General features: G+C 34.6%; 1 protein-coding gene across 2 annotated transcripts; it reads left to right on the top strand.

The window, feature by feature from the left end:
* Window positions 1-28,503: 28,503 nt before the first annotated feature.
* Window positions 28,504-62,249, top strand: LOC136042663 (E3 ubiquitin-protein ligase RNF4-like). 2 transcript variants are annotated; one of them, XM_065727627.1, is made up of 3 exons: window positions 28,504-28,622; window positions 49,714-50,098; window positions 59,052-62,249. In XM_065727627.1, the coding sequence occupies exons 2-3, from the start codon at window positions 49,749-49,751 to the stop codon at window positions 59,623-59,625; spliced, it is 924 nt and encodes a 307-aa protein (XP_065583699.1). In that variant the 5' UTR covers window positions 28,504-28,622; window positions 49,714-49,748; the 3' UTR covers window positions 59,626-62,249. The 2 variants fall into 2 exon arrangements, with proteins under 2 accessions (XP_065583699.1, XP_065583698.1); XM_065727626.1 differs by having other exon boundaries at window positions 28,529-28,622; window positions 49,732-50,098.
* The last annotated feature ends 4,970 nt before the right edge of the window (window positions 62,250-67,219 follow it).

The raw sequence follows: 67,219 nt of genomic DNA, 5'->3' as shown, positions 1-67,219 counted from the left end.
GGGTTTGTCCCCTCCTCATCGCCCCGCTTTTCACGCTAAAGTTTGACTCTTTCTCCCAACTCTACTTTCTAAAACAGTAAAAAACTTTAGCGTAAAGAGCGAGGTGTTGAAGAAGGGTCAACCTCTTTCATATACGGAATAAGTTCTGTTCGTTTTAAGTTTTAATGTCGCTCCTTACCTGCAGTTAAAAAAAACTTATTTTTTTAATTTAATTTCTGAACGTTTTTCAATTAATGTCAAATATGTTTTGATTTTGGCTCACTGCACATGAATACTTAAAACGAAATTTGCATATTATTTTTTTTTTTTTTTGCTAAATGGCTTTCTCATAATTTTGATCGGACAATTTTGAAAAAAAATGGTGGGGAAGGAGGCCTAGCTGCCCTCCAAGTTTGGGTTACTTAAAAATACAACTAGAACTTTTTATTTTTTTAAGATCGTTTTTATTAGTAATAAATATACGTAACTTGCAAATTAACTAACGTAACGAACTTCAATATTTTTATATTTTCATTATGCACATAAGGGGGTTCGCCTCCTCGTCAATACCTCGTTCTTTACACTAAAGCTTGAATTTCGTTCCAATTCTTTAAGAATGACCCCTGAATCACAAAGGCCGTGGAATAAATAGTTAAATTACTAAAAATACTTTAGCGTAGAGAGCAAGGTATTGTGGAGGAGACAAACCCCCTTATATACATAATATTTTCTGTTTGTTTTAAGTTTTAATGCTGTTCCTTACTTCCGCATGAAAAAAACTTTTTTTTAATTTATTTTCTCATTGTCTTTTTTTAATAATGCTAGAAAATCCTGCGCTCCTTCATAGAAATTTTCTTCCCTCATGATATATTCCTCCATGGAAAGATCCTCCCATAAAACCCCCTCCCTCGACCCATCCCCACCCCAACGTGAAAACGTCTCGCTGAAAACGGCTGTACACTTCGCAATAACCCTTACTATATGTAAACAATGGTCAAAGTTTGCAACTTGCAGCCCCTCTCCCGGGATTGTGGGGGATTGAGTCGTCCCCAAAGACATAGTTATTAGGTTTTTCGACTATCCTGAACAGAATGGCTATATAAAAATCTTGATCCGGTGACTTTGGGGGAAAAATGAGCGTGGAAGGGAGCCTAGGTGGCCTCCAATTATTTTGGTCACTTAAGAAAGGGCACTAGAACTTTTAATTTCCGTTAGAATGAGCCCTCTGGCAACATTCTAGGACCACTGGGTCGATACGATCACCCCTGGGAAAAAAAACAACAAAAAACAAATAAACACGCATCCGTGATGTCTTGTTGCAAAAAATACAAAATTTTACACTTTTGTAGATAGGAGCTTGAAAATTCTACAATAGGGTTGTCACATACGTTGAATCTGATGGTGTGATTTTCGTTAGGATTCTATGACTTTTTGGGAGTGTTTCTTCCTATTTTTTAAAATCGGTCAAATTTTCTCAGGCTCGTAACTTTCGATAGGTAAAACTAAACTTGATGAAATTTATATATTTAAAATCAGCATTAAAATTTGATTCTTTTGATGTAACTATTGTTATCAAAATTCGTTTTTTGGAGCTTCGGTTGCTATTGAACCGGATCGTTCTTTACTGCAGTTCGTTACCACGAACTGTTTGACTTAATAAAACCAGTTTTATTCTCAAGTTTTGTGCTTTCTTTATTTAACTTTGACTTAAAAACATTCACTTCATTAAACTGTGCAATAATTGTAATTAGCTCATAGGTAAATACAGTATTTAAACTACTTAGGATATGCATTTATGTTTGCTTCTTCTGTTTTATGGCTTAAATGAGTTCTAAAGCATGGATATCCAACCTTCTATTACAGTGGTCAACATTGGCACATGGATTGATTCAATGGGCCGCATAATCTATTAAATTTGAAGAAAAATGGATACAAATTGGGCAAAATGGGTAAAATTTGCATTAAAGGACGTTGTAAAAATGACTTGTGGGCCGCACAAAAATCTCAGGCGGGCCGCAAGCTGGATATCCCTCTTCTAAAGGCTTGTCCCTTATATTACAGCCCTTTGAGGCTTACTTAGATTCTATTCATTACTTTTATTTTTAAACTTATTGTTTTAATAAATGTTTCATCTTCTTCCCAATGCGTTAACCAAATTCGACTCCAATGTAATATACATGTCACACTGGCAGTTCATTGACTCAATGTTTTAAACTTCCTGAAATTTTCATAATCTTTTCATTAGCCAAGGAATCTAAATGAAGTTGCTAAGCGTTTGGGTTCATTTATTCGCAAGATTTTTGAGGGACCTTGACAAATCAAATCATTGAAGGCTATAGATCCCTTCCCAAACACCTGTTTATATTTAGAGCTGTGTGTCTGGATATCATCCAGGACATGCCAAAGAAAAGCAGTCAAGTTCTAGGACAAAACATTACCTTGTTGTTGAAACATGTAAAGTAAAGAAAAGAAGACGTCATATTTAATGTAGGCGAGAAACTAGAACAGAGGCTAGTTAAAGTTAAAGATCAGGATGTATTCACCCGGACTCTGGTGCATTCCTCCCCTTTGGAAAATTCCCCCATGGAATATACTCCCTGCAGAAAATTTTCCCACTAAAAAAATCCCCCGGAACATCCCTCCGTGCAAATTCTTTCTGAAATTTCTCCTCAAATCGAAAATTGAGCAGCCAAGATGAAATCAAGACAAATAAAAAGAACGAAAAAAAGTATGTAATTTTATAAAGATTCTGCGAGATTGGAATATGGAAGACAAATAAATTTATCAGCTGCAGGCGTACAGGATTCTTATCACCAATTATTCATGTTAAATATAACAATAATTATACCTTTATGCTTCTAAGGCATGTTTTAGGTTAGGTCTGATTACCATAATTATAATACTTGAACAAGCAAGGCCCTGTCTGCTTCAATTGCCATCACTAAATGGTCTGATTTCCCCTTTATTTATCGACGAATAAAATTATGGAGTAGTAATATTTAGGCAATTAATGACATAAAAAGGTATGAAGAATTTAGAAATAAATTTAAAGCAAAAATGTATTCCAATTATGAGTTTTAAGCTATTATTTGTCTTTTTTCTGCTTCTTTTTTTGTTGTTTTAGGTGTTTGGAGCAGCATGGTTTATTATTTGGATAGTTTTTTCTTCTTATATATATATATATATATATATATATATATATATATATATATATATATATATATATATATATATATACATATATACATATATATATATATATATATATATATATATATATATATATATATATATATATATGTATATATATATATATATATATATATATATATATATATATATATATATATATATATATATATATATATATATTTGTATTACCAGTATTTCTTGTATCTTTTATCTGTGCTTATAACTAGTAATGTTTTTTTTTCATCTGTAGTACTTTAATTTTTTTTGTTTATTTCCCGTGGAGTTGATTCAGCCACGACACCCACGACTATAGTACAGGATGCCAGACTCCATTTAAGAACCAAAAAGTTAAAAAAATAACAGAACTCTTTAATGCAAGTAAATTCAGCAGTACCTTTGAGGGCCGTATTTTTTTATCGTAATTATTTATTGTTTTGTTGTTTATTTCAAATTTCCACGCATAAATAAATAAAAATACAAGTTTTTTTTAAACTGAAAGTAAGAAGCAGCATTACTTAAAATGAACAAAATATATTCCATAATTTTTTTTTGATCCAGTTCCCCAATAGCTTTGAAAACTTTGAAAACTGAAAAACAAGCTTTGAAAACAAAGCTCCTGGCAGAATTCTCCCTCTCTCAAAGAAATTTCTTATGAGGTACATGATGCCCGTTTTGCATCTCATCATCTGGGGGAGAGGGATAAGGTGTACCTATGCATACCAAGGGGTATAAAATAAAAGGAATTTAATGTCAAATTTCTTAAACACGGAGGGGTGGCTGCCCTCCCTGTCCGAACTTAGAACCGTCACTGATACCCGTCCTGCTTTTTGTTATCTAAGCCGGTAGAAAAATAATTCTGTAGTAAGGGGAGCACCATTATCCCCCACCCCCATAACCAATAAAAAGATGTAGCTCAGAAATATATGCAACAAACCAAGAGGTATTAACACTAAATTCTACTAAAAAGTATCACCCCATAGCAGACTCATTCGGGCTTGTTGTAAATTAAGAAAGACGGGGGATTAATTCCTAAACACCCTCTTCTCCGCCCCATACCCCTTCCTATATTAATCCAAAGACTCATGGAGGGTTAGGGAAATTAGGAGCGGAAACACCGCCACACCGCCACAGTGACACATTAGTCATCCTTCATAATAGCTGATGTAAAATTGCAAGCTTTTCTCTATTCTTTTTATTTGTTTTAATTTCATTTTGGCTGCTCAATTTTAGATTTGAAAAAAAAAATCCTGGGAGGATTCTGAGGGGAAATTTTCCCGAAGGGATGTTCTGGGGGAATTTTTTGTGGTGGAATTTTCTGCACTCCCTAATCATATCGAAAAACAATATAAAATGTATGGATGTATTATAAAAAAAATACAACATCCTTAACATGCGATGCAGGACATGTTAATGAAATAAAAATGAAATAAAAACACAATAAAATCACAAGGCTGATCAAGTTTTGCAAATAAGATTGATTCTACTGACATCCAACACTCAATGAAAGTCTCAACTCAATCTCCCAAGCAGTTCATGGGAAATGATGGACGTACAAGGTGTGTTTTTTATTTACTGACTAAAGTGTCTTTTCCATTTATCAAAATACAACTTAAATAAAAAACAAGTTTTTTTCCAGCTGAAAGTAAAGAGCAACATCAAAACTTAAAGAGAATAGAAATTATTACGTATATGAAGGGGTTCGCCCCCTCGTCAATACCTCGCTCTTTATGCTAAAGTTCAAATTTTGTTCCAATTTTTTTAAGAATGACCCCTGAATCACAAAGGCTTTGATTAGAATAAATAGCTCTTTTGAAAGTACTAAAAAATACTTTAGCGTAAAGAGCGAGGCATTGACGAGGGGGCGTCCTCATATACGTAATAATTTCTGTTCGTTTTAAGTTTTAATGTTGCTCTTTACTTTCAAGTAAAAAATACTTGTTTTTTTCCTTATTTAATCTCTGATCGTTTTTCAAATAATGCTGGAAAATCCGGCACCTCCAAATGGAAAATTCCTTTCTCCCATGAAAAATTCTTCCATGGAAAGATCCTCTCACGTAACCTCCCCTTGACCCCCCCACCGGAAATAAATACCCTCCTGAAAACGTCTCTATACTACCCAACAACCAATACTGTATGTAAACAACGGGCAAAGTTCACAGCTTGCAGTCCTCCCACCTGGGGGCTGTGGGGAGTTAAATCATCCTCAAAAACATATTTATTAGATCTTTTGACTATGCTGAACAAAATGGCTATCTCAAAATTTTGATCGGGTGGCTTTGGGAAAAATAAGCATGGGAGGGGTTCTAGTTGACCTTCATTTTGGTCAATTAAAAGGGGCACTTTTTGAGTGAGCCTACTTGCGATACTCTAGGACTACTTTGTCGATAAAAACGCTTCTGGGATCTTTCTTTTGCCAAAAATACAAACTTCCACATTCTTGCAGATAAGAGCTTGAAACCTCTACAGTAGGTTCTCGAAAACGCGAGAATCTGATGTTGTGATTTTCATTAAGATTCTACGACTTTTATGGGGTGTTTTCCCCTTTTTTCGAAAAAAGGCAGATGTTCACAGGCTTGTAACTTTTGATGGGTAAGACTAAACTTGATGATACTTATATATTTGAAGTCAACATAAAAATCCAATTTTTTTGATGTATCTCTTTGTATCAAGATTATGTTTTTAGAATTTCGGTTACTATTGAGCCGGGTCGCTCCTTACCTACAGTTCGTTACCACGAACTGTTTGATTTAAATATCTTCACCTAGCAAATGATCCGAACACACTTAAAGCTCTTAAGATCAAGACCATTCCTGACGGAATTTTCTGCTAATAAACAGTAAGTAGTAATATAACATGAAAGTAAAGAGTAAATTGCCACTGTTAACCTGCATATAATTCCATTTTTTGCTTAATTAACTTAAAAAAAAGAAGCCATCCGAAGGAAATAAAGATCTGTAATTAGACCTGACAGGATCAGAAAACAAGTCATATAATAATTCAAACTTAAAAGGAACAGAAATTGCTAACAATAATTAAGTGAAACTGTAAACGAGCGTAAAATAAAATGAATAATTTATAACGAATATCAATAATGAATAAATAATATGAATAATAATCATTTTTATAAAATGTTTCACGAGTCTTCTTTCCAGGAACATTTCTTGCCTTAACGTTCACTCAATAATTTCCATGGGACATCATTGTTACTGGCTGTTTACAAACACAGGGATACCCCTGATGAAAATGATGCGGTAGTCCACAAGTCCTGGTGTGGTAGTCCACAAGTTAATTAAAAAAAAATCAGAAACCTTTAAGAATAGAATGTAATTTTTTTCGCAGACCGGTAGCCCTGAAGCAATCTCAAATCTGTGCATTGCAAGATCCACTGAACAACTTCTTAAAAGAGGTTAGGTTTTATTTCAATTTTAGTAAGGTGTGTAACTGGACGAACCTCCCCCTTCACATCTCCCCTCTTTTTTATTCATAAGCAGGGACGTGTTCAGGTGGTTTCATGGTTTGAACCTCCCCCCCAATCATTGTCTGATTTATATTAAAGTTAAAAAAATGCATATAACCAAATTTTCTTTGAGGTCTATAAAAAATTTCTGTGCCCCATCCCCCCGAATAAAATACCTTCCAGATGAAAAAAGATGGTGGATACAGCCCTGGCCGCAAAGTTTCGAGGATTCTAGGAGAATATTTTGTTTTTTAGAAAGAATTCCAACTACAGCTTAGAACCTGCTTCCAATCTTGGGAACATTTAGACAGAATAAACTCCTAAAGAATCATACTCTTAATCCAATACTTGAAATAGATTTTCAAAGTTATGACAGATTATAAGCAGGGGAGGGAAGTAAAAATGAGCTTAAAAACTTTTTCATGGACCCTATTTTAGATTTAGATTTGTCTAGGATAGTTTTATTTCTCTCGCCAAATTTATTTTCGAAGCCATGAAAATTCAACATACTGTTGGAAATGGGGCGGAAATTGAAACTTGAAAATCTTTCTGGGGCCCTAGTTCACGCCTAAGTGACATTCTTGAATTGTCATTCACCACATTCAACAACTTCCCAAGTTAAGGGAAAACCGTTAAACTGCAGGTTTATCGTAAATAATTTTTACAATGAGTGCAAGTACAGAAAAAGTGACTTTGAAAAATATTTGCGTAGCTTTTTATTAAGCCAGAGCAGAACTATAAGAAAATTCAGTGTTTAAGTTCTACCCTAGCATTTAAGACAAATAAATCCCAACACCCCTTCCTTTTGAACCACCAATTATACTTGGGTCAATTTCTGTGTTTGAACTATATATATATATATGTATATATATATATATATATATATATATATATATATATATATATATATATATATATGCTACATTTGTATAAATGGTACCTTACCGATTCTGCATATTCATCCCTGTTTCTGGGTACCCTCCAAAATGACGGTCTATGATAGGACATTTTTAGAGATTTCACCGCCAAAACTGTTTTGAAAACGTATTTCTTCTTTAGTCGAGAATAGACTAATCTATCCCACAATGTTCCGGTGGGAACCAAATTTTTATGCAAAAATAAACATTGGACTTTTAGCCGTTTATAATTTGGCATTGAATACTTGGGGGAAGCTAATACCATTAGAAACCATTCATGAGAGGAGGGAATAATTTGTCAGAAAACATTGGTGAACAAATTGATTACAATTATACGTTTCCTGGTTTTATTTTCCTTCATCAATCATTTTTTTTAACAGGATTAGGCAAAACTCTGTCTTAGGCAATGGCACCATAAGGTTTTTGGAGGTTTTGAACTGTCAGGGGTAATTTTATCAATATTTTCTCATCTCCCACTCTCTTGAGGGGAATATTGGCCCCTTCTTTGAAACAACGCAAGTTTAGTTATACAAATAGCATTTAGTTGGTACTCCTACTACTACTAACAACTCACTGTAACAACGACCCACATGAGGCCGACACAGCTGTGCACCCTCCTCCTCCATCCCAATCTATTCAAAGCTTCCCTCTTTATACCGTCCCATGCCCATTCCAGAGATGTTAATGATTCGCTCTTTTGACAACTTGTATGCACATGGTATGTTTTAATTTAGGTCAACAGACCCCTCAAAATTATTTATAGACTTGATTTTAACACCCTTAATTTATATGGAGACCCTGGATAAAATACGTCCTTTTTCTCAACACTAAGCACGAGATGTAAACAAGTATGTTGAGTAACTTACGGCCCTTGCTCCATGGGTTGTAGGGATCATTGCATACCTAGGGGCATAGTTATTGGACTTTTTAAACTACACTAAACAAAATTAATATCTCAAAATTTTCATCGGATGTTTTTGACCAGAGTGTAGCACTAAAAGGCATGGGGGGACTGGTTGCCTTCCAATCACTTTTGAATGTTTTAAGGGACACCAGAAATTTAAATTTCGAAACAAATGAGGCACCTCTGTAAGTAAAGAATTAACCATAAGTAACTATATGCAAGGAGTCTTGCTAACAATAGATACATCAAAAGAATCAAATTATGAAGCTTAGTCAAAATATATAAAATTCATCAATTTTAATGATACCCATCAAAAGTATGATCCTGAGAAAATTTGCCCTATTTTTGAAAAGGGAGGGAGCAAGCCTGAAACATCAATTGATCTTAATGAAAATCACAACATCAGAGTCACCATATCAAAAGATCCTGCTCTCAGGGGAAGAAAAATCACGGATGTGTGTTTATCTGTTTTTTGTATGTTTTTGTACGTTGAGTGATCGCAAACAGTGATGCTAAAAGATCGATAGTATGCTCATTTGATCGGAAATCAAAAGTTATAGTAAACTATTTAAATGCCCAAAAACATTGTAGGGCAGCTAGTCCCCCTCCCAAACTCCACTTTCCCCCCAAAATCGTACGATCAAAATTTTTAGATAGCCATTTTGGTCAGCATAGTTAAAATATTCGATACATAGCCTGTTATTAAACCCCCCATTGCACTTCCTGGCTGAAGGGCCAAGAAACGGAGATCAGCACCGCCGGTACGGACTGTAAAGTCTAATGCCGTATCCTTTACCTTTTTTTACCTTATTAGTTCATATATTCAAAAGGTATCAGTCATTAGTTCAAAAGATAAGTTTATAGTTTACAGCCTTTCGCCTAGGGGAAAGGTTGTAAGCTATGAACCTTACCCACTGTTTATATATTGCATTGGTTATTGGGAGGTATACAAATATTTTTGGGGGGTATTTTTCTGGCAGAAGGGGAGGCATGTGGGTGTAAAATTTCACTGGGGAAAATTTGTCGGATAAGAGAATTTTCCATTGAGGGGGAGCCACAATTCTCGGCATTATTTTAAAAACAATAAAAATTAAGACTTTTCAACTGAAAGTAAGGAGCAACATTAAAACTAAAAAAAGAATAGAAATTATTAAATATACGAGGGAGGATGCCCCTTCTCAGTATCTTACTTTTTCCACTATTTTTTTTTGAAATTTTAAAACACTTATTATTCTAATCAAACACCCCTTTTATTCAGGAGCCGTTCTTAAGGAATTGGTAAAAAGTCAAACATTAGCATAAAGAGCGAGGTAAGGAGGCCCTCTTTCTCACATGCTTAATAGTTTTTGTTTATTTTAATCTTGCTCCTTTCTTTCAGTTGAAGCAACCCTTTTTTGTCCAGTAGGTAATCTCGTCTCCTGGTGATTTTGCAAAATCTTAATTCCCTTATTAACTATTGCTTTATTTTTTAAAAGAACATTATAAAGTGGGTCAATATTTAAATTTCCCGTATCTTTTTTTTTATTGAAAAATTAAATAAAATAAAAAACTAGTTTTTTTTAACTGAAAGTAAGGAGCAACATTAAAACTTAAAACGAACAGAAATGCGCAAAAGAAAGGCATTTGGATTTTTGTGGAGAAAATGGGCTAGTTATAGGGAATGGGAGGTTTTGGAAAAGTAAGGGTAAAGGGGACTTGACGTGTTTTACGGGTGAGAAAGGGAGTGTTATTAATTATGTACTGTGGAGGTTTCCCTCGCGATGGATGTTGGAAATATAAAAGTTCTTCCATTGGTAGGTTCAGATCATTTCCCAGTTTTAATGGAAATTTTGCAAAAATTTCCGACGAATGTTCTACAAACACAGCATAGAAAAAATTTCCAGAAAAAAGAAATTTTAAAAAGAGAAATGTCGAAATCAGAAATAAACAGTTGGGGGGGGGGGGGGCTGCCGCCCCCTAACCCCCGCTCTTGGCTTCGGAAAGGCCCTCTTTTAATTAACAAAACAAAAAACCTGTACAAAAGAGTCTTTAAAAGCGGGGGAATTGGGGGGCGGCAGCCCCCCATATGCCTCTCCTAATTCCTGTACGTTTTAAGGTTCGACTTTGGGACGCAGCCTCTTTAACTCTTTAAGAAAACGAAGTTTTTTTCATATTTTGTGAAAAAAAACCCGCCCGATAGGGGACTTGAACCCTTGACCCGAGGGTTAAAAGTCCCACGCTCTACCGACAGAGCTAACCACCTGCATGTGTGTAAATATAACTTTTAAACAACTTTTAAAAATTTCAAATTAACATGGGCTCTTATGGAGAAATGGGTTAATTAAGTTGGTAATGCGTGGTTTCTGGAAAACAGAGAAGGAGTTATCGGATCGAGCTGAAATTTCGCGGATAAGCTCCTGGGCCGTAGGGGACCTTAACTTGTGAATTTCAGCCCGATCGGACAACGTTAAAGGGGGGGGGGTTGGGGGGTCGAAACTTTCGGGGGGTTAAGATTTTCCTACGAAACTTTCAAGGAAACTTACTCGGAGAATTCCGCATCGAATGAGTCTTCGTACACCCAGATCCGATGTCGGCTGTGACCTGTAGGCGTCGAGGAAAAAAAAGAATATGAAGATTAAGTGGCTATGTGTGGTTTCTGGAAAACAGGGAAGGAGTTAGGAAGGAAATCAATTTAAATGGTTCTTTTAACTTGCTTCCATCAAGCCTTACCCCCGCTTCAGTATAAATTCTTGTGAACATTCCAGTATGTAATTCTGATCACATGTTTCCATGTTTATTTTCTCCCTTTCTTTATCAATAAATTCAAACTGACAAAATTACCTAATTTTACAAATTTTAAAAAGTTAGCAGCTAGCGGTTTCGATCCACCGACCTCTGGGTTATATGCGCAGCACGCTTCCGCTGCGCCAAACTGCTGTTTGTGTAAGAATTTTTCAAACAAGTGATGTTAGTTACAAGAGAAAATTTTACCTTCAATGGGGAAATTGGGTTTTTCTAAGCTAGAAAATCGGGGGGTTAAGATTTTCCTACGAAACTTTCCAGGAAAATTACTCGGAGAATTCCGCGTCGAATGAGTCTTCGTACACCCAGATCCGATGTCGGCTGTGACCTGTAGGCGTGGCAGAAATAAAAAAAAAGGGTTTCTGTCATTTTTCTCAAATAAAAATTTTACGGATTAAGACAGAATTTTTTGAAGATTTCAGTCAGTCTCACCATGTCGAGCTGATCATTTTGATGTACTTGATGTTGAAATTCGTAACTTTTAACAACAAAAAACTTAACATGGGCTCTTATAGGGAAATGGGGTTTTTCTAAGCTAAAAAATCGGGGGGCTAAGATTTTCCGATGAAACTTTCAAGCAAAATTACTCGGAGAATTCCGCGTCGAATGAGTCTTCGTACACCCAGATCCAATGTCGGCTGTGACCTGTAGGCGTGGCAGAAAAAAAAGAATATGAACATGGCTATGCGTGGTTTCTGGAAAACAAGGAAGGAGTTATCGGATCGAGCTAAAATATCGCGGGTAAGCTCCTGAGCCCTAGGGGACCTTAACTTGTGAATTTCAGCCCGATCGGACAACGTTAAAGGGGGACTGGAGTTGGTGGGTCGAAACTTTCGGCCAGATTTTCCCCATGAAGGAAAAGTCGGAGGGGGATGAAATTTGGCAGGTTTCTTAGTTGAAGCTCGGGCTACGAAATGCATCCCTCTCCATCCCTCTGTGACTACTGGAACCGAAGATCGCTTAACATTGTCGTGGTTCGCCTCTTTATAGAGGCACGAGTGTGCCTCCTTGATGGAAGGAAACGGACCCGGAAACACACAATGCCTTCCAGAAATTAGGCAGAGATTGAAAGACCAAGAGATACAAGAGTGGGGTTGTTTAGTACGTTCGTCGGAAACACTGAAGGAATATAGTAAAGTAAAAGAAATTTTTGGGGAAGAATATTACTTTAAGTTAAATTTACCTTTCAAATATTTAAAATCATGGATCCAGTTGAGGGGAAATTGCCTTCCAGTACATAGGAAACAGAGATTTAAAAAAATTAAGGTTGCAAATGGTAAGTGTGGGTATTGCGGAAATGAGGATAATAAATTAGCCCATTTCCTCATGGAGTGCCAGGAGCTTGAAAGTTCTAGGGATGAAATTTGGGGAGACCATCGGTTGGTGCTACTTTCTGATATTCTGAGGTCTTCGAAGCCTGGAATCATATGCAAAATGGCACGGTATGTGGAAAAGGTGGGAGAGACTCAGTCGAGCCCGAGTGAATAAGAATAAGTATTTTTTTATATTGAGTGTCTGCTCTATGCAGTGCTGTATCATTAAATCATGTTGTGTATGGCCGTAGGGCTCAAATAGACTTTTTCTTTCTTTCTTTCATTAAAATTGGGAGCCAAGGATATGCTATAAATTAACTTTTGTTTTTCCTGAATTCCATTATTTAAAACTATAATAAAATGATAGCTATAAAAACCAGAAATAAAATAAGTTTTCAAGTGCTTTATTTGTTCTCAAATTTGGTGATGATCATTTTCATTGTTGTTTTTTTTAAATGCTTTATGAAGATAATGCTGTGGATCAATGCACCCTCTGTTGATCTTTCAATTTTAACCACCTTATTCATCAGATGATCATCTATTCATTTTCTTAAATTTTGGAATAGCTATCTTGTGCAAAATAGTCGAAAAGTCTAATAACTATGCCTCCTGGGATGAAAAATAACCCAACAGTCCCAGGGATAAGTGTTGTACTCATTTCTTATATATAAGGCTGATTATTGACAAAAGTGGGTAAGTTTGATATTGAGTTTCAAAAATACTAAAAGTATCCAAGTAAAACTGTCGAAACATTTTTAGGGGTGTCATTTCTATGTCAGAGACATGAAAACTGAATAAATATTTATTATGTTAACCAATAAAAAAACATTAGCCGATGAAAGGGATAAAAATTAATATAAAGAAAAACTCCGAAAGAAAAGTTTGACAAAACATTCGGCCATTTTAGACTATTAAAATATTCAATATTCATTAAAATATTAAAATAAATAGTGAATTATTCCTTTTATAAACCTATTAAGTATTCATAATTGGAAATTTTTGGCATTTTCTAAAAACCTATTAAATATAAAGCTATTAAGATATTCAGTTGGTAAACAAGTAAAAAACCTTGGCAATTAAAAAAAACAAAAAGCTTTTCATTAAATGAAAGAATTTGAGACAACCATTCCTATAATACATTCTTAAGTTGCTTCGACATTTAAATTTTTCTCCAGAGGTACTTCATATGGAAGGGTGATTGCGTAAACTTCGGAGGGAGACATTCGGTTGAAAATCGGAGGTTCTAGTGCCCTTTTTAAGAGTCAAAGTGATCAGAAGGCTAATAGCCCCCCACACCCTTTTACACCAAATGTATCCAATCAAAGTTTTAGATATTCATTGTGTTCAAAATAGTCCAAAGGTCAAATAGTTCTGCCTCCACGGTTGACAACCTTCCTCCCCAGAGTCTCCAAGGCAAGGGCTGTAAGTTATGCAAGCTGTCCATTCTACACAAGTTAGATTTTTATGGAAGGGGCAATCTTATAAACTTCGAAGAAGGTTCATTCGATTTAAAATTGAGATTTCTGGCTCTCTTTTTAAAAGTCAAGAGTGATTAGATGACAACCAGCCCTCTTTCTAGACTATTTCCCCTAGTGCTTCTAAACTAAATTTTGAGATAGCAATTTAGTTCAAAATAGTCCACATTTCTATAAATAATGGTTTTTGTTTTGATACCCACCAGCCCTTGGGGCAGAGGTTATAAATTATAACAGTTGGCCATGGCTCACATGTAAAATTTTTATGGAAGAGATGGTCGCATAAACTTTGGAAGCTACTCATACGGTTGGGAATATAAATTTCTTGTCCTTCATAAGAGTCTTAAGTGAAAGGAGGGTAATCAGCACCCCCCATCTCTCTCGTGCCCTGTTTTTCCCAAATGTTTCCGATCAAAATTTGAAATAGTTATTTTGTTCAAAATAGTCCAAAATTAAAACACTTAGTCCCCGGGCAAGGGCCGTAGCTTATGCAAGTTGACCGTTGCTAACATATAAGGATTGTTTGGAAAGGGTAGTTGCACTAATTTTGGAAGGTGCTTATTCGACTGAAGCATTTAGTTATATTTTTAAGAGTCAAAAGTGATCAAAAGGCAACCAGCCCCTCCCCCAACCCTTATTTTAAAAGGAATCTGGTCAAAATTTTGAGGTCCCAATTTTGTTCAAAATAGTCTGCATGCTTCTGGGTTTGAACCTCCCCCCCCCTGTCCTAGGACAAGGGTGTTTGCTTATTGCTACTTTGATGCTTTGTTTACTTTGATACTTGTATTTACTAATTTAAGAAGCAAATTTGATTTACGGGGCAAGGGCCTTCAGTTATGCATTTTACTTATTGTCACTTTGATGCTTCTTTTGATTGAATACTTTAGTTACTTTGATACTTTCTTTACTTCGCTATTTTCTTTCACTGATATTGTCACTTTGATATTAGTTTTGATACTTTGATTTTGAAGAAAAATGATTTTAAAATAGGAATTTGAAAAACGTGTCAATAAAAATGACCTAAAATTAATTAAAAAAAAGCCTTTTGAAAAAGAAATTCAAAGGAAAGTAAAGGCCATAATAAACTATAATAACCACAGAAAACCATAAAAACCAGCAGAAGTGAAAAACCTATAATAATTCAAGCTCAAAACGACTATTAAAGAATAAATGAAACCAAGACGAACAGAAATTAAATAAACAATTAACTAAACAACCATACAACAGGTACCAATATAAATGAACAAATAAACTTTGAAACAAGTAAAACTTCAATTGAATTTGCAAATCCAGTTTAAAACGAACAAAAATCACCACAAACAAGAGTTTGATTAGAGCCCCAATCACTAACTACAAAAGCTTGTCACTAACAACTTAATTTTTTTTTCAATGTTTTCACTTTTATAACTATAATAAACCAGACAATATTAACATTCCGAGGATTAAATATCAGCATATTTAAATTAAATTGACAATGCAAATTCATTTGTGTTTTTTAAGTAAAGGACAAATTATATTCTGGCCTTGGGAAGCCATAGGGGGTTTGAGCCCTTCTCATTTTAGTTTCTTCTGATTTTGAGTTTGACTTGGTTATTTATTGTAATTTCTGTTCGTTTTGGGTTTTATTTATTTATCAATGGGAATTGTGGTAGTTTTAAGCTTGGTAGATTACTTGATTCTATTTTTACTATTTTTGGTTTAATGGAGTTCTTTACTTTTCTGTGGAAAACCTATTTTGTAGAAAAATATTTTTTATTAGTTAGTTTTTGTTGGTTTTATATTGATTGTCAATGCCTATTAAGGGAAAAATAAAATAATAATTTAAATCTTTTCGGTTTTTCTTGAAGAATTTATAGTTTGGCCCGCTATTTGGAAGCTGGAGAAACTTTTTCAATATTTTTAACAACTTACACTCTTTTAAACATCTGGAAACAAATAGTAGTGTTTAATTTAGTTTTATACCTACTTTAATTATCACTTTTTTTCTTCTAAAACTTCTGATTACCAATCTAATAAACCCCTTCCGAGGTTTATAAGAACATCCTTTTAATAAAATCCATACATGCCCCAGGGCATAACTTTCAACCCTTACTCTGAGGGCTGTGAGGGAGGGGGGCTATTTCAGAACTTTGACTGGATATGTTTAAGAAAATGATGGATGTGGGGGGAGGGTATCTCCCCTCCTCTCAATTCGACTCTTAAAAAGGGCACTAAAACCTCTGAATACCAAACCAATAAGGCCCCTGCGAAGATTATATAGTTTGAAGCAGGTACCTACATGCTTCTTTATAAGAATTGATATTTTTCCGACAATTTCGGTATTTATTTGAATATTTTAGGATGAATAGAAGAGGAAATACTAACGAAAAGCATTAAACTGACAGGACTCTAGACCGACAGGACTAACCATTACAAAGGTTCACCGAAATATTGAGGTAGACATCGACCGTGTAATAAATAGATATGGCGGGAGTGGAAATTGAGAAATCGAATGTTCCTTATAAAATTATGAATTCTGTAATTTAAGCGAAATATATCGAACTTTAAAAAGTGGAAAGCTACTCTACGTTGTTATGAAAAGTAAAATTTTGATTAGTAAATTTTTAAGATTTCGTCAAAGTCGATACTGTTTATTAAAACACTATTTTTTAGAACGAAACAGTGATTAGTTAATGCTTTATTGCAAATGCTTAAAACCCTCGTTTAAAATGTCTTCTGTGCATTTTTATCTCTTTGTTCTGTTTTTCTTGTTACACCCCTGAAAGAACTAGTATTTAATGTTTAATGTATCTCTTACGAATTTACAAGTTGTATCTTTGTCCTCATTTCCTACTCTTCATCACTATCTTATTTATAAAGCGATTCCGCAAAGTTAGGCGACATGCAAATGGTTTGACCTATACAAATCGTCCCAAAGAGTCCATGACCCCAAATAGTTCAAGACCGATTTTTTATTTATTTATTTTTTTTTGACAACAAAAAGTTTAACTCACTCGTTACAGTGGTCAAAAGTGCAAAGGCAAAATATTATGCAGAAAATATCAAATCATTTTTTTTAGATTTTTTATAGATGGTGATCAGCTTTTTTTAATGGTGGGGTGATTTTTATCCCTTACTATTTTTTTTATCAATATTTTTATACAGTTTTAATTTCAACAGATTTATTAGAACTTTGACCCTCACCAGATTTTAGATTAAATTTACGACCATTTCCACTACCTACCTACGACACATAATAAAATTTTATCTCTTTTTTTTCTGTTGTTCTGTTTTCCTAAAGTATAAATTTGGATTATTCATCTCTGATACTTTTCTCGATAATTTATTCTTTTCTTTTCGCTCACTTGTGACGATATCTTTTTAATATACACACTTCTAACAATAAAATGATCAGACAAGTTTGTTGGATCGAAAAGAAAAAAACTTATTAAAAAATTAAGGTACTTTTCCAGTTTGAATTAAAAAAATTCTAATTACTAGCTGTTGGTGTGGCGCTTTGCACCACACCAACAAGCCCCCACGTGCGTAAGTATTTACGCGCCATATTAGTTACGCGCCATTGTAGTTGTGTCCCTGTGTCCCACCTGTGAATATATATATATATATATATATATATATATATATATATATATATATATATATATGTTTTTAACTACGTAAAACTTGCGAATATACAAAATTCTTCGCTGTCCCATTGTCTGTGCATATAAATAGATTGTCAGGTTTACCGACTCTTGAACATGCAACATATAATTGTCCATGGGAAAAGCAATCCGTATTCAGATCTGTACCGCATTTTTCTAATGATTGCCCTTGAGCTTTGTTGATGGTGATTTCTATACCGCATTTTTCTAAAGATTGCCCTTGAGCTTTGTTGATAGCGATTGCTAATCGAACATTTCCTGTGTCCCCGTCGTCATTTATATATCCCCCCTGTGCCCCCCGGCGTCCCCGTTGTAGTTGTGTCCCTGTGTCCCGGTTGTCATTTATATTCCCAGTGTCCCGGTTGTCATTTGTGTCCCGATTTCCCAGTCTGTAATTTTTCTTTGAGTGTCCCGGTCGTCATTTATATTCCCTGTGTGCCGGTCGTCATTTGTGTCGCGGTGTCCCTGTCTGCAGCGTCATCTTATAATGACGTCATATAGAAAGCATTATATACTTACAATGACGTCATATGCAAACCCACAAACAAAGAAACATGCATACATACAATTCGAAACAACTTCATGACGGCATAATGCTAAATCCTTATAATGACGTCAGTCGACAAACATGACGTCAGTTGACATACAAACATGACGTTAGTCACCACACAAACATCTTATTTTTATATATAGACTAGCTGTTGGAGTGGCACTTCGCGCCACCCCAACACCTAGTTGGTGGGGGCACTTCGCGACCCCAAGCCCCCCGCGCGCGTAAGTCGTTACGCGCCATATCAGTTACGCGCCATTGTAGTTGTGTCCCTGTGTCCCACCTGTGAATATACATACATATATATATATATATATATATATATATATATATATATATATATATATATATATATATATATATATATATATATATATATATATATATATACATATATATATATATATATATATATATATATATATATATATATATATATATTATTCTAATGATTGCCCTTGAGCTTTGTTGATGGTGATTGCTAATCGAACATTCCCTATGTCCCGGTCGTCATTTATATATCCCCCTTGTGCCACCCGGCGTCCCCATTGTAGTTGTGTCCCTGTGTCCTGGTCGTTATTTATATTCACTGCGTGTCGGTCGTTATTTGTGTCCCGGTGTCCCAGTCTGTAATTTCTCTTTGAGTGTCCCGGTCGTCATTTATATTCCCTGTGTCCCGGTGTCCCGGTCGTCATTTGTGTCCCGGTTTCCCGGTCTGTAATTTCGTCAGTCGACAAACATGACGTCAGTCGACAAACATGACGTCAGTCGACAGACAACTTCATGACGGAATAATGCTCAATCCTTATAATGACGTCAGTCGACAAACATGACGTCAGTCAACACACAAACATGACGTCAGTACACAGACAAACAACTTTTTTTATATATATAGATATAGATTGCTCAGACAATATAAATACTTTGGCAGTTTACGTAATAAATTCAGTGATTCTGATCTAAAAACTAAAATAAAACTTAAATATTCTGGTAACAACTTTTTTGTATTTGCACCGATAGTAGTGAGGCCTCCTCAGTCGGTTCAAAGATAGCCACAGCCACTACTCTTTTCTTTTAGCTTGTAATTCTCGAAGAAATTTAACGGCGATTCCCCCAAAACAAGGTGTTATTAATTGTCATCAAGATGCAGGTGTTTGTTAAGTAAGAGAGATTGACTGTTATGTAACAGGGAGTGTTTTTTCTTTGGTTACCTAAAAAACATAAGGGCGTAGGAAAAAAAACCTTCATGGCCCACCAATCAAGATGCAAACGTAGATTTTACGTCATATCTTTTTTATTGTTTAATAACCTAAGGATGTAAAAGAAAAACTTTCTGGGGTAGCCAGTGAGGGAACTCTCAAGATGCGGGACCCTAGCAGCAAATTCCAAAGGGGGACATAGCAAGCAATTCCTACAGGGATCCTAGCAACCAATTCCAACGGGGGCCCTAGAAACTAATTCCAATGGGGGGCCTACCAACTAATTCCAACGGGGGTTCAAGTGAACAATTCCACGGGGTCTTGGCAACGAATTCTAGTGGAGGCCCTAGCATCCAATTCCACTGGGGCCACAGGATCCAAATTCACAGGGCCCCTAGCGACCAATTCCAACTGGCGGCCTGCTATGCAAGTCGAGAGTAAGTTCAAGATTTTATTTCTTCTAGAAATTTCTACAAAGATTTATAATCGAGACATTTTTTCTTCAAGATTTTTGCTCAAGATTTTTGTTCAAGGTCTACTCCTCAAGAAACTTTATCATCCAAAGATTTTTGCCCACTTTAGGAATGAAACGAAATATCAGGAATCTCCCCAACGGAATCTCCCAACAGTTTTTCATGGCGCTTGTTATTATTTGGTAACGGGAGACAATTATAACTTTGAATTGAGAGATGAAATAAAATTATCTTATTTGAATTTTCAGGAATTATTCTTCTTGCAATTGACAAATCAGATTTTTTGTTAAAACCTTAATAAGAAATCACTGCAGCTCATTCAAAATATTTAAATGCTTTTTATAATGCTAAAAATTCTATTCTGATCTTCGTATGCAAGATAATTTGCTACCACAGTGTTGAACAAACATGCAAATTTTAAAGCAGATTTAAATCCAAATCGTAAGAAAATTGATTCATTTTTAAAATTAGTTTTGTTAATTGCGAATTTGTTTTAAATATATCAATTTTCTTTGAACTGAGCCATTAAACAGCTCTCAACGATGTTCCAGTACCATACTTTCTGAGGAGGAAAAGAAAAAAAGACACCATATAATCAGAATATCGTAGTTCAAGCAGCTTATCTTGTTTTACATGCCAATAGATTTTTATTGATATTAAAGCCAAGGGACGGTAAGTTTTCAATACAAGAGTTTCAGACAATGCGGCTCTAATAATGTATTTCCTGTTTTAATCTGAAACTTTCTATCGGAGTTATGGACTATTACATTTCTTATTATTCTTGGATTGCATTTCATGGATTTGATGAAACTGTCATGTAATGAAACTTATGCAGTCCCTATTTATAATTAAATAATTAGATCATGTTTTGTAGAAAAAGATAATTAACTGAAAATTAAAGATATTTCGGAAAGACAGGTATTATCTCTGTTGTCTGACCTACCCTTCTTCCTCTTTATTGGGCTTCAAATTGTTTATTTAGATCTCTTTTTAATGTAACAACTCCTTGGCCACTTTAAGGCGTGTACCTCTTTTCATCTTGCCTGTCATGTGTTGGATTTTTCCTTAATTTCTTGGAATTTTGTGTAAATCCAACAATAGGCACGGTTATTTTTTGTGTCTGTTGTCCTTTAGAATTTGCTTCTTTTGCCGTTGCTTGTTTTTTTTTTCATAATGAAAAATAGAACACTGTACCTTTGTCTTTTAACAGAGGCTGATGCTGTATCAGGTTTTGAAGGTTCTATAATATGTTGAATGCCTAAGCTGGTCTTTTGTATGGGCTGCAGTGGTAGCTAGCAGCCTAGTAAGAGACGATCATGTCCTTTAATACAAAACATAATGACCTCGAACTCCTCAAAAGAGAGTCAGATTAAAATAATAAGTACAATATTAGATCCGCCTTGTCTGAAATCTATATATAGAAAACTTTCCGTCTGTTGGCTTGAACAACAAGAAAATATATTGACTTGAAATTCAAAAAAAAGTGGCTACAACCACGATATTCTTCATACACAGCATATTTTTTCTTATTCTTCTGAGATAGCTTGGAACTGGAACATCGTAGAGAGAGGTTTAATGGCTCATTTAAAGGAAATTGATGTGATTAAAAACCTTTTGTTATTAAAAATAAAATTTTAAAATATACTTAATTTTTGTGCAAAACACGGCATCTTTCATTCACAAGATCGATCAATGACGTCATAATCGTGGGTTGTAGCCAGGTTGTTCCTTACTGTGTGTCTGTCTTGGCTTTTGTGTCTGTCTGTATATATATCTATATATATAAAAATAAGTTGTCTGTCTGTGGATCTGTGGATCAGGTGACGTCATGTTTCTGTGTCGGCTGACGTCATGAAATAAGTAAGAAAAGAAAGCGTTCCGAGGAATCACAAGAACAGCAAGAAAACAGGCTTGCGGCTAAAGAACGCAAAACCGCGCAGTTAGATGAAAATCCACCTGGACAGCGAGAGTCAAAACATATCAAAACTGAAAATGATAGCGATGATGATTGGGTTTGGGATTTTGACTTGGATAAGGTCATCAATGCCTACCAGATTTAAGTTAAAAAAACAAAGGTTCGTCGATATGTACTTCATAGTGACGCTGAAAAATAAAGAAGAAAAAGAAAACTGAAAAAAGAAAAAAGGTAAAAAACTAAAAAAAAAAGTAAAAAGAAAAAACACTCAAAGAGAAATTAGAGACCGGGACACAAATGACGACCGAGACAGAGGGAATATAAGTGACGACCGGGAACCTCAAAGAGAAATTACAGACTGGGACACCCGGACACAAATCACGACCGGGACACAGGGAATATAAATGACGACCGGGACACAGGGACACAACTACAACGGGGACGCTGGGGGCACAGGCGGGATATATAAATGACGACCGGGACACAGGGATTGTTCGAATAAAAATTACAGACCGGGACACCGGGACACAAATGACGACCGGGACACCGGGACACAGGGAATATAAATGACGACCGGGACACTCAAAGAGAAATTACAAACTGGGACACCGGGACACAAATGACGACCGGGACACAGGGAATATAAATGACGACCGGGACACAGGGACACATCATTAGAATAATCAGGTATAGATCTGAATACGGATTGTTTTTCCCATGGACAATTATATGTTGCATGTTCAAGAGTCAGTAAACCTGACAATCTATTTATAAAAAACAAAGGTTCGTCGATATGTACTTCATAGTGACGCTGAAAAATAAAGAAGAAAAAGAAAACTGAAAAAAGAAAAAAGGTAAAAAACTAAAAAAAAAACTAAAAAGAAAAAACACTCAAAGAGAAATTACAGACCGGGACACAAATGACGACCGAGACAGAGGGAATATAAGTGACGACCGGGAACCTCAAAGAGAAATTACAGACTGGGACACCTGGACACAAATCACGACCGGGACACAAGGAATATAAATGACGACCGGGACACAGGGACACAACTACAACGGGGACGCCGGGGGCACAGGCGGGATATACAAATGACGACCGGGACACAAGGATTGTTCGAATAGAAATTAGAGACCGGGACACCGGGACACAAATGACGACCGGGACACCGGGACACAGGGAATATAAATGACGACCGGGACACTCAAAGAGAAATTACAAACTGGGACACCGGGACACAAATGACGACCGGGACACAGGGAATATAAATGACGACCGGGACACAGGGACACATCATTAGAATAATGAGGTATAGATCTGAATACGGATTGTTTTTCCCATGGACAATTATATGTTGCATGTTCAAGAGTCAGTAAACCTGACAATCTATTTATATGCACAGACAATGGGACAGCGAAGAATGTTGTATATTCGCATGTTTTACGTAGTTAAAAACATATATTTATATCTATCTCTATTCACAGGTGGGACACAGGGACACAACTACAATTGCGCGTAACTAATATGGCGCGTAACGACTTACGCGCGCGGGGGGGGCTTGGGGGGGCGCGAAGCGCCCCACCAACTAGGTGTTGGGGTGGCGCAAAGCGCCACCCCAACAGCTAGTATATATATATATATATATATATATATATATATATATATATATATATATATATATATATATATATATATATATATATATATATATATATATATATGTATATATATATGTATATATATATGTATATATATATATATATATATATATATATATATATATATATATATATATATATATATATATATATATATATATATATATATATATATATATATATATATATATATATATATATATATATCTGTCCCTCTGTCTGTCTAGTCATGTCTGTGTTTTTGTGTGTCTCTTTGGACTGTGTTTCAGTCTGTGGGTGTATATTTGTCCATCCGTCTGTCAGATCTGGTCTGCTTAGTCTGGTCTGTATGTGTATGTGTGTGTTTCTTTGGCATGTGTGTCTTTTCTGTGTTTGTGGGCTTGTCTGTGTTCTGTGTGTGTATATCTGTCCACCTGTCTGTCTGGTCTAGTCTGTATTTGTCTCTCTGGGCTATTCGCCTTTCTGTTTGTGTGTGTGTACATCTGCCCATTTATCTGTCTAGTCTGGTCTGTCTAATCTAGTTTGTCTGTGTATGTGTGTGTGTGTCTGTCTCTGCACCTTATGTTTGTCTATGTGTATATATTTGTCCATCTGTCTGTCTGGTTTGGTATATGTGAGTGTGTGTCTCTCTGGGCTGTATGTCTGTCTTAGTGTATGTACATCTGTCCCTTTCTCTCTGTCTGTTCCGGTCTGTTTGGTCTTGGCTGTGTGAGTGTTTTTCTTTGTACACTGTGTGTGTGTGTGTGTGTCTATCTGTCCATATGTCTGTCCGTCTTTGTTTGGACTTTGGGAAACATCCTGCCCATCTCTCTCAGACTTTGGCAAAAACCCTGCTAACCTATCTTAAACTCAAGTAGACTCTATAAGAGCCTGCTAGTAGTACCTATGTCTCTGAAAACTCCTGGTTGTGCATATCTGACTTTCGAATAAACATTTTAGACATTGAAATTGCCAGCTTACCCTAAAAAAGAAAATGGAAACACAACAAATTAACTCAGTGAAATATTTTAATTGAAATAATGGCATGTAGAACACCATTATAAAAAAATGAAATAAAGCTTAGAATTCATTTCATAAAATTATTCATCATGTTTTCCCTTGACATAGTACTTATTCTATTTGGTGTCTAAGACGACTTTTAACAGTGCTTTTAGCTATAATCTAGTCACACATTTTTTCGTTATTTTTATCGGGTTCATGGACTGTGTCGGTCTGTGAACTCTCGTTGGTACTAGTAACGTGATGAGGTGCTTTTTTAATCAATTCCATCTTCATATTCCTTTTTTATATGATCTACAAATTCTGCTTTTATTTTGTTTGTGATTTCACTTTTTATTACGATATAATCTGGGTTTCAGCGGTAGCTAGCAACCCAGCAAGAGACGATCACGTTCGATATTATGAAATATTACAACTCATAACTCCTAAATGGCCTCACACCAAGGGCACAACCAGGTTTTTTACTCGGGGGAGATTTACAATAAAAACTTTAAAGAGCGCATCAAATTTTTTATATGCATTTGCATCACCATTTTACAAGTCAAATTTTTTTGGAGGGTGGGGGGGGGGGTCAAACCACGTAAACCTATCCCTGTTGGACCAGCTTCGGCTCATATAAGTAAGGCTAAGGCCTCACTTCCACGTTTTAACTCTATTATCTTAAAAATCGTTGCATAACACTAAATATACGTATTTCCTCCCAAATCCCAATAAATTTTCCTATAAATTTAAGAATCAACAGAATTGAAAATTTATATATTACCCTTGGTGTTGTTTGACTTTTTTCGCTGTCTGTACTTTATCAAAGCACTTGTCAACACCTTCCCTTTAATTTGGTTTTTCTCTCTCTCCTTTTTCCCTTTTTCGTCCCCTTTTCTCAATTCTACACTCCTCAAAGATGGTTCATTATTTGTAAATAAAAATTACAGTAAAACTTTGCTAACATTTAAAAGTTATGATATATAAGACTTGAAAAAAGCCACTTTTATACAATACAATATACACAAAAAAAATAAACCGAAGAGAAAGAGAAAGATAAGACAAGAAATTAATGCCATTTGGTTTCACTTTGATATCTGAATTATACCAATTTCATTGATTACAATGGTCGCTATTTCCAATTTTCCTTTCTTTTCCTTGCTTCTTCATTTTTACTCCTTGTTTTTCTCACTTCTACATCAACCAGAGCTACCAGAAGAGCTATTGATAACAAAACCTAAATATTTAATTCTATACTGTAAACTTCACGAGTTTTAGCAAGAAACATTGTTAAAATCAGAAATTTTTTCTCTTGACGTACAAGTAGAATCGGCAAAATAATTAATTTTATCCTAGTGTATTATATTTTTTTTTGACAAGTTTATGCAATTTGTGCTATTTTTTTCCAAAATAGAATAGATGTGAAGAACGAACAATCAATATTTTTCCTTTATTTCTTCAGATATTATTAGAAAAAATGTAGATTCAAATTGATCAGGTGACAGTTGCTTTTGCGATTTCTGAGCGTATAAAGAATAGAACTGAATAAATATTGCATTAATTACCTGCAGACACACTCGATTTGTATTTATACATAGCCTATGCAAAGAGATTAGAAAATTTTCCTAATGAAAAGTCTCACTTACTTTTCACATCAAATTAGTTTCAAAAGAAAATAAAATCACATAAAGACTTTAAGTTTAAACTAGATGCCCTATAATTTCCTTTGAAATTTAAACATAGCCTATTTGCCTTAATGAACCTAAAAATGAAGAGGCTCGCAGGTAGTTAAAATATGAAGACGAAATCCTAAATAAAATCAAGGAGCAACAACTGTTCAAACTTGATCATTTGAAAAGATCATTTGAAAGATCATTTGAAACCCTCGATCGTATACGCACTAACATATTCTACAGTCATCCAGATAAGCAGTGCAAGGATCATCACATCGAGGCTGGGCTTAATAGTGTCAAAACGATGTGACGTTGGACAGGACCTAAGAAAGTAATTTTTCTGAAATTCTAAATTTCAGGGTCCCAAAGTCCTAATATTAGGATTTATAGCTTAAAATGGATAGGTCTTGCAAACCTATTCATTTTAAGGTATAAATCCTAATGTTAGGACTTTGGGACCCTGAAATTTTTATTATTTCATAGAACTTTTCTTATTTCTTACGTCAAGCATTTACCCTCAGGTTAAGCTTGAAAAGTATGATTCGCAGCTCTATTTCGTAGTGTTTTCCCTAGTCAACTCTTATTTTTAATCTCTATAGAAGTAAAAGATTATCAGGTGCGTGGCTAAACAGTAGTTAATCATACTTTCATTATGGCTCGTGCCGAAAATTCTGATTCTAATGGAATAATTTACAGATATGAAAAAAAAGGGACCAGGATTTGTTTCAATGAAGCAACAGGAAAATCGTAATTTTTAAAGAAAAGGGAGATATATTGTCAATTACTGTTGCGACATCTCTCTGTAAATTTTTGAACTTCTCTTCAAAGACGATCTTGAAAAGATATGTTGCACTCCACCACATCAGTTTGGGTTCAAGCAAGGAACAGGTTGTGCAGATGTACTCACGGTCGTGGCAAAGACTCTAATTGATGCAGAATCTGCGGGGGAATGTCTTACTTTTGCTAGTCATGACGTCAAGCGTGCCACCGTGTTCATACACCCTGCAATTCTTTTGAAAACTGTCAAGCGAGGGCTAAGCCCTGCAGGTAATCTCCCACTTCGGCACATGTATTCTCGACTGCGTATTTGACAAAATTACAGCCCGATAAGAACATGCCTCCAGTTACTCGAAAAAAGCATATCCTGGTTTTAAAAGGTGCACACCAAGGAGCAGTTTCTTCACGTGGCTTATTTAATAACTACATCTAAACGCTCAAGATCTATGTCCCTCCTTATTAATTTTATCATCAGCAAATCTGTCATTAATTTTTTGACGATGTTCTGAATCTTAGTCGCACTCTGTAACGAGTCAGTGAAACATTTTCTATCCTCCAGGCAGAATACATTCAGCTTGGTCTACATTTCAATTCTGCCAATTCGGAAATAGTCCATTTTAACTGTAAAAGCGATCTACTAAACGACAATTCGGGAATTCTTCGGTTTAGCCTGTCGATCACATCGTGTATCTTAGTCTCCCTATAGGTTCATTTGTACGGCACACCTGGTACCTTCTTATTGAACATCTAACCCGCCGCATTCCCGCTCTTATGCGTAAATAATTTCCTGCAAGTTCAGATTCAACCGGCATTTGCTAGCTAGCCTCTTCAATGCAATAGCTCTCCCTAATATTTTGTATATTTCACCCTCTTGGAAACTATTAACTAACACGGACTGAATTGAATTACGTTTGCTCTTCTTCAATTTTGCAAAATATTTACTTGGCCTTCCACCCTGGCAAAGCAACACAAAAATTGTCGGTCAGTTTAAAATTGCCGACCCGAATATTGCAGTAGCTAGAGTAATAGCTAAACACAATGAAAAAGTCAATATGACTGCCCAGGAGTGGCATTCCGTATTATATCAGTATTCCGTGCCTTTCTTTGAATTGCTTATTTCGTATTTTATGCTCTTTTACTTATTTGATTGTTCGTTTTTACTTTGTTGCTCGTTTGGTTTTCTTTTCTCTCTCTTTTTTCCTCCGTCTTATTAAAAACTTTGTATTTTTGTAAATCTTTGTCATGACCTTATATTGTGCGATAAATTTTAGATTTTTACGAATTTATGGTTTATTTTTATTCGTAAACGTCGTTGCTATGACAAGTGTTAGTGCAGAAAGTGGTTTCTTTTTCTTCTTGTGCTTTCATTTAGTTTTTTTTTTTTTTGTGATTCTTCCTGTACTTCGTCTTATCATGTTATATGAATGATGAGTGTTCAATAAATAAATAAATAATTATTTTATGATAGAAAATTAAAAGCATACATTTCAAAATTTAGGAAGAAAAATTACCCTCCCCCCTATTACTATAGACGACAGGCATACACGCGTGCACCTTGTGCATTAGCGCTATCTAGGAAAAATACAATAGATGGCAATTTGTAACATAATATTTTCTGTTTACTTTTTTTAAATGAGCACGTTTTGCCAATCTTTAACAAAGAATACTGATATTATGAATATCCATTGAAACTGGCTGAGTCATAACATTGTAAATTTATTTTGGAGGTAGTGCAAGTGAGTAAAATATGTAGCCCAGCTTTTACGATATTTCCAGGATGCCACTTTTAGCTTTATATTTGGGAGTTGTCGATATTTTCTAGACTAGGGTAGTTATGTGTTGAAATCTAGATATAGGCTAGAATCTAATTTGTGAGCTTAGTAGTGTTTTTGGTAATTTTGTACAAAAACTCCCATTGATGGTAAGTATGAGGCAACAGTATAGAGTTAGCTTAGGATCAGTGGCATAATTTTGTCAAATTCCAGGGGGTAGGGGACAAAGCTTGAGGCAAATTTTCTGTAATCAAGTGGAAATGGCAATGAAAACTGAAAAATGGGCTGTATAGTATCATAATGGTAAAAATATACTAGAGAAAACTGACCCATCTTGGCAGATGTTTGAGTTATACAGGGTTATCTTAGTTTTGACAAATTTTCAACAAACTAAATTTCAGCAGGGTATAGGGCAAACTGGGGTCTGGGAGGGACAGTTAGCCCCCTGCCCCATTGCAAACTACCCCATTGCTTAAGGCTTCCTGCAAATTTAGACATATGACAAAAAAGGCCAAAAAGAAAGTGAATGCATTGTTTGGTGTTTTTTCTAGGCTATGCTATTTTCAAATTCAATAATCACTTCTTAGATAAATTCAGTTTTGAGCCCTTAATATGGCCTCAATGAGTATGATGGTTGAAATTTGCCTTGCTTATAGGCTATATAAATGATTAGGCTAGGGCTTTTAAACAAGACTAAAACAATGGTCAATGTTGATATTACCTGAACAATTGTTTTGGGTCATGAAACTATTGTAATAGCTACATTTTGACTTTTGGAACATTTGTTCTCTCTTGCAAAACTCACCCTTATGGAGTTGTTATATATTTATACAGTAAAATCCTAGTTAATTGACTACTTGCTATCTCAGAAAGGGTTTAGGTTAGGAAAATGAAACTTTCAGGGATGAATCTACAGAGTAAAGTATTTCCTGGGAAGGTATTTTGAAGCAACTACCTCCACTCCTTCTCCCTCTAGAGGGCCTTGAAATTTGCCTACATGACAGGTCTTATTACCTATTGAAATTTTGACAAAACAACATTTTACCTTAATTTTCAGTTACTAGTTGCTTTTTCTCTGCCTTTAGTTCTGAAAAATGCAATTCCTGTTATTTGAGCAGAATTTTGAGCCATATCAATATTTTTTTCAAAATTTAGGAAATGTATTTGTGTATCTTTAAAGCCTTATAAAATGAAACTGAGCAATGTTATAAAGCTGAAAACAATTTTGTTGTATTTCAGTTAAGCAGAAGATCTGCTTCTGCAGATCTTCAAAAAACACATATTTTTAAAGGTCATCAAAGGTCAAGGTCCTCTAGAGGGAGAAGGAGTGGATGTAGTTGCTTCAAAATACCTTCCCAGGACATACTCTAATCTGTAGACTCATCCCTGAAAGTTTCTTTTTCCTAACCTAAACCCTTTCTGAGATAGCAAGAAGTCAATTAACTAGAATTTTACCAAAATTAAAATAGCCTAGAGTTTAACATTCTGGTTTATGTTGCTGCTTCTGTTCATTGCTAATATGCCATAGTGACCTTACCTTGTCCAAAATAAAAGTGTGCTGTCTGATGAATATCTTTTGTGATAATTTTTGTCTTGTGTTACAGTAAAAAGATCTCAACTAAGCATATTATGTAAAGGCTTCAGAGAAACAGTTGCTCTGCAAGAGTCATAAAACTACAGGATACTAATATGCCATAGTGACTGTAGGGCTACCTTTTTTAAAATAAAGTGTGCTGTCTGATGAAAATCTTTTGTGATAATTTATTGTCTTGGGTTGCAGTAAAAAGATCTCAAATAAGCATATTGTGCTTTGATTAAAGGCTTTAGAGAAAAAATTGCTCTGTAAAAGTCATAAAACTATAGTATCTTAATTTAAGATGGTAATTTCTTTAAACTCTAAATGTTTTAGCTCTGTGTCCAAGGTCATTTCCCATTAGGGAATCCCCAGTAAAGCACAATTAAAATAAAATCAAGCTTACAATAAAATATGACCATTGAAACTAAATTCAAAAAATTAAAGCAGTCCCAGAATCATTACTTCAATAGAGTTCATCTAGGACTGAAGATACAACTACAAAAAATAAGGCAATTTGTTCAGTTAAATACAAATTAAGAGCATGCTTTCAATGCTATTCTTGCTTTCTTAGCAGCTGACCTAAGAGAGCTTTTTCTGTTACATGTTCATTAGAATTGGCTATTGGTTTTGTGATGTGGTTTTTTAAATTGTTTTTATTAAACTTGCATATAAAAAGGTGATGACTACTCCCCCAAATCCCTATTTAAAGAAATATTATGAAATAAGTTACATTTATTTTTTATTGCCTCATGAACAACTTGTTTAATACCCAAATCTAATGAGGGTATTATGGTATTAAGTCTGCTAATGAGGTATTACAAGGTAAATTTAATGAGGTATTAAATCAAATCTGCTAATGAGGGAAGTGTTTTCAGAGTATTGTAGGGCAGAGTTTTAATGGTTGCATTTTATTGTAGGTCTAATTTTATTTTAATTGTTCTTTACTGAGGATAGCCTTTGCACATAAGGCTATAATATTCATTTAAGGTTAAAAAAATATTGCTGTCTAAGATTTAATCCCCATGGTTTTACTTGCTATTTTTAATGATGGAAAGGCAGTGTGGCCTTTGTTGTCATTCTGCAAAAGTTTTTTTTTAAATATGCTACAGGAGTAAAACATTTACATAGTGCTTACTTACCAATTCTGGCCAATTACCAATTACATCTGTCAAGTATTTTATTGATACCCAATACTTTGTTGGCATCAACCATCTCTACTAGGGACTGACAAGTTCTCAGATGTATTTCAGACCAATGATTGCCATAAAGGCATACCATCATGCTAATAGTTTGTGTGAAAAAAGGTCAACCACAATTAGGTACTTGTAATTTAATATAATTAGAATGCAAGAAATAGCAAAGAAAAATACATGAGATGTATTCTAATGTTTTCAAAGTTTTTTTTCCTGGAAAAATGTATCAGTCTGTCAAATCACTTGAACTGGTCTGTTGATTGCTTTGATTGTTTGTTTTGAATGCACATCAGATTTATTTTGGTACCTCTTAAAGTGATTAAAAGCTTGTCTGTCAATGATTAGAAAGTGTTGTTGGTTTTTTTCAAACCAATAGAAGAAAAACTGGTACCTGTCTATTATATGAAACACCCTTGAGAAATGAAAGTTGGTGACAATAAAATATGATGAAAATAGAATACTTTATTAGCATTATTGTGGAGGTCATTTGTGAATTATTAGATTGGGAGCTTTGGTGTCAGCTGACCATCTCAAAGACAAAGAAAAGTTCTAAGATTTAATCCTCATGGTTTTACTTGTTGTCTTTAATGATGGAAAGGCAGTGTGGCCTTTGTTGTCATTCAACAAAAGTTTTTTTTAAATATGCTACAGGAGTAGAACAATTTACATAGTGCTTATTTGCCAATTACCAATTACTTCTGCCAGGTATTGCATTGATACCCAATACTTGTTGGCCTCAACCATCTCTACTAGGGGCTGACAAGTTCCCAGAGATATTTCAGAGCAATTATTGCCAAAAAGGCATACCAAAATGCTAATGGTTTGTGTGGAAAAAGGTTAACCACATTTATATGCTTGTAATTTAATATAATTGTAATACAAGAAATAGCAAAGAAAAATAGATAAGATGTATTCTAATCTTTTCAAAGTTTTTTTTCCTGGAAAATGTATCAGTGTGCCAAATCACTTGAACTGTTCTGTTGATTGCTTTGATTGTTTGATGAGTGTATGGTTATGTTTTGAATGCACATCAGATTTATTTTGGTACCTCTTAAAGTGATTAAAAGCTTGTCTGTCAATGATTAGAAAGTGTTGTTTGTTTTTTTCAAACCAATAGAAGAAAAACTGGTACCTGTCTATTATATGAAACACCCTCAAGAAATGAAAGTTGGTGACAATAAAATATGATGAAAATAAAATACTTTATTCGCATTATTGTGAAAGTCATTTGTGAATTATTAGATTGGGAGCTTTGGTGTCAGCTGACCATCTCAAAGACAAAGAAAAGTTCTAAGATTTAATCACCATAGTTTTAATTGTTGTTTTTAATGATAGAAAGGCAGTGTGGCCTTTGTTGTCATTCAACAAAAGTTTTTTTTAAATATGTCACTGGAGTAAAACAATTAACATAGTACTTATTTACCAGTTCTGGCCAATTACCAATTACTTCTGCCTAGTATTGCATTGATACCCAATACTTTGCTGGCATCAACTATTTCAGACCAATTATTGCCATAAATGCATCCCAACATGCTAATGGTTTGTGTGAAAAAAAAGTCTACCACAGTTAGGTGCTTGTAATTTAATATTGTTATAATACAAGAAATAGCAAAGAAAAATAGATAAGATGTATTCTAATGTTTTCAAAGTTTTTGTTTTCCTAGAAAATCTATCAGTCTGCCAAATCACTTGAACTGGTCTGTTGATTGATCAGATTTATTATGATGCCTCTTAAAGTGATTAAAAGCTTGTCTGTCAAATATTAGAAAGTTTAGTTGTTTTTTTAGCCAATAGAAGAAAACTGGTACTTGTCTATTATATGAAAAACTTGCTAGAAGTGAAGTTTGGTGACAATAAAATATGATGAAAATAGAAAACTTTAATAGCAAAACTGTGAAGGTCATTTTGTGAATTATTGAATTGGGAGCTTTGGCATCAGCTGACCATCTCAAAGCCAAAGAAAAGTTCATTATAAATGCGATTCTTAACCTAGTTCATTTTAGTTCATTATATTAACATGATTCTTGAGGATACTGGTTAGTTTGCTTTAAGTAGTGATAGAATATAGTGCCTCTCCATGGATGTTAAAATCAAGATTTGGGATTGGCCAAGGGCCAAAGAACAGGGAGTTATATTTTTCCAGGATAAGGGGCTGTTGCCAAAAACACTGCATCAATGGACACACCATGACTTTGTACTCTTACAAGAATCAACATTTTTAGAAGCTTAACACTGTGTTCTTGGAGCATATTTCCAAGTTGTAATTTTCACAATCTTGCTAATAAAGTATTCTATTTTCATCATGATTTGTTTTTTTCATTAGCATTAACCAAACTTCACTTCTCAAGTGTGTTCCAAACTTTCCAAAAAAGATGTTTCTCAAAGAAGAGTAAAAATAGAGTTTTATCAAGCTTAAACTTAACATTATCAGAAATAAATTCCTATAATAGAATAGAATAGAATAGGTTTTATTTGCACAATCTCTCGTAGTCATAAAACTAAATGGCGCTTGTGCTTACAAAAAAGAAAAAAGGATTAAGTCAAACAACAAAAAAAAAATCAGAAGACAAATAGTTTAAAATCAACAATTGTTATACTTTGATACAAAGAAAGGGATGAATGAGTTGGAAAAACGATTTGTGCGTGAAGGAGGTGCTGCTAATCTGTCAAATTTCTTCAACCTAGTACTTTGATGTTTCACTAAAACTGGTGGTAGTATTGATCTGTATTTATCACTTCTGAGAAGATATTGGCCAAATTCAAGGATCAAACTGAGACGACGCTCTTGAAGAGAGGGAATTTGTAAAGTGGATAATGCTAACTTATATTCGGTAAAAGCATCGCACAATATTACTTTGACTGCTCTTTTTTGTATTGACTCAAGCTGGTCACTTAGGTAAATAGTGTTATTGACTTGTGGGCCCCATACAGGACATGCATACTCTAAAATTGGTTGAATGTAAGTAAGATAGGCTATCCTTAGTTGTGTCACTGAGAAACCAAATCGACGCATTAGTATAAGTGTCCGCATCGCACTATTTGCCTTTTTGATAATTGTATCGACATGGAGGCTGAAAGAGCAGTCGATGCTAAACTTGACACCAAGCACTACTGCCAAAGATTCACTAGGATAAGGAGGAGGAGGGCACACAAAGTCTCTCTTCAGGGGATTAAAGCGAAGGATTTTAGTCTTTCCTTTGTTGATTTGGAGGCTGTTCGCAGTACATTCATCTTTGAAGTTGTTGATTATTTCGTTACAGAATTGGGGGACAGCCTCAGACTTCTCAACAATGTACTTCAGTAGGACTGACAAGTCGTCTACATACTTAAATCTTTCTTCATAGCCGGAAAGGATGAAATTTATCACTGCCAAAAACAGTAGACTAGCGAGCTTAGTACCTTGTGGGGCTCCGCATGTAAGCTTGACCCATTTGGAGTTGGTATCTCCTGGGAAAAGACTGTAAACGCACTGATAGCAGGCCTGTAAAAAATTGATCACTAAAAGGAGAATATGTTTTTGCGCACCCATGGTGCGTAGATTTGTGATAGCAACAGAATGGCGAATAAGATCAAAAGCCTTTCGGTAGTCTACGAGGAGAAGGTCGACTATAGCACTTCCTTGGTTGAGCCACTCGACAATGAGATGGTACATCCGTACTAAATAAACAGTTGTGCTGCTGCCTCTTAAGCATCCATACTGATACGGGTCTAGATGTGCAGAGACCTGTGACATAAGTTTGCGGTAAATAAACGTTTCTGCAACTTTAGAAAGGTTTGGAGTTATTGATATAGGCTGGAGTTGATCACAAGATTTTGGACACCTTACTTTTGGAATAACGCGGACATATGCTCTTTTCCAAGCACTAGGGAATACCTGCTGAAGGAAACATTGGTTGATTATAGAAGAGAGTGGCTTAGTGAGAAAAATGGCGAATTCACTTAACAGCTTTACTGGAAGCTCACCTGGGTAGGACGCACAGTTCGCTTTCAGTCTTAGGAGTTCCTTATAAACAGTGAATTCAGAGACCTCACATACGTCCTCAATCTCTGCACCAGCAATGATAGTATCAATTTCTGATTTGGTGATTGATGGAAATGAGGTACAAATGTCAGCAAAAAAAGAATTGACTTCATTAGCTGAGGTTAAGGTACCATCCTCTTTGAGGAGCCTTAGATCTCTGAGTGTTGTCTTACTGGTAAGTCTTTTTACTGAGGAATGCCATTTGTGGGGGTCTATTGTGAGTAAGGGAGTAATTTTATCCCTCACATACTGCCTCTTGGCACGCTTGTTCAGTTTAACAATATGATTACGCAACTTGACTGAAGCTACGGTATCACCAGCAATATGAAGGTGACAACGGGTTTTTATTAAATTCTTTAGATCATTGGTTATCCACGGTTTATCAGTGTCACTCACAGTAATGACTTTTACAGGAAAACAAGTCTGAAATTGCTCCTGAAGCAGAGTATTCAGCTTATTGACTTTAATATTAATATCCTGTTCAGAGCAAATGTCCTCAAACTGATAATTACCGATCCAGCAACCAAATGTAGATATCGAGTCCGCAGTAAGTGGTCGCACCGTATATTTGACTCGTTTTGGCTTCGGAATTGCCGAACTGGCTTCCCAGAAGATGATAAAGTGATCAGAATTCAGAAGGGGTCCTAGGGATCTCTGTGCGTAATAAAAGTCTGTCAAGTTTGTAAAAATCAAGTCAAGTATGCTGCCACTTTGATGGGTAGGTATTGTAACGGCTTGTCGCAGATCTAAAATATTTGAAACCCATTGCCTATTAGTTTGATTGAAGTCTCCGGCAATAACAAAGCCAGGAGAGACATGCTTGCGGCGCATTTTGTCTACGAAAAACTGAATGTGTTCAATCAAGTCTTTCCTGTTTTTAGCACTTTCAGGATAATAGACCGAAGCAACAATTAAACATGAAAATCTTTTTGATAAACGTGCAGGTTTGCATTCGATCCATAATATTTCATGGTCGGAGTCAAAAGGCTCACTTAACAGCCTTGAGGATAGGTCATTACGAACATAAAGTCCAACGCCTCCTCCTCGACGATTCAAGCCACGATCGTGACGCGTATTAAAGTAGCTTGCGTAACCTTTGATGCGCGCCGATTCGTCAGAAGTGTCCCAACATTCGCTTATTATTATTATTGAGGTGTTGTTCTGCCTGGCAATAACTTCAAGTGCATCAGTTTTGCTGTTCAAAGATCTAGCGTTACACACAAGTATATTTGGCAACTTACTTTTAGCTAAAGGACGTTCGGGCTTAAGAACGGGCGGGCTATCCTGGATGGGGCACAAGGGAGTTTCGTCAAATCTCTTCAGACTCGGTATTTTAGGTGCTCTGGATATCTTGATTTTCACCAGGTTTCGCTCAAACACTTGTTTTGGCGAAGAACAATAGTCACGGCTTGTCACTAGTACCGAAATAGCACACCCCATACGCCTTCTCCTTTCATTTTTCCCTGCCCGACATCCACGTTTCTTTCCTGTCGGATTGTTTCCATTGGTGGACGATGCGCTACCTGTGACTTCTCGCAGTAAGTGGAATGCAGTTAGCGTAGTCAAGATAGATGGCGCCAAAAAGGTAGAATGGAAACGCAACTTTAATAAGTCATTTTTTGGCACAGCGACGGCCTCAACAGGAGTGTTGACTATAATATAGTCATACTATATGTCAACATTATAGTCAACTATTATAGATTACTATTAATAGAATACATGACACTCAAAACAAACAGAAATAATGTATATATATATATAATATTATATATAATATATATATATATATATTTAGTGTATATTGGTATTTGGTATATATATACCTTTTAGTGAGTAAAAATTAAATTGAACATACAGGTCAAACTCAAAATAAACACAAGTTACTACAAACAGTAGTTTGGCTACTGCCCCTCCCCTAACCTTAAAGGGTATTGTGTTATTTTCGTTTTATTGAAAACTATATGTGTCTGTAACAGGGCTTGGAAGAAAAAATTAATAGAAATAATTTGATATATATAATTATATTAATTGTGAAAGCTCACCAAGTCAAGATTTTATTTTGCTGTAATTTTTGTTTTTATTTTTCAATGTTGCAAATATATTAAAAATATTTGTTGTGATTTTTTTTTAGTAAAGTGCAAATGATGCAATAGGCTTTAGTCTTTTACAGTTAGGGGAGAGAGAAGGGGGCATTGCCAAATTCTTGTTTGTAATGATTTTTGTTAGTTTTCAGTTTAACTTGAATACAGTTAGGGATTCAATGTAACTTTTACTTTTAAGATTTATTTATTCATTTACTTTTCTACCTCTTATCTGTATATTTGCTATGATTGTCATTTAATGTCTGGTCGTTTGATGTTGAAAAAAATACTTTTTGGTATTTTCTTTGAAAAATGGATTTTTTGTAATGTATATTCAGAAGTTGGAAAAAGAAACAAAAATACTCCACCCTCCCTACATTTAGAAAAATACACTTCCCCCACATTTCCATGAATTGATGCCTCTGCTGACCAAATAAATCATAACTTAAAACCTTCATAACCTTCATTATGGTTGTTTTATTGTTGTTTTCATTATGGTTGTTTTATGGTTGTTTTATTTGGTTGTTCATTATGGTATAACCTATAATCATAACCTTCATTATGGTTGTTTTTGTCTAAGAATACCTTGTAGCCTATAGTTTCATTATAATTTCATTGAATAAGTGGTATCTGAACTAATTGTACAAATATTTCACTAAATATATTTATTTGAACTTGTCTCTGGACACAAGCTCTTTACCTCTCCTTGGTACTATGATCTGGTTTAGAATAGCTTGCTTGTGTACTGCATAGCCTGGGGATCATACTCTAACTATTGGTAACTAGACAGTTTTCAGTCTGTTCTGACACATACTATACAGGTCACAAAAGACAAATATAGGATAACCTAAGTTATTAGTTTGGTATAAGGTTCAAACAATTAAACATGGCTAGGTGTTACATTCTAGAATGCATGAATAAACTTAAGAAAGGTGTAAAGTTCAAATTTTTACCATTAAATATGATAATTCTGCTATGATAAAACTTGTGTAGCCAATAATGTTAGCTTTTCCAGGTTTTTTCTTATTCCTTCTTCATGTCATATCAAGTGCTATGATATTCAAGAAGATTCTATCCCTGACTGGAATCAGGCAAGCATATATGGAAGGGACACATGTTACAACCACCAGCCCCAAAAAATCATGATTTTGTTAAATTTCCCATGTATTACAATAGATTTTCAAAAATACCCCTTATATCTCTTGTATTTTACCTCTATAGTAATGTTTTTATTGCCCCCTTCCCCTTTCAAATACATGCTTTAACATGTACCCTATTTCTCTGTCCAAGTAATTTCCTTATAAGGAAAAGAAAGATTCTGAGTAAGGTGAACCAAGGCACTTAATTAAGTTTATCTAGGGGAACGAACAGGACTTCAACAGTACTTTATTTGAAGTCTGGAAAACATATTGAAGTTTTATTTTGCTAAGTTTTAAAAGAAGGCTCTATTTGCATACACCCTAAACCTCATTTGCATATTCCAGCCGGCACCTCATTTACATATATTTGTTAGGGTATGATTAACATATATTCAACCTTCACTGAATAAGAGGAATGACAAGTTAAGTAAACTGGTTTATTCGAATTGAAATGGTCTAGTAGAATCAGCTTAATTAGAGGAATGACTGCTTAAGTATAGAATCAAGCGTCTTGAAAAGTATTGCTTAGTATTGGGGTAAAAAGTACATCATAAAAGAGCACAAATTCTTGTTACAAAATACTAAATACTTATTACAAAACCAAAATGATTCTTACTGCATAAAAATACATCCTAAGAAATTACAAATTCTTATTACAAAAAACAATTCTTACAAAACAAAAATACATCCTAAAAAATCTCAAACTTGCACCATAATTTCTTAAATGTTGAATAATTTTTAATAAGCTGAAATGCATTTTAATTGTGTGTTTTCTTATTTCTGAAATCTAAAACCCAAGTTTCTTGAATGCTGAAATATTTTAAATAAAAAGATGTATTTTAACCGAATGCATTGCTTTTACACGAAAACTAAACCCCAAGTTTTTCAAATGATCAACTGTTAATAAAATTATATTTATTTTAACCATATGCATCCTTATTTGTCAAAGCTAAAAACCAAGTTTCGTAAATGATTAAATATTATTAGTAAATCACATGCATTTTAAATTTCGAGATGTATTCTTCTTTTAATAAAACTAAACCCTAAAGTTCTCCAATGATCAAATATATTTAATAAAACCGAATGTATTTTAAACGTGTTTGATCATATTTCTGAACACTAAAGCCCAATTTTTTAAATGCTCAAATATCTTTAATAAATAAGACTTATTTTAACTATGTGCCTTCTTTTTATGAAAACTAAAAATCCAAGTTTCTTAATTGATCGTATATTATTAATAAAATCAGATTTATTTTAATGGTATGCGCTCTTTTTCTTATGAAAGCTAAAACGCAAGTCTAAATGACCGAATATTATTAATAGATCAGATGTATTTTAAACTTGCCTATTTGTGAAAACTAAAGCCCAAGTTCCTTAAATGTTCAAATGTTCTTAATAAAATAAGATGTGTTGTAACCGTGTGAATTCTTCATTTAATAAAACTAAATACCCAAGTTTCTCAAATGATAGAACATACATAACAAAATCTGATGTATTTTAACCATATGTGTTCTTATTTCTGAATCTAAAACCCAAGTTTGTTAATTTTCAAATATCTTTAACAAAATAATATGTATTTTAACTATTTGCCTTTTTTATGAAAACTAAAGATCCTAGTTTCTAAGGTGATCATATAAAATCAAATGTATGTAAACCGTTTTTGTGTTTTTATTTCAGGAAACTAAACGCCAAGTTTCTTAAATGCTCAAATATTTCTAATAAAACAAGTTGTATTTTAACAGTGTGCGTTTTTTTTTCATTAAAACTAAACCCCAAGTTGCTCAAATGATCAGATACTATTAATGAAAATCAAAGGTATTTTGTCCGAGTGTTTTCTTATTATTGAAAACTAAAACTCACAGTTTCTTAAATGATCAAGTATGTTTAATAAAATCAAATGTACTTTAACCATATTTGCCCTTGTTTTTCGAAACTAAAACCCAAGTTTCTTAACTCAATTATTTTTAATAAAAAAAATGTGTATTTTAATCATGTCCGTTCCTTTTTATGAAAACTTAAACCCAAGTATCTTAAATGATCAAATATTACCAATAAAATCAGATGTATTTTAACTGCGTGCGCTCTTTTTTCTAAACCAAAGTATCTTAAATAATCAAATATTAGTAATAAATCAGGTGCATTTTGAATGTGTTTATTTTCATTTATGAAATTTTAAGCCCAAGTTTCTTTAATGTTCAAAGATTTTTAATAAAATGAGGAAAGTAAAACAGTTCAAAATTGGGATGAAACCTTTTTATTGACAGTGAACAGATATAAAATTTAACTGGATATTTCGAACACATATACAGTGTTCGTCATCATGTTTTACTGCTGATGATGAACACTGTATATGTGTTCGAAATATCCAGTTAAATTTTATATCTGTTCACTGTCAATAAAAAGGTTTCATCCCTATTTTGAACTGTTTTACTTTCGTCTGGAAAGCCAGTGTGGTCTTCGAAGTTATCTAATAAAATGAGATGTGTTTTCACTGTGTGCATTCTGTTTTTAATAAAAGTAAACCCCAAGTTTCTCAAATTATAAAATATTATTAATATAACCAGATGTATTTTAACCATATGTATTCTTATTTCTGAAGTCAATACCCAGGCTTCTTAGATGCTCAAATATCTTTAATAAAATAAGATATATTTTAGCCGTGTCTTCTTTTTATGAAAACAAAGAAATCCAAGTTTCTTAAATTATCATATTTCATATTTTATTAGTAAAATCAGAGGTATGTTAACCGTTTGTGTTTTTATTTCATAAAAATAAACCCCTAGTTTCTTAAATGCTCAAATATTTCTTATAAAACAAGATGTTTTTTAACCATTTGCTTTTCTTTTCATGAAAACTAAACCCCATGTTTCTCAAGTGATTTTACAATATTAATTAAAATCAAATATGTTTTATCCATGTTTATTCTTATTTCTGTAAAGTAAAACGCAAGTTTCTTAAATACTCAAACATTTTTAATAAAATAAGAAGTTTTCTAAAGATGGGCATTCCTTTTTTGTTAAAACTAAAACCATAGTTTCTTAAATGATCAAGTATTATTATTAAAGTCAGATGTATTTTAACCGTGTGTTGTTTTATTTCTGAAATCTAAAACCCAAGTTTCTCGAATGATCAAATATTGTTAATAAAATAAGATGTATTTTAAAACTAAAACGCAAGTTTCTTAAATGCTCAAATATATTGAATAAAATAAGTTGTGTTTTGACCATGTGCATTCTTTTTATAATAACTAAAATTGAAGTTTCTTAAGTGATCAAATATTATTAATACGATCATATATATTTTTTTACGTGTATATTTTTATTTCTGAAAAACTAAGTCCCAAGTTACCCCTTTTCATTAAAATTAAAAACCAAGTTTTTGAAGAAATCAAATATCAATAATAAAATCTGATTTAGTTTAACAGTGAGTGTTTTTATTTCTGAAAACTAAACCCTAAGTTTCTTTGGAACTTTGCCAGTTAACTTTAAGAACTCAATTATGTAATCCTGTTTTACAATACATCTTATTTTATTGAAAATATCTGAGCATTTGAGAAACTTGGGCTTTGGTTTTCAGAAATAAGAACACTCACGTTTAAAATAAATCAGATAAATTAATAATACTGATCATTTAAGAAACTTGGGTTTTAGTTTTGATAAATAAGGACGCATATGATTAAAATACATGTGATATTATTAATAATACTTGATCATTAGAGAAATTTGGGGTTTAGTTTCCATGTAAAAGCAATGCACACAGTTAAAATACATCTTTTTCATTAAAAATATCTCAGCATTTAAGAAACTTGGGTTTTAGATTTCAGAAATAAGAAAACACACAATAAAAATACATCTGATTTTATTAAAAATATCTGATCATTTACAAAACTTGGTTTTTAATTTGTGATTGTTTAGGATATATTTTTGCTTTTTAGGAATTAATTTTGTTTTGCAATAGGTATTTTTTGTTTCATAATAAGTATTTGTAATTTCTTTGCATTTATTTTTGTTTTGTAAGAATTATTTTTTGTTTTTTAGGAAGTTATATTTTGTAAGAAGAATTTGTGATCTTTTAAGTTGTATTTTTTACTCCAATACTAACCGATGCTTTTCAAAAGACTCCATTCTATCATTTCCCCCATATTAGCTGTTGTATCGACTTCGTTAATTTCAAGTTTAAGAATACCCTAATTCTAAGCAATCCTTTTAAAAGGGTTTTATTGTATCAGTTCCCTCATAGGACTATCATCACTTAAAATATATATGACTTTATTAATTCTGGCTTTATGCATTCCCCAATACTTTCCAAAAAGCTTCATTCTATCAATTCAACCATACTAGCTGTTGTATCATCGCTTAAAATATATACGACTCTATTAATTTCGAGTTTATGTATACCTTAACACTAAGCAATCCTTTTCACAAGGTTTAATTGCATCATTTCCCTCATATTGTTGTTGTATCATTGCTTAAAATGTATACGATTTTATTTAATTTGACCTTTGCATATCCCTGATAATAAGCAATACTTTTCAAAAGGCTTTATTCTGTCATTTCCATCACAGGGCTGTCATACCATCGCTTAAAATATGTACGATTTTATTAATTTTGACTTTTTGCATACCACAATACCAGACAATACTTATTCAAAGGGCATTATTTTATCATTTCCACATAGAGCTGCCGTCTCATCACTTAAAATATAAACAACCTTAATAATTTTGACTTTATGCATACCCCAGTACTAAGCAATACTTTTAAATGACTTTATTATATCATTTCCATGGGGCTGTCCTATCATTGCTCAAAATTTATACTACTATTAATTTTGAGGCTATGCATAATCTAATAATGAACAGTTTTACTGTCTAAGAGGATCCTCAGTGAGTAGAGAGCATCTATGAATGAGCGCACATTGAATTTCAAGCTTTTTGTTGTTGACGGGTTGCTGTCGAGTTGGTGGGAGTGCTCAAAAGTTTTGTGGTACTGAAGATTTGATAAGCCGCGCTGACAGCCTCGTCAGCGCGGCAGAGCTATCAAAATTATCTGGAACGGAAGAAAGAGTTGAGAAAAAATGGTGAAAAAGAACAGCACAAGTCGGGAAAAGAAGAACAGCAAAAGCAGCAGCTAATTGCTGAAATGTCTTCAGACAAAGAAATGAAAAAAATTCTTGAGGAGACTTTGAAAGAGAAAAAGGAAGCATTCAGGACTAAGGAAAAAGCAACTGATCAGATGCTTCAAGAAGCAAGGAATCGACTGAAGAAAGGAATTCAGAAGAACAATATGGTAGAAATCCAGCTTGCACAGGCAATGTTAGATAGATCATTAGCACTCCGCAATGAGCAAAAAAATTCTGCAGATCTCGAAAAAACGCAGACGGCAATCCAGATGAAGCAACTGCTCATAATTATTCTTTTGAAACAGTAAAAAAAGTGAGAAATGTGTTTCAACCAGTTTCAGTTTTTTTTTTACTTCTATATTTTTTACATATATATCTGAAGTAAAAATACAGAATCAAAATTAAAGATGGAAAGAAAGATTGAAAGGTGTTGTGGAAGGACAAATGTGCTCTAAAACCCTTCTGGGATGTGATGAAATTCCAGGTGATCCTTTTTTTATGGCACTTGGTATTAACCAAGTGTCATATAGCAATCGCAAATTCTGTTGGTCTGTCTGTTAGTCTGTCGGTCCCGATTTAGCTACTTTAGGCACTTCCAGGTAAGCTAGGACAATGAAATTTGGCAGGCGTATCAGGGACCGGACCAGATTAAATTAGAAATAGTCGTTTTCCCGGTTTGAGCACCTGGGGGGAGTGGGGGCCCGTTTAATTTGGAAAAAATGAAGTATATTTAAGTTACGAATGGTGGATCAGATCTTAATGAAATTTGATGTTTAGAAGGATATCGTGTCTCAGAGCTGTTATTTTAAATCCCGACCAAATCTGGTGACATTGGGGAGAGTTGGGAGGGGGAAACCTAACATCCATTTTTTGGTACAAAAATTCCTTCATGATATACCAGTTTGAAAGATTCAAGGGTTTGACAACTTCAGTAGTAAGGTACACACTGAAACGAAATCTAGGCCGATACAAATTGTGAGACATATAGAGGACCTCTTAGCAACAGTCGGCTGTTAGGTAATAATCACCTTCGGCAATGAGGGGTTAGCAACTTTTACTAGTTGGTGTATCTATTATTTGTTTCCAGTGTATTTAATGGTAAACCAATTTGGTTCCAGTGGTTAGACATATAGGGGACTTGTCAGTAATAATCTGCTGTTAGGCTACAGTCAACTTCTGCGATGTGGGGTTTGCAACTATGCTAGTTCTTGTACACCTTTATTTGTTTCCGGTGAACTTCATCCCTATCATGAGAGAGGGACTTATAAGTAAGAATCGCTTCACTTCGGGCGAGAAACGGCTGTTAGCTCATAATCATCTTCGGCAATGAGGAGTTTGCCACTTTTGCTAGTTGGTGTTCCTATTATTTTTTTCCGGTGTATTTGATGGTTAAACCAATTTGGTTCCAGTGGTAAGGTATGTAGGGGACTTATAAGTAATAATCGGCTGTTGGGCTACAATCATCTTCAGCGATGAGGGGTTTGCAACTTTTGCTAGTTGGTGTACCCATTTATTTATTTCCGGTGAACTTGATGTCTATCACGGGAGAGGGACTTGTAAGTAAGAATCTGTTCACTTTGGGCTAGAAATTTGTTAAAATTGGTGCCGATTGTATTCGATCTCTTTAAATCTGACAGAATTAAGTATTTACGCAACGGGTACAAACGATAACGTAAAACAATGAGGTAGTTTCGTAATAATTAGTGTCACCTATGGTATTTTGATCCTGAAAAGTTACGGATAGCTTTATAATACCAACTAGATTATATAAGATGTTGTTCCAAGTTTTCATCGGTCACGATGTCTGCGATTGAAAAGGATAAAGTTCATCTGGCTGCAAAGTCAATTTAGTCCCTTCTTTGGATATTATTTTGTAGCTGTTGTTTTTTCAACGCTGAGGAATATCCTTTGGTCGTGTGATAACTGATTGCATTCTTCTTTGAACATACCGTTTTAAAAACTTCGATAGGCTAACAACTTTATCATTTAACCGATAGTGAAGAAACAAGCACAAACGAGAATGTAAAACAATGAGATAGTTTCGTAGCTTTATAGTATCAACTAGATTATATAAGATATTGTTCCGAGTTTTCAACTGTCACGATGTCTACGATTGAAAAGGATAAAGTTCAACTGGCTGCAAAGTCAATTTAGTCCCTTCTTTCAATACTATTTTGTTGTTGTTTTTTTTTTCAACGCTGATGAATAGCCTTTGATCATGTGATTACTGATCAATAGCGAAGAAACAAAACCGAAGTGTTGCTCTCGCAACACTTTAGTCGGCGAAGCCGGACAAAGGTTGCCGCAACACTTCATGTTGCCCGGGCAACGTAGGTCTAATTCGTTTTGGGTTTTGGCAGGCTACTAGGTGTGATAGGAAATCAAAAGCTTTGCCAAAGTCGATGGCAGATAGGTTGACAAAACAGCCTTGCTTTTCAAGGCATTTCAGGACCTGATCGTACATTCTGACTAGGTATATAGACGCCCCAGATTTTGGGAGTCCGCCATATTAGTATTTGTCTATAGCCTGTCTTACTTGCCCTAGTAGCCGCCGCAAGATGAACGATTCTGTCACTTCTGCTAGGCATGGCGTTAGGGGGTTTGGTCTTAAATCATCACACGACTTGGGTGGGTTCACTTTAAGAATTGCACGGATGTGGGCCTTTTTCCACGATCCAGGGAAGGTCCCAGATGCAAAGCACTCGTTTATAAGAACCGAGAGTGGTAAGGCTAGGAACAAAGCAAATTCACGTATAAGCTTTGCAGGGATTTCGCCTGGGAAAGGAGAAACGTTTGTCTTTACTTTCCTGATTTCACTATACACCTCAAACCCACTGAGCGCTACTGTGCCTTCGTTGGGGCAATCATCAAGAGGCGAGGCTTTCTGCTGGGGGTAACGGCTGAAAAAGTGGTACAAATTGGACTAGCATCAATTATTAAATATCTTTGATCGGGCTACTGTATGAAAAGATATTAAATTGCGGAAATAGCAAAAAACAGGTAACTGTTAAAATATTTGTATTTATTTTAACAAGGGATCACAACAATTCAAAAACATAAAAAAATAAAACCAAAAGTTTGAAGCTTAGTTTAAATCATTGTTAGAAATTGGTTTTCCTTTAATAATTAAATATCTTTGAAATGTACTGTATGAAAAGACATTAAATTGCGTAAAGAGCAAAAAGCTGGTAATTGCAAAAATATTTGTATATGTTTTAACAAGGGATTACAGCTCAAATACCTTAAATAAGAAAACTGAAAGTTTGAAGCTTAATAGATGGCGTTGTTAGCAATCGGACATGCTTTAATAATCAAATCAGATATTGAAAAATATCAAATATTTAGTGCGAAAAGACAGCAAATTGTCTGGTTAGAAGACAAGCGACAATGAGAATATATATAAAGTTGCCTACCGCGTGCCAAGTGCTGGGGCCTGACGGCTAGTAATTGCAAAAATATTCTTATATATTTTAACAAGGGATTACATCAGTAGGCCTATGTTCCTATACAAGTAACCATGATATTTTAAGCTTTTTGTCATAGAACGGTGGGAGCACTTTTGAAAAGAAATACTTACGACGAAAAATATCAGTTGATATATCCGTTAAATATCATTTGATATATCCGTTAAATATAGACTAAACTGAATAAAAATAGTAAAGTTAAGGCTCCGCATCCTAGTCGTGTTTAAATAACTAAATACAAATTAAAATTAACTAAAATCTTTGGATAAAATGGAGGAGTTTCACATCCTAAGTTTTATCTCAGTTTTTGTTTTAACAACTCAGGTAGTGGAATGGGGTGTGTCCTATGTGTTATTAAATAAAAGAATGTTGACAACATTAAGAATGTTGAGAGGCGGGTGTTTTTTTTAAACTTGGGTTGAATAGAGAAGATTTGAAGAATTTGTTGTTGGTAAGAGAGGACAGTTTGGATTTAAGTGTAAGAAGGAAATTTTTGGGGAAGTCTAGGTTGGTGGCCGGCCTTCACTTTTGCCCTATGTGTGGATTAAATAAAAAAAACAAGTTTTTTTAAATGAAAGTAAGGAGCGACATTAAAACTTAAAACGAACAGAAATTAATCCGTATATGAAAGAGGCTTTTTCTTCTCAACGCCCCGCTCTTTACGCTAAAGTTTGACTCTTTCTCTTAACTCTACATTTTAAAACAGTAAAAAACTTTAGCGTAAAGAGCGGGGCGTTGAGAAGGAAAAGCCTCTTTCATATACGGAATAATTTCTGTTCGTTTTAAGTGTTATTGTCGCTCCTTACTTTCATTTAAAAAACTTGTTTTTTTTATTTAATTTCTGAACGTTTTTGAATCAATGCATGTTTTGATTTTGGCTCTCCGCAGAGGAATAATTAAAACGAAATTTGTATATATTTTTTTTTTTGGCTAAATGGCTTTCTCATAATTTTGATCGAATGATTTTGAGAAAAAAAGAGCGGGGGAGGAAGCCTAGTTGCCCTCCGATTTTCGGTTAATTAAAAAGGCAGCTAGAACTTTAAATTTTTTACGAATCTTTTTATAAGTAAAAGATATATGTAACTTATAAATTAGCTTACGTAAAGAGCTTTTGTATTCTCATGTTTTTATTACGTAATGAGGGGGTTCGCCCCCTCGTCAGTACCTCGCTCTTTACACTAAAGCTTAAATTTTGTCCCAATTCATTAAGAATGACCCCTGAATCGCAAAAGCCGCAGAATAAATAGTTGAAATTATTAAAGATACTTTAGCGTAAACAGCGAGGTATTAGGAGGAGGTGAGTCCCTAATATGGGTAATAATTTATGTTCGTTTTAAGTTTTAATGCTGCTGCTTACTTCCAGATGAAAAAAAAACTTTTTCATATTTATTTTTTCATTGTCTTTTTTAAGTAATGCTAGTAAATCCTGCGCTTCCTTCATGGAAATTTTCTTCCCCCATGACAAATTCCCCCCTCGATGGAAAGTTCCCCCAGTATATCCCCCTCTTCTCAATCCCTGCCTCCAACCAGAAAATCCTCCTGAAAACGCCTGTACACTTCCCAATAACCATTACTATATGTAAGCAAAGGTTTTTCGACTACGCTGAATAAAATGGCTATCTCAGAATTTTGATCCGTTGACTTTTGGAAAATAATTAGCGTGGGAGGGGGCCTAGGTGCCCTCCAATTTTTTGGATCACTTAAAAAGGGCACTAGAACTTTCCATTTCCATTAGAATGAGCCCTCTAGCAACATTCTAGGACAACTGGGTCGATACGATCACCCCTGGGGAAAAAAAACAAAAAAAAACAAATAAACACGCATCCGTGATCTGCCTTCTGGCAAAAAAATCTAAAATTCCACATTTTTGTAGATAGGAGCTCGAAACTTCTACAGTAGGGTTCTCTGATACGCTGAATCTGATGGTGTGATTTCCGTTAAGATTCTATGACTTTTAGGGGGTGTTTCCCCCTATTTTCTAAAATAACGCAAATTTTCTCAGGCTCGTAACTTATGATGGGTAAGATTAAACTTGATGAAACTTATATATTTAAAATCAACATTAAAATGCAATTCTTTTGATGTAGCTATTGGTACCAAAATTCCATTTTTTAGAGTTTTGGTTACTATTGAGCCGGGTTGCTCCTTACTACAGTTCGTTACCACGAACTGTTTGACTGTGTTCCAAGATCTAAAAAACAGAATATTCTGATTATAGTAATCAGTATATGTGTAGCTTCCTTATCATTTGCCAGTGATAGCAGGACCAAAACTATAAATACCAATTAAAACTTCATTGAATACCAATTGTAAACTATTAAAGCCAGTATTCTATTTTTTTTTTTTTTTTTTTTTTACTAATTCCATTAGGAGAATTTGGGGTGTTCCTGTCTGATGCGTAATATTTTAAGTTTTTTAAGATTAGATTCTGATTCTAGTAATTCTGGTATTTTACCCTTTAAGATTACTTATCATTGATAGTGGGAGCATTGTTCACGATGCCAAGGACAACAGTAACAAGAAGGAGACAAGGTGCTGGTATTAACCATTCAACAATTATATTATCTTCTCCAGAGTCTAAGAACGGAACAGTTCGAAACCGATCTGTAACTCGTTCGAGGACTCGACAGGCAAATCCCTCAACCCTTCGACAGACAGCTCTCACAAGGACTCGACAGACAAGTCTATCAGATTCCCCTAATGATAACCTGCATCAAGCTGTTTTTCGTCCAAGGACTCGGAATTCTGTCCGAAGGCAACGCGTATCTCGTACTGATTCAAGTTCGAGAAGGCCTCATGCCAGAACGGTCAGGCCCGAATCAGCTGTACCATTGGTAAACATAGACAAGTGAGTAAATCCTTCATTTTACACCTGCTATCTTTACTTCCTATTATCTGCTTTCTTTTTTTACTATTATTTACTATTTTTTATTTTTTATTTATGACTTATTATGTGAATATTTCAGATTATGCTAACTGAAATAACTGCTGTTTGAAATTCGTTGAAGTAAGGATGCTAGGGCTATTTTAAGAAAGTTCTTAAAAAACATTTTTAGTTTTAATTCTCACATTTTAATGTAAGCATATATATATATATATATATATATATATATATATATATATATATATATATATATATATATATATATATATATATATATATATATATATATATATATATTTCTCGTATTGTGCGTATGAAGACGGTCCTTCGACATGGGCCTAAATATCCACAGATTTGATTTCCACTGTCTTGAAAAGATTTTCCCTATTGTTTCTACCTTGTTTGTTTGTTTGTTAAATAACTGCTAATTTAACCCTGAACCTGGTAATTTAAATAACCAATCAAAACTGGTGCAAACAAAGCCAAATAAATGGCCTATATTTTATGAAATATGTAAAACACGAAAAATGCGACTGGAAATTGAAAGTTACAGTGCCCTTTTTAAAGTCAAAAGGGATTGGAGGGCAACCAAACCCCCCCCCGCCCCTTCAGTCCATTAGTTCTGAAATTCTGGAGTACCCATCTTGTTGAGTAAATGGTTTTTGATCATGCATATTTAAATGAAAAAAGTTCTTATGGCTCCAAGCCCTGGACTCCATAATGACACTAAAAATTCCGTTTTCGGTGTCGTACGACATTTCATGGCGGTGTTGTTATGCTAAGTGAAGCATGTATCCCCTCTGTGCCATCATAGGACCTATGATATTCCAGTGATCTGTTAGTGCTGCAAAAATACAAAAAGAAATACCTATCATCGTTTCAAGCTTTTTTTTTATTTCCGAAAAATTGTTTTCACCATCAACTTTTAATACTAAGGCTAACATAAATAACAATTGTTACTTCCAGCACAATTTTAAAGGAAGAATATTGGACAATTGGACAATTTTTCTTCATGTACTGAAAAAACGCGTTTTTTTTCTCTTACTAAGGGCGCTGGGAAGGAACTGTATACCTGGTAGGTTTTCTGATTAAGAAGATCTAATGGTACCCCTTTTAAGGTTCCTCCCAATTCAAAAATGTTATAAAAAAAAATATCATTTTCGGTGTCATAGGTAGTTTACAAAGGTGCTGAAATATCTGAAATCTCGTTAATGTCGACATTCATCCTTGAATCTTCGAAATTCCTTTTTCTCTGCTTCTGTTCAATTAGCTTTGCGAATCACCCTTTTCAGTCTTATGCCACCTATGACTATAATTAATAAAAAAAAAAAAACAAGTTTTTTTAACGGAAAGTAAGGAGCGACATTGAAACTTAAAACGAACCGAAATTACTTCGTGTGTGAAAGGGGCTGCTTCCTCATCAACGCCCCGCTCTTTACGTTAAAGCTTGACTCTTTCTCTTAACTCTGCTTTTTAAAACAGTAAAAAACTTTAGCGTAAAGAGCGAAATTTGCATATTTTTTGGCTAAATGGCTTTCTCATAGTTTTGATCGAATGATTTTGAGAAAAAAAGGAGGGGGGAGGAGGCCTAGTTGCCCTCCGGTTTTTCGGTTACTTAGAAAGGCAACTAGAAATTTTGGTTTTTAATTTAATTTATTTTTAATTTGATTTATTTATTTTTAATTTAATTATTAATTCATTTTATTAATTAATTTAATTTTAATTTAACTTTTAATTTTAGGCAACTAGAAGTTTAGATTAGGTTAAATTTGGTTCTAAATATCATAAATGGGTTAAAAACCTAACTTAAGCTAACTAAGCCAACCTACCCTCGTCTAACCAAATCTAATCTAACCTAATGTGTAATCTGACTTAATCCAGGGAGAAAAAAAAGAGTATTTCGGACATTCACCACTGAATGTCGACATTAACCAATTTGTGGACATTCACCATAACATTATATATATATATATATATATATATATATATATATATATATATATATATATATATATATATATTATATAACAGCTTTTAAAAGAGTTACAACTCTTTAAAATATAATATGAAAAAAACTTCGTTTTCTTAAAGAGTTAAAGAGGCTGCGTCCTAAAGTCGAACCTTAAAACGTACAGGAATTAGGAGAGGCAGTAGGGGGGCTCCCGCCCCCAAACCCCCCGCTTTTAAAGACCCTTTTGTACAGGTTTTTTGTTGTGGGGGGCTGCCGCCCCCCTAAGCCCCGCTCTTGGCTTCGGAAAGGCCCTCTTTTAATTAACAAAAAATTGAAATGAATGAATAATGGAATAACTTCGAAAAATGTTAAACACAAGAGGACAAGAGAACCATTAGGCCGAAACTAGTAATTAGTAAAAATGAAGTCCCCCCACAACAAAAAACCTGTACAAAAGTCTTTCTAAGCTAGAAAATCGGGGGGTTAAGACTTTCCTACGAAACTTTCCAGGAAAATTACTCGGAGAATTCCGCGTCGAATGAGTCTTCGTACACCCAGATCCGATATCGGCTGTGACCTGTAGGCGTGGCAGAAATAAAAAAAGGGTTTCTGTCATTTTTCTCAAATAAAAGTTTTACGGATTAAGACAGAATTTTTTGAAGCTTTCAGTCAGTCTCACCATGTCGAGCTGATCATTTTGATGTACTTGATGTTGAAATTTGTAACTTTTAACAACAAAAAACTTAACATGGGCTCTTATAGGGAAATGGGGTTTTTCTAAGCTAGAAAATCGGGGGGTTAAGATTTTCCGATGAAACTTTCAAGCAAAATTACTCGGAGAATTCCGCGTCGAATGAGTCTTCGTACACCCAGATCCGATGTCGGCTGTGACCTGTAGGCGTGGCAGAAAAAAAAAGAATATGAACATTAAGCGGCTATGCGTGGTTTCTGGAAAACAGGGATGGAGTTATCGGATCGAGCTGAAATTTCGCGGGTAAGCTCCTGAGCCCTAGGGGACCTTAACTTGTGAATCTCAGCCTGATCGGACAACGTTAAAGGGGGGCTGGTGTTGGTGGGTCGATACTTTCGGCCAGATTTTCCCATGAAGGAAAAGTCGGAGGGGGGTGAAATTTGGCATGTTTCTTAGTTGGAGCTCGGGTTACGAAATGCATCCCTCCCCATCCCTCTGCGACCACTGGAACCGAAGATCGCTTAACATTGTCGTGGTTCGCCTCTTTAAAGAGGCACGAGTGTGCCTCCTTGATTACAGTGTCCAAGTAGCGGAGAAGAAAAAAAGAGACTCGTAAGCTTATACACAGGCTAAATTAGCATTTTCTCTTGCTAATGAATGTTCGACCATGGTGTTTCCAAGGAAGCAATTTCGATTTTGATCTGATGCCATCCGTGATGGGTTTCCAGCTCTTTTTTTAAACCCCCAGAACTGTATTTTGGCAATAAACCGAAATAATGGTGAACAGAAATAATAGTTACCATTCACTATTAACGGTAAATTTTTCAGTACGAGGCAGTTTTTTTTATAAGATTCGTTTTTAAACTTTCGGCTATTATGGGACTAAATGCTTGCCTAAGCATTAAGGGGAATCTACTCCATTTTCATCTAATGCTATTTTTCTATCTTAAACAATGCTCAATCTTTCTCAGGAATTAGTAATTCTTAGTGAGAAATTCCACCTTTATACTCCTAAACATGTCTAAAAATATGTGCCTTCAAAAATACTATTGGTAATAAAAAAAAGTAAACTGTCACGTATACTCTAATGTCTAAAAACTTCTATTTCAAGATGATAGAAATAAATGAAAACATGATATAGTTTGATAGGTATATAGGTAGATAGGTATATAGTTTAAAACAGCTTAGCTATCTAAATTAAACATGCAAACCGGATTTTATTTATGTCATCCGATTTGTTCAAAAACTTGCGTTTTAGTTTTTTTTCGAAAACGGCCTCTGTTGAATCACAAACTTTATTTTTGATTTGAATACAGGTTATAAAACCAATAATGATCAGGGGGTTTAATAATTTTTATGTGTATTTTTAAACAAGATATTGACTTTTTCACTACATAAGAAAGTGTTACATGTCTCCTTTGTTTTTTCAATGACTATGTCCAATTTTGTCGATATCCTTTATCTATAATGAAAAGGGAAATCACCATGGCAACAGCAACCCTACTCATCCACACAATCACACAGGTCAAACAGCATAGCCATACACAATCAACCATAAAGAATAATCCATGGACAGGCAGTCGTGTCGTCAGTAAGTATAATTCGTCATTTACCAAACATTAAAAACAGTAAAAAAAGACAAATAATTCAGAGGCAACAACCCAACACAAGGGCTCATCAGGAGAATACACACTTGCCTATAGGGTTTCGGCACTTTAAATTCTTTACCCGGATAAGTGGCGTGCCTACGATAAATTCTGGTATCCCCGTGCTAGGTATCACCCCCAAATTATATGCCTATGAAAAAACAAATGTCGAACAACCAAGTAACACCAAAACAAGCTTATCATACCTTGGTTCTGCCCCTCGTATATTTATGTTACGAATTCACAATCTATATTAATGCTAAACAATTATTAAAATTTTTCACTGCATCAAATTATTCTCTATTGATGTAAATGTGACTTAGATAAAAATCAAGGAAATGAATGCAAAATAAGACCATTTGAAAATACAATATATGCAAAATCCTCCGGAAATCCACGGTCAAAAATCAGGGATACGCCAAACTCAGTAACAAAGAAAATCAAAATCAAAGTATTTCAAGATAAATCTTTCAGTTTTATTTAATAGTTCGTTATAATGAAAACTAAATTTTTTAAATTGCCAAGTTAATTTATTTGCAGAAAAACCTCTTGAATCAATTTTTGGCTTAAAATTTTACATCTATTTTTAAAATCAATATAATTACTACAAATCCTTGCATATCTAAGTATATGCAAACAGGTTGGTTCTATTTGATATGCGGAAGTCTAATGGGGTTTGTTTTATTACGGCTTGACTTGGTTGCTTCGTTGAAGGCTATAAAGAAATATAAAGATGCTAATCATGGTAGAGATTTAATAGAAGGGAGCCGACGTTTAACCCCCTTTCCCACCGCTGCCTGGTCTCCAATCACCTACGACTCTTACAAAAGGACTAGGACTCTCAGTTTTCGATATAAGAAGCACCCTCCAAAGTTTCTACGACCATGAGGTTGAGGAAGAGGCAGTCCTCCTTCTATATGGAATGCTCGTTTTGGGGTTAAATGTTACTCGGGGTTGTTTGGGGTTGTTGTTTTTTATAAAGACAGCGTAGAATAGAAATATTCCCAGAAATAAAGAGGGATTCAATTTCAATTTTTTGATGTATTTTTTAAAAGTTTGTTTTGTAACCCCCCCCCCTCCCCATGGAAAAGCAACTCCCCCGAAAATTCGTGGTTACGGCCATGAGGATTATACATCAGTCTCTACCTCCATAATCTCCTTGTCTCTCCCTAACTACTAATTCGGTATCAAACAGTTCGTGATTTCAATGAGGAGTGACTCAGCTACAATAATAACCAAAACTCTAAAAAACGGAATTTTGATATCAATAGACACATCAAAAGAATTGTCTTATCATACTGATTCTAAATATATAAATTTACCAAGAATTTATCATTAATCATAATTCATAAAATTTATTTTTACTGTTACCCATCAAAGTTAAGAGCCTGAGAAAATCTACGTGATTTTCGAAAAAGAGGGTAATAATCTCCTAAAAGTAAAGGAATTTAATGAAAATCCAACCATCAGATTTAGCTTACGACAGAATCCTACTGTAGACGTTTTAAGTGCTTATATAGCAAAATGTAGAATTTTGCTTTTTTTTCAGAGTTCGTATCGAAATAATGGTCATAGATCGGTAGAGAGTGAATTTGAACGGAAATTAAAATTTTAGTGCCCTTTTTAAGTAACCTGAAAAATTGGGGGGGGGGGGGCAACTAACCCCCCTTGGGGGCTATTTGCTAGGAAAATGGCCATTTGAGCCCTAGCTTATCCATCTTTTCCCCAAAGTCGCCCAATCAAAATTTTTAGATCATCATTATTTTATTCAGCATAGTTGAACAATGTCTTTATGTTAACATGCCCCCCTCCCTCTCTCACAACCCATGGGGAGAGGCTTGTAAGTTATGAAATTTACCCATTTTTTACGTATATAATTTGTAATGGGAAAGTATACATACTTTTTTGGGGGGAGGGGGGAATTTTGTGCATGTGGTGGGTTTCCGTGGGGAGGTAAATTACTGGGGGCTAGCTTTCAAGGTTAAATCTTATAGTGAACATATTTGACATAATTTCTCTACGAAATTATTTTTATTTGTCTAACTTTCTCTTTGCCAACTCACTTTTGCATGTGGATATTTTTTCAGGGAATTTGTCTGGGGGTTATTTTCAACACATTTTGGTTTTCAGAAAAAAATTCCATGGATGGGGGGATTTCTGGAGCGATCGGGAAAACGAATAGAAATTAGAATCTCTTTCAAATGAACTTTTCACGCTAAATCATCAGCAAGAAATTTTAAGAGGAGAAAGAGGGTTTATTTTACATGCTAGTAATTTTTCACGGAGTTTCTGGTGAAGGGAGGTAATTTTTCGTGGAGAATAAGCCAGATTTACCGGCACTCTTTGAGAAACGGATTAAATTTAAAAAACGATTCAGAAATTAAATTAAATAAAAAAAAAACAAGTTTTTTAAACTGCAAGTAAGGAGCGACATTGAAACTTAAAACGAACAGAAATTATTCCTTATATAAAAGGGGTTGACCCCTCCTCAGTGCCTGGCTCTTTACGCTAAAGTTTGACTTTCTCTCAACTCTTCTTTTTAAGTAGATTTTTTCTACTCAACTTTTTAAGTAAAGTTCGGACTTTACTCGCCGGAAAAATGATTCCGGCGAGTATTTTTTTTTTCATCTTGAGAAGGCATTTGACACGAAATATTGTTGTTTAAATTAAGCCATGGCGGGATACGAGGACCAGCGCACGATTTTATCGCATCTTACCTAACAGGTTGATCCCAAGTAACAACTATCAATAAAACAGTTTCGGTTCCATGCTTATTGCCCAATATTGTGTTCCTTAGGGTTCAATTCTGGGACTACTTCTCTTCCTAATATACATAAATGACCTTCCATCAGCAACAGCCTGAATGTCTTTTTCGCCAATGATACCGGACCAACACTTGCAGGGAGATCAGAAGATGATGTCAAAGAGAAGCTGCAAATCGTGTTTTCCCAGCTGATTGTATGGCTAAAGGCTAATCTTTTGTCATTGAATGCCGCCAAAACGAAATTCATCATTTATAGTAGACTTGGACACAAAGCAAGAGGAATTTCAAGTATAAGTGATCAGGCTACAGATATTCGAATTCAAAGGGCAACTTCACTCCAGCATCTTGGTATAACTATTGATGAAAATCTATCTTATAAAGAACATTGTAATAGATCACGTGTTAAAATCGCCCAAGGAGTTGGTGTAATGAGGAGGCTTCAGCATTTTTTCTCCTATGAAGTTCTACGACTCATTTATTTTGCCTTGGTGCATTCCCATCTTACGTATTGTCCCCTGGTTTATTTGGCAACATTCAAATATCATATAAAACCGATATAGACTCTCCTGTTGGTCTACCACACATACTACCACTACCACTGATACTATATATTTATTAACTAGTATTTTGCCTGTTTCAGAATTATTCACTCTTCATTCTTTTTTATTTAAGGTAAAATATGACCGCTCAGAACTGCCTTCGTACTTTCCTACGAGAAATTTTTTCCCTGAGCAACCTGACCATGTTTATGAAACCCGAAATAAATGGAGAATGCAGCACCTGAAATTAACCACTGAGAGATCACGGTTCTCGCCATATTTCTCGATCATGGGTTCATGGCATCTTTACCTACCATATATTGACTACAGTAAATCTCTCCCAAATATAAAAAAGCAACTTCATTCTATCCGTATAAATAAATTCAAGAATCAGTGATAAAAAAAAAATCTTAAAAGTGAATAGTTGTTTGTTTGATGTTGATAAGGTGGGCTCATATTTTTTCCAAATAAGTTGCCGGTCATTGGTCACCCTCGCTAGCACACTGTTTTTGTTTTGTTTTTCGGATTGATATTTGCCGAGTGTCGGTTGTTTTGTGGGTGGGTTCCCATCTAGTGGTGAGTCATGGATTTATTTATATTTATTTTATGCATTTGTTTTTGTTTCTTTTTTTTGTCAAATAGTTGTGCTATATTGTTATAACGGGTCTTTGTCAATCGACCTTGTGTCTCCGGCTTGACCTTTGTGTTGTACAGAAGTTTAAATAAAAATCTTGAATCTTGAAAATCTTTTTATTTTTGTTTTTTTCTCAGTATTATTGATTTAAAAGCTATGCGATTGTTATAATTGTAGCCGGCTAGTGTTAGTACACTTTGTGTCTACTGATTGGCTCATTCTTGTCAAGATAGTTATAATTCTTGTTTGTAATAAATTAAGCTAATCCCTTGTAGCAGATGACAATGAAGACATAATTTCTTGGTCCTAGATTTTGTATCAAAGATATTCACTTATCTCGTGTTACAAAATGGAAAATAGGCTCCAAGTTAAATAGAAATGTTTGATTGAAAATAACACCTTGACCAACAACTAAATGTTTTCGTATGCAAAATAAAAATATCGCATACAATTTACAGAGCAATTTCTAAAATACCAAAATCTCCGTTTAAAAGCTGTGTTTGTGCCTGTGGTGTCTTGATGTGCGTTGTCAGTGTTTTAGTTGTCAGTAAAATGTGGCCGAAGATGTGTCTGTTGCAATCGTTGGCTTCTTTTATTCTAGTTTTAATCCCACAATGCTACTACAATTGTGATTGTAGCGCAAAATTGGGAATAGTATTATATGGTTTCTAATTTTTGTTTCGTCTTTGTAGTGACGATGCTGAAGAAGAATCTTTACTGACTGACATGACCAATCAACATTCTTCTGAAAACGAAGTAATTGACCTGACTTGTGAAAGTGATATTGTTATGTTAGATGAAGATTTTCCTGTTGTAATCCAAGAAAACCCCATTGAAAATGTACATCGTCACAACTGGCGAGCCCAAACATCTCGTGCGAGCAGACGTGCCCCATCCTTGCTTGACATTCAAGTCGATGTAGATCTACCACGTGCACGCACTCAAGGCCAGCGTACTGTCAATGTTACCATTGATTTAGACAGAAGTGATTACTTCCCTCTTAGTCCATCTGAGCCTCCCCCAAGTCCCGATTCTGATCTAGGCATCAGTAGTGAAGCTCAAGGCTCGTCTGAAGCTACAGTGCAATGTGGGATTTGTTTTGACACACTGGGTCAAATGAAGACTGCAGATAAAAAAGTTATGTCAACATTTTGTGGTCATTTATTTTGTGGCCCTTGTCTATCAAGTGCTATCAAGAATGCGAGAGTCTGTCCTCAGTGTAGAAAGACACTAACATTGAACAAGATTCATCAAATATTCATTTAAGCGTTAAGAGCTGATGTTGTTGTTGTGAAATATTTAGAAAATGACCTCCAAAAACAAGGAAAGCCAAGATTTTGGGCTCAATCTATACATGCTATTGATGAATTTCCATTAAAATTTCCCAGGAACAATTGTCAGCTATTTAAATTCCCTTTTGCCTCATGAATGGGTGTGGACCAAAACTTTGGCTATCCAATAATATAGATTATAAATATTTGCTTGAACGTATTTTTAACAACGTTTAATGTCCACTTCCTACTAAAATTTATCTACAAAATATTAGTTTTAAAACGAGCTATTCACATAATTTGTCAATCAAGCCATACTGTTTTGCCCCTAAGGACACATTACTAGAATATATTGGACCGTTCTTATAATATATAAATATCTTTATCAAAGCATTAGTTTTCATCAAATGCCTTTTGGTGCCACGGAGGTATGCAGTGTTACATAGGGCAGAGGAACGGTTACATTTTATGAATTCACCAACCATTGTTTTGATACGCCAGGAAAAAAGTTCGTGTTAGATTTTTAAATAAACTAGACATTTAACAGTAAAAGTGATATAAATGCTTACCTGGCAACTATTTTTTTTTTATGGAAAGGAAGTTACAAGCATGTGTAGATCAAAACAATACACTAAGGGTAGTTATAAAAATGGATTTAACGGAAATTTATTTCACATATTTATTTCAAGGTTTATTTCTACAAAAATAAACTTTTTGATAAGTTTTTAATTTATTAGACAAATTTATTTAGAATATTAAAGTAAATATCAGAACTTGTACAACGAAGTATTATGGAAAAGTTTAACTCTTGAGCAGACATAAAGGAAACAATGCTACTGTAATCCTGTCTGTCCCTGCCTCTTGGAACTCTTCCCAAGAACCCTCTATTCCTGAAAAACTAGGACTTAAAATATGTTTAGCGTAGACCCCCCCCCCCCCCCTGTCTCCTTTGGACGATATTGTAATCCCCATCACGAAGGTGTCATTTGTGTGGATCCGTGGCTATAATGATTTTGTTAAACATGAAAATTCAAAAGATGTATATAAAGTTAGACATAGTAATTGTAAATTATTTTAATTAATCTATACAGTTATTTCGTGTTTGTACTTTATAACTGGCAAAACCAGAGGAAAGTGTTCATTTTTTAAACATACTGTGTAGCCAATTTTTATTGGCACGATATGTTCAGGTGAACGGAAATGTATTAGAATCCAAGATCTTTGTTTACTAATTTAAGAAAATATTTTGCTCTTTATTTTATTTGTCCTACTTGGTTCAACCTTTTTTATCTGGTAATAAATAAAATATCATTTCAAAATTATTGAAGATTGTTGTCATTATAGATGAATTTCCAACAGCTGTTTGATGTCTGAAATTGTTGAGGGTTTCTAAAAATGTCTCAGGATTCACTCATCTAAATCTGAATTTGCTATAACTGCTTGATATCTAAATTGTTATGGGTATTTTCCTTAATAAGTTAAACGGTTAGACGTGTTATTTAATGACTAATACATTTTATTTTGAAGGTGTAATCAATAGCTATATGCAGAATATTTCATTAACGGCAACAACTCTATAGTTAGTGAATGAACTATTCTCTTGTCTGGTCTCTTTTTGTAAATGGACGAGGAATATGTTAAATTGGTGGTTTATTTGAATTAAGTTTCTCTTTTTGTTAATATTGATTAGTCGTTCGGGGTTCGGTGGTTCTTCATTGGGTATCTCGATAAGAAATTTAATTCGTCTTAAGCTTTTCGCCAGTATTTCATCAGAAGCTACTTCGTAAATTGTCCTGAAAAAACCTTTCAAAAAAAAAAAAAATAATGCATAATACCGCTCTCTTAGCATTTAAAATTCGTTTATGCTCTTAACTTCTTTTAAAATGTCGTATTTTTAATAGAAGACGGCAGTGCTACTGTACTTTTGAACTTAGTATCAAAAGTTGCATTAACAACGGTATTCAAGTAAAAAAATTTCAAAGTTTGTTCTTTATCCAAAACTTAAAAATATTGTTACACAATAATTGTGAGCGATAAAAATCTTTATTTAATTTTGAATCTAGTTGAAAACGCTCTATTACGATCACGTATTTCAGATCCTGACTGAAAAATATATTTATTTTTAGTCTCTGTTAGATAACAGTGATAGTGCATAATGCTTTGACAATAACACAAGATAACTCAATGTTACCACTTCCAGTGCATCTTATTGGTCGAAATATGCATTATCGTATTTTCATGCAAAGTTTAAGATAAGTGCTCTGAAGCTTTTGCGTTTTTTTTTTAACTTTTGGAACATGTATACCTGCAAACACATGAACAAGACAGATACATATTTGTAGACGCAGACAGGATTTCGTGGATATTTTATGTTTGTCGAAATCTAAAGCTCCTTCATTTATGTTGTTTATCTATATTACTGCTTATTTCTGGCTTTAAAAAGTTATTTTAACTATCTTTTCTTTCCTTTTTTTTAATAGAGGAAACAAAGAACGCTTACCATAATAGAGGGTCGAACAATTTTTGTGTTTTGTTTTTTATAGTTCTTTTTGTATTATTTCTTGTTTAGACGAATATAGTTTGATGTGTTGAAGGAAATAAAGTTACTTTTTTTTACCATTTTGTGATTGTAAAGAAAACTTCCAACCTAGTTCTTATTCCAGGGGTTGCGCACATTCCCAATCCGTATACCCCGGGAATAGTAGATACCTGCGCCGTGTATGCTGAGAAGTTTACCGTGCATGGAGAAACAAGATGCGACCCAAGATATAAACTAGGGGTTGAGAGTAGGGGTGGGAGGTAGTTTTGAGTAGGGTGTTAGCTTTTCAAATTGCATATAATTAATTGTAATTCTTCATTGTTTAGAAGCCATTCCATAAAAAAAAAACCTTTCATTGGTAGTCCCAGTGCCTTAGCTATTTTTTAAGAACTTGGGCTGTGAGTTTGTATTTGTGAAAATTTGAAAGAACGACTCTCGCCAATTTTTGTACCAATCAAGTTTTTGTCACAACTTGTTGGACAGAAAAATTAGGTGAAAATTATATTTTTTTAAAAAGGCAAGTTTTGAGGTGGCTCAACACTTTGGGGGCTGAAAAATAGAACGGATATGAAAATTCCTAGAGCTATGTGCCTCTCAAAATTTATCCATTTATTCACCGCTTTATTTAAGAGATCACTTATTATTCGGGATACATCTCAGACTCGCTTTTTACTCCTCTGTGATCATTCCGTTTTTTGCTTTTTTTATTATTATTGAAAAAAAAGCCTGAGTATTCGAGCTGAGTAATGTGAAGGAAATCACAGACATACTCAAAATGGGTCAGGCGGCAATGTAAAGCACGATAAGGACGTTAAGAGGACTGTTCTCCCTCGTCTACCGGCGGGTACATAAAAGATGCTCAATGAAGGTTGAGGATAAAAAAAAACGCAATAAAACAGTTGAACTCACTCGACTTCAACTCTCCTCTTTCCCTACCCTCCCCCCAAAAAAATCCAATGAGACACGCACAAGTCTTGTGTATCTAAGAGGGTCTAGAGATATGTCAAGATCAGGGAACGGAATTGCTTATATTTTCTGTAGAAGCTAAGGAACAGCTAGAATTGGCTGTTTAATGTAACCTGTCAATTTCTGTTTGACTCATATTTTGGCGACAGTGCAGTGTTCGATTAATTCTATCTTCTATTTCCAAAAATTGTGACATCTTGCCTACATTTTGTTGGCTTTTAAGAAAAAAGGTCCGTTGTTTTTAGTTTCGACATAAAAACTAAATTCTAGTAGCAAATTTAAAATGGAAGGTGAATTGATAGATGCTGTTTAAAAATAATGATAATTGGTCATGCTTATAAATGGTAAAAAACACATTAGAAAAAATTAATTAACTGAAAAAAAGATGACATGTTATTAATTCAGTGATAAATGGAAAACTTCTTTGATTTGTCAAGTTCAGTCGTCATTAGAATGACCCAAGTCAAAAACTAAAAGTTTAAAATGTCGACATGGCAGATGCGTTCTATCCCTGGACTACTATAGTCAACTTTAAACGTTTTCCAATCCGTAATCACAGATAATCTGATTGTTTTACCCTTAAACTATAGTTAACTTTTTGTAATCCCTGTCACAGTAGAGTCAGAACATAGTCATAAGGATATTGGGAATCTCTCATGTGGTTTTTAGAATTTTTGACATTTAGTCTAGCTATCGACACCGAAGAAGTTTATATTATTTTCTTTGTTGACAGAAACGTTTAGCCGAACACCATATTTGGAAAATCTCAGCAAACATAGCTAACATCGAACGAAGCTATGTAACTGATGCAACGTGAAACATTTGACAAGTCTTTTGTACACCCACAAATTTTATTAGACTAATGTGACAGAAATTATTATTTAGTGTGTTACCAAAAAAGGATCACAAACAAATTAATAAAACAGACACTGACAGGTTTTAATATTTTCGAATTAGATTTTAATAGCTAAATAGTACTCACACAAACGGTCCTGGAAAAAAATAATTGCCTGTTCTTTGATCCTTGGCTAACCACAAATCTTGATTTGAACATGCATGATGAGCCACTATATTCTATCTCTAGTCAAAGCAACTAACCGGTGTTCTAAAAAATCACGTTAATAATGACCTAGGTCAAGAATCGCGTTAATAATGAACTTTTCTTTGTCTTTGAGACCGTCAGCCGACGCCTAAGCTCCCAACTAAATAATTCACGAATGACCTTCAAATTTTGTTAATAAAGAATTCTATTTTCATCATGTTTTATTGTCACCAAACCTCACTTCTCGAGTGTGTTTTATATAATAGACAATTACCGAAGACTTTTTTAAGATTGAAATGATCATTAAAGTAAAGGAAGAAGAAGAATCAAGAAGATTCCCAAAAGATTTCATACTCTCGAAGTGCATGAACGAACTGTTAAAAGAAAACAAATTTAAGTTCAAAGTTTTTGCTGGTCAAAGGAAAATGGTTATTTTTGTGAAAAATAAGATGGTAGCTCCGAAAATTCTGGGGTGGCGCTTCGCACCACCCCAAAACCTAGTTGGTGGGGTGCTTCGCGCCCACCCCCAACCCCCCCCCCCGCGCGCGTAAGTCGTTACGCGCCATATTAGTTACGCGCCATTGTAGTTGTGTCCCTGTGATTCTAATGATTGCCTTGAGCTTTGTTTATGGTGATTGCTAATCGACCATTCCCTGTGTCGCCCTCGTCATTTATATACCCCCCTGTGCCCCCGGCGTCCCCGTTGTAGTTGTGTCCCGGTCGTCATTTATATTCCCTGTGTCCCGGTCGCCATTTGTGTCCCGGTGTCCCAGTCTGTAATTTCTCTTTGAGTGTCCCGGTCATCATTTATATTCCTTGTGTCCCGGCCGTCATTTGTGTCTCTGTGTCCCGGTTTGTATATACATTCGTTTTTGAATTGGTCTTTTTTTTTAGTTTTTAGTTTTTTACCTTTTTTTTAGTTATACCTCATGATTCTAATGATTGCCCTTGAGCTTTGTTGATGGTGATTGCTAATCGAACATTCCCTGTGTCCCTGTCGTCATTTATACATCCCTCTGTGCCCCCCGGCGTCCCCGTTGTAGTTGTGTCCCTGTGTCCCGGTCGTCATTTATATTCCCTGTGTCTCGGTCGTCATTTGTGTCCCGGTGTCCCGGTCTGTATATACATTCGTTTTTGAATTGGTATATGATGAAATAAATTTTTATGTTTTTCCCCTTTTTTCTTTTTAGTTTTTTTGGTTTTTACTTTTTTTTATTTTTTCCTTTTAGTTTTTCTGTAGTTTTTACCATTTTTTTTTTATTTTAATTTTTTTTAGTTTCGTTTTTCTCCTTTATTTTTCAGTTTTTTTCCTTTTTTTCTTTTTTAGTTTTTTAGTTTTTTTTAATTAGTTTTTAGTTTTTTTTCTTTTTAGTTTTTTTTTGTAGTTTTTATCTTTTTTTAATTTTTTTTTTTACTTATGTCCTGGTCGTCATTTATATTCCCTGTGTCCCGGTCGTCATTTGTGTCCCAGTGCTTTGTTGATGGTGATTGCTAATCGAACATTCCTTGTGTCCCGGTCGCTTTCTCTTTGAGTGTCCTGGTCGTCATTTATATTCCCTATGTCCCGTTCGTCATTTGTGTCCCGATGTCCCGGTCTGTAATTTCGTCAGTCGACAAACATGACGTCAGTCGACACACAAACATGACGTTTCTCGACACACAGACAACTTATTTTTATATATATAGATAAATTTTACAGATGAGGAGTACATGAAAGTGATTCTAAAGTTACCATTAACAGCACTAGGCTTAGACATGATTTACCCACAGTATATCAAACACTTAGGTGACAAACGAATAAAACCATTGTAAGAAATTATTAACAAAGGCTGGGAAGACGTAAAATTTCAAAAATATAGAAGGACGGGGTAGTGACTTGGATTCTTAAACAAGGCAAAGATGATTAAAAAATTGAAAATTTAAGAATGATTACTCTAATGTGTTAGGAAAAATCCATGAAAAAATGGTTAAGAAGAGGCTTACACGGAAAGTGGGAAAACAAACACTTTAGAAGATGTTCAATGGGGGTTTAGAAAGAACAGATCAGCTATAGAAGTGTTACAAATGTTTGTAAATGACGCAGTAAATTCTATGGAAAATAGAAAAATCTTTTTAGTAGTTTTCTTTGATTTGAGTAGTGCTTTCGATAGTATGGTTCATAGACATATAATAAAGGAGTGATTGCAGTAAATGTTAGAGGATGTTTACTAAGATTTTCTCATGATTATTTACAAGAATGAGAAGTGACAGTAAAAGCGGGTAAAGCATAATCGGAAAGAAAAGTGCTAAGAAAACGCGGCGTTCCACGAGGCTTTTCATTGGGGCCATATTGTTACAACATAAGTGAATTTGATATAATACTGGATGCAAGAGAGGGTAGAGCTGGAATTTTCGCTGATGGTAATGGAATGTGAATAGTGTGTAATAGTATTGAGGAGGGGTAACGAGTGGCCCAGGAGAAAATAAAATTAGTGGAAACGTGGGCCAAGAAAATTTGTGTACAGTTTTCGGTCTAGAAAACAAAAGCAATGGTAATCACGCAAAGAAAAAGGTACTCTGCTCTGCGTCTTTTTTGAAATGGGGAGCAAATTTAAACCATGAGTGAATTTAAGTGGCTTGGAATTACCATTGATAGAAATATGAAGTTTAAAGCTCATATAAGCATGTGCCAAAAAAAAAAAATATTACGAAAATTTTACCTGGAGCAAGTTTAGGCCCAAAACCCGACTTTTTGATGGAATTTTACATAAAATACACAAGAGCAAAATTGGAATATGGAGGAATAAGTTATATGGCAGCGTCTAAGTCTTTCTTAGAGGAGCTATTCAATACAGTGCTTTAAGAATAGCTTGTAGAGTAAGAAAGACAACTCCACGGAGCTTTCTCGAATCAGAAAGTGAAATTGAGAAGCTAGGTAGCAAAGAGACATACCAACATTAAAGTCTTTACCGAAGACATGGATGGCTGACCAGTCGAATCTAATTAAATCATGAATGCTAAAAGAGGGAAGGTTGTGGTGTTCATGGAAAAAACAATTTGGTA

Source organism: Artemia franciscana, unplaced genomic scaffold (genome assembly GCF_032884065.1).
Source record: "Artemia franciscana unplaced genomic scaffold, ASM3288406v1 Scaffold_1688, whole genome shotgun sequence".
Classification (NCBI taxonomy): domain Eukaryota; kingdom Metazoa; phylum Arthropoda; class Branchiopoda; order Anostraca; family Artemiidae; genus Artemia; species Artemia franciscana.
The sequence above is the reverse complement of the archived record's forward strand: the minus strand, read 5'-3'. Positions and strand labels throughout refer to the sequence as shown.

Excerpts from the sequence above, each read along its gene's own strand:
- LOC136042663 (XM_065727626.1), top strand. Across the intron at positions 50,099-59,051 it reads CCATTGGTAAACATAGACAA|TGACGATGCTGAAGAAGAAT; the intron begins GTGAGTAAATCC and ends TCGTCTTTGTAG.